Source organism: Convolutriloba macropyga, chromosome 4, assembly GCF_964194025.1.
Source record: "Convolutriloba macropyga chromosome 4, txConMacr16.3, whole genome shotgun sequence".
NCBI classification, from domain to species: Eukaryota; Metazoa; Xenacoelomorpha; order Acoela; family Convolutidae; genus Convolutriloba; species Convolutriloba macropyga.
The window spans coordinates 51,217,129-51,275,670 of NC_134471.1; the positions used below are offsets into that span (position 1 = coordinate 51,217,129).

Below are 58,542 nucleotides of genomic sequence, written 5' to 3' on the forward strand. Positions count from 1 at the left end.
GGCTATATTTTCATGGGGGGTTATTATGAGAAAGACCCCATTTTTTTCAGTGACTGTAGGCGCTTTTCTTACATAATATTAGCACTTATACACACATTAAGTGAATATTTATGCGAGATGTCTCCGCTGAAGAATTTTATGCTCATGTTACCGCATTTATTCTATATTGGGACTAAAATAGAAAAGAAAGTACTAAAAAATTTTATAGCTCAAAAAGAAACGATTCCTTTATAAAAGAAACGATCAGTAAAATTTCAATGCCGAGTAGACAAGGATCGAATATTTCACAAGTGACACTGGCTGAGACACAGACTTACCTGAAGAGAAGTGAATCACAGTTTTCATATCAAAAGATCTCTCAACAACAACCTTCTAGCAGGCAGAACGAACGAGGTTCAGATTTTCTCACCACTTATCACGAGACCTAGAATCAGGTGTTTGCCCCAGGCGGTCAGTTGAGAGTCATTAGTTTGATTGTCCTCGCAGGCGTTTTAACCGTTTTCATTATCTTGTTGTGAGTGGGTGGCAAAGAAGATGGTAGCGCCCTTCGGGCGCTAACAAGCTGTTGCACTTTGGACGAAAGTACGCATTGAACTACGCAAAAATTTTAGAAACTCATTTTCTCAATGGTGGCAGAAAATCAGGCTTGAAATTTGTTTCTGACCTTCAATAGGGGCATGATGTGGTGCAAGCCCCACATGCATGCCCAGTGTAATTTTCTAGCGAAAGTATACAAAAATGTTGATCAAAATGCCATAATTTGAAAATTTTAACATTTTTCTAAAATTTTGCATTTTCATAAGGCCAAAAAGCACTGAAAGCCAGGGACTTAGGTCTAGGGAACACGTGACAACATATTTCTCGATCAAAGAAAAATTTCCAAGTTTTTAAAATTTTTTGCACTTAGAAAAATTTCAAAAAAATTACACTTTTCAGTCAAAAACGGAAGTTTTTAATTTAAAATTTTCCAAAAGTCCGATTGCTCTCGTTTTTGTTTAAATGCAGGCCCAACTATAGGTCATAGGACTTCAGATTGACCTTGACGGAATATTGCTAAAGGTTATGGTTTCAAAGGTACAGCTTTAGAAAAACGGTCGAAAAAATGAAAAAAAATTTTGAAAAATTATGTTTTTTCAATTTTTTTCAAAATCTGTAAATTTTTTCACCAAAAGACCTTTATTACAACCGACATGATTTTTTACGGCAGACAAAGTTCCCTTTCATGAAAAAAGTGAAAAAATCAATATTTTGGGAGAAAACTGCAAAGACTTTATAAAATGCATAAAAATGGGTCAAAAATGTACATTTTCTGAAAAACTGGAAAAAGTTAGCAGAAAACTGTTTACGTGGACCAGACTGCAACTAAAATTTATCATAATTCACCCTTATGAAAAAAGACGTAAAAATTAACACAAAAGAAACTAGAGAAAAAAAACCCCAAAATTTGGGCAAAATTGAACCCAAAATTTGCCCAAAAACCCATGAAGGAGAAGTTCAATCAAAAACTTCACTAAAGGACTTTTCATTTTCTCGGCTATTCGGGGTCGCATGCAAAAATTTGGAGAATTTTATTGAAACAATTTTGAGAAACGCACTTTTATTTTTTTCAGGGTATATAGGTATTTGGTTTTAGACCGGCCGGGGCCCCGACCCCACCCTACCGTATTTTTGATGCAAAGGGCGACCACCTAGAATCATTAGTGGCCCCCCTGAGGGCCACGAGTTTTTGGTTAATAGTTCCTATCATCAGTCTGCTACGCATCTGCTGCGCATTTCGCGCTCATGCAGATCAGAGCATATTGGCAGTGCCCTTCGGGCACTGTCAGCATAATTCCCCTCTAAGTAGATTGGAGCCTAACTTTTTCAAAACATTGAAGACTTCAATACTCTAGGTAGAAGGAGTGATTGTAGGGGGCATTTGGGATTTTCAGTGTGGGCTTTTTGTGGGGTCAAGCCCCACAAAAAATGCCCACAATTTTTTTGAAGATTTCGGATCAAAATCCTATGTCTAAAAAGTCGAAATTTAGAATTTTTATATTTGGGTCGGAAAACTGTGCAAATCGATGTATTTTGGTCTCAGGAGTGTGGGAAAACAGTTTTTTTGACCGAAAACTAATTTTAAAATTTTTCGATTTTCGGACTTAGAAAAATTTCAAAATTTTTTGAAAAAATTATCGAATTTTTTTCGATTTTTTTTTCAAATTTTTCAAATTTTTGCCCGTTTTTTGCAATTTTTTATAATCTGCGCCAATTATTAACTCACTTGGAGCTCTACTGGACCTTACAGAACATGTCTAGCGTTATTGGTTGAGGAGATAAAAGGTTTCAAAAATCAACAAAAATTCAACTTTTTTGGACAAATTTTCTCTAATAACTTCTTTTTGAGTCATTTTTGGACCCTAATACCCTTACAATTATAAACGTATTTTTTGACGCCAGACATTTTGTTTCATGATAAAGGAGGGTCAAAAGTCAACTGTTTTTGAGAAAACGCCAAAAAAATGAAAATTTTGACAAAAATCATGACTTTTCAAAAAATTTTGACTTTTGTGACTTCTGATTTTCTTGCATTTTTAGAGACCCCTATCTTTGCCTGATAAATGACCCTTTATTGATGGGGGCCAAAAAAGTTCGAAAAATTGGACTTTTTGGCATTTTTTTTTGAAAAAGTCGAAAATTGAACCCCCCAACCTGCTCAAAAGTCAATGAAGGAGTGCTTCAATCAAGAAAGTCACTAAGGGACTTCTCATTTTCTCGCCAATTCATGGCCGCATGCAAAAAATTAGAAAAAGTTACTGGATAGTTTTCGAGAACATGCACGGAGGTCCCGGTCCGGTGATATATGGAACAACTACTAGAACCGGGCAGGGCCCCTACCCCGCCCTACCGGATAACTAATGCAAAAACAGCGACCACCTAGATGTCAGGTGTTTGCCCCAGGCGGTATGTTGAGAGTAATTAGTTTTGGTTGTCCTCGCAGGCGTTTTAGCGGTTTTCATTATCTTGTTGTGAGTGAGTAGCAAAGAATGTGGTAGCGCCCGTTGGGCGCTAACACGCTGTCGCACTTTGGACAAAAGTACGCATTGAGCTAGCAAAATTTTGGAAACCAACTCTCTCAAGGATGGCAAGAAAATAGGGGCATGATGTGGTGCAAGCCCCACATGCATGCCCAGTGTAGTTTTCTAGCGAAAGTATACAAAAATGTTCATCGGTTCCAAAAATTGAAAATTTTTAAATTTTTGTTGAAAATTTTGCATTTCCATAAGGCCCAAAAGCACTTAAATTGAGAGAATTAGGTCTGGGAATACGTGACAACTTTTTACTAGATCAAAGAAAAATTTTCACAATTTTCAATTTTTGCACTTAGAAAAAATTCAAAAAAATGCAATTTTGGGTACAAAATTGAAGTTTTTTAATTAAAATTTCTCCAAAAATCAGAATACTCTTGTCTTTATTTAAATAGAGGTCCAACTATAGGCCATAGGGTTTCTAATTAACCTTTACAGAAGATTGCTAAAGGTTATGGTTTCAAAGGTAGAGCTTTAGAAAAACGGTCGAAAAAACGAAAAAAAATTGGAAAAAATTATGTTTTTTTAATTTTTTTCAAAATCTGTAAATTTTTTCACCAAAACACCCTTGTTACAACCGACGTGATCTTCCACGGCAGACAAACTTCCCTATGATGAAAAATGTGGAAAAATCAAAATTTTGGGAGAAAAATACAAAAATTTTAAAAAACGCATAAAAATGGGTCAAAATTATACTTTTTCTGAAAAACTGGAAAAAGTTAGCAGAAAAATGTTTGCGTGGACCAGACTGCAGCTGAAAATTATCATAGTTCACCCTTATGAAAAAAGGCGCAAAAATTAACACAAAAGAAACTAGAGCAAAAAAACCCAAAATTTGGGCAAAACTGAACCCCAAATTTGCCCAAAAACCCATGAAGGAGAAGTTCAATCAAAAACTTCACTAAGGGACTTTTCATTTTCTCGGCGATTTGGGGCCGCATGCAAAAATTTGGACAATTTTATTGAAACGTTTTTGAGAAACGCACTTTTTTTTTTGTCTCCGTTATATAGGTATTTGGTTCTAGACCGGGCAGGGCCCCTACCCCACCCTACCGTATTTATGATGCAAAAACAGCGACCACCTAGCCTTATTAGTGGCCCCTGAGGGCCACTTTTCCCGCTAGTTGTTGTCTTTAGCGCTCACGATAACTTCAATGAGCTTACAAGTGTTCATTTAGCTTGTTTTTGTTTGTTTTCTGGCAGTGCCCTTCGGGCACTGACATCCTGAGAGGTTGAACCCACTAAGTTTGTCGAAATGCAGTCAATGCGTTTTACAAGTGCTCTACGAGGTTATGAGGCCCAAAAAAGGATGTGTTAGAAGCTTTTGAATTCCTGAGAGGTCATGTTGTGGGGCAAGCCCCACAGAACATGCCCTCTAAAAATTTTCGAAAAAAATTACAAGTTTAAAAAGTGAAAAATTTTAATTTTTGATTTTTGCGGGAAAAACCGTTCAGATCGACCGAATTTTATCCCAGGGGGAGCGGGAAACGGTTTTTAGGCCGAAAAAAAACGATTTTAAAATTTTTCGATTTTGGGACTTAGAAAAATTTCAAAATTTTTTCAAAATTTAGATAAAATTTTAGAAAATTTTAATCAATTTTTTGTAAAAAGTTGCAATTCTTTCCCCGTTTTCATATTGTCCTGTCATTTGCAACTCATTGGCGTCCCAAATGGCTTTTACAGAACCTCGCTAACGCTTTTAGTTCAGGAGAAAAGATATACTAAAATGGACAAAAATTTAATTTTTTTACCAAAATTTTTTCAAAAATCTCTTTTTTGAGTTGCTTTCATGAAAAGTTACCCTTACTAGACCCCCAATATTTTTCGACGCCAGACAATTCTTATCATTGGCAGCAAAGGTCAAAAGTCAACCATTTTGGAGAAAAAGTCAAAAATCACCAAAAATTGTCAAAAATCATGAAATTTTTCAAAAATTTGACTTTTGTCACCCCGGATCTGACTGGTTGCCCAAACGTGCCCACCTCTGCCTAATATTTGACCTTTTATGAAAAAAAATTTTTTTTCTTATAAAAAGTGGGATTTTTTGGCAATTTTTCTCAAAAGGTCAATATCTGACCCCCCCAACCTCTCAAAAAGTGCAACAACGCGAAGTTCAATCAAAAAGTGCCATAAGGAAAAAGTCATTTTTTCACCGATTCAAGGCCGCATGCAAAAAATTAGAAAAATTCATAGGTAGGTTTAGGAGAACGGTATCAGAAATTTTTTTCGGACATATATGGGTAGAACCGAGAACCGGGCGGGGCCCCTACCCCTGCCCTACATGATAAAAAATGCAAAAACAGCGACCACCTAGCGCTGTCAGGAGTTTCGCCTCTCGGCAAGCGGTCAAACTATTTAGGTGTTGTCCAATCAGAGTAGACGGCACAGCTGATATTTGGTTGCTGTTTTGCAGAATAATACTTTATTTAAAGCGAAAAGCAAAAAATCAATGTTTGTGAATAGTACCAATACACATGAGGAATATTTACATGCAAAAAGTAATTGAAATGCTAAAAATAATAATGAGATATAATTACATGCAAAAGACAATTGAGTGTTAATACTAACAATAGTAATTAGAATTACAACCCTAAATTTCCTAAAAGAAACGTTGTGAAGAGGACATAGGTATCACGAAGCAGCTGATCTGATTTTTCCCACAAAAATGCACGTGTAAACTAAAGAAGGAAGTAGACAGTAGGTAAAAAACGTGGACGCCAGAAACAAAGACATTTAAAAGTGTATCCCAACTGGTAAGAACTGGTGTGAAAACAAAGGAGTCAATTATCTCAGCAAATTTTCATATCCAAAGTTTAAAAAAATTCAACAATACCCCTCTCAACCCAATACATCTTTACGAGTTATAAATCCAAGAAACGTAAAAGTTGTATAACATTGGGAAACGCCATCAATGGATTACACCTCGTTGTAACAAAGGATTAGTTTCTTTGTTCAAAACGTTGGACAAACAAATCTGAATTTTTCTTTCAGATGAGACACATTACGCTAAAAGACCGCCATGGCGCAATATCCAGTGCCACACAAAATTCTGGGCACAACTGAAACAATACATTATTACTGAGCAAGAAAGTCTCCAATATTACAGAAATCACAAACCTAATTCAACATAATCCTGGAACGAAACATGAGAAATTTTTAACCTGAATATTCAAATTATTTCGAACCACATTTGATAAGCAAAGAAAAAACAATGCGGGAGTTAAAAATGAATCTTTGGACAAAAAAAAAGCTATGAACAAAAAAAACTTTCAGAAAAAATTTGAGCGTATACAAAGCTTTTAGTTACTCTCCCGATGTTAAAAGATTTTTCAAACCAGCATGTGTTTCTTTGAAAAATGGCTAGACTTTCAGAGCAAGCAAAAAAATTTTAACTTAGAAGTAAACAGAAACATATACCAAAAACTATAAAATACACTAATATAACAATCTATGACATCTAATACACTAACATCCAATTTCTATAAAACTTAATTGATAATGAATAAATAAATAAATAAAAAATAAGTAAATAAATAAAACATACATATATTAATATATGTATAAGACGTAGAATTTTGTTCCACGCATTTGATTGCAATGAAAATCAAAATATCGATGTACATTTTTCAGATAACGAATGGTAGATTTTGCAAAAAAAACAATCAATTCAATGATAGTTCGCGGAAAAATTTTTGCAATTTAAAATATGAAAATTCTATATGACAAATTACAAGCCTCCTGGAACGTTCTTGATGCAATGAAACAGAAGTCCTTAGTTTTTATTTGAAAAACTGTATTCTCCAATTTATGAACAACAGTTGTTATAAGACGTCGAAAAAGACACAGTTTTAAAGTGGATATTGTTGGATTGCCAAAATTGTTCTGACGAATCAGAGCACACAGCTTACTTCACAGCTCACAATTCTTCTTGTAATGTAATCTTTGAACTTGAAATTTGAACTGTTTGAGTAGAAAAAAAGAATAAATTAACCAATTGAAATATCTTTTTTTACTGTTGAAAAAAAACGAACCATGCGTTTGATCGTATATTTATTACGGAGTTGCATCAACCATTCTGTAATAGAATAATGATTGAAAACCTTTTCTATTTTTTGTTGTAATTCTATACACAAAACTCGGTTATTATAATGTTGCTTCAAAACAATATTGTAAGTAAAAAACCATATCAGTTTTTGTCGATATATAATATTTCAGCCATATTGATATCTTACTGTCTGCATTAAATCGGATTTTCTTCGATTCTTTTAGCTCAGAAATGTACCCCAAAAAATATTAAAAAGTTATATCAAAAAAAGTTTTCAAAAGCTAGATAATGCGACAAATATATTATTCAAGAAGTACAAAAAAAGAGATTATCTTATTTACGGTTATAACAGGCAGCTTATGAAAACAAATCAATTAAAAGCATAAAAATAACTCCGCCACCAGTTTATTATCAAAAAACACCCTGGTGTTCACTAACTTAGATCGAAATATTTACCAATTGTTAGTTTAATTAATCAATAGCAACTAGTGTGGGCTTAAATTTGAATCTTTCCAGACCATTTTTTTCCAAACAAAAATTATGAATGCAGATAAAAACTGAAATTTATTCAGTTAATATTTATTGGAATTAAATTTTGCAATGTAGCTGTTCAACCAATATCAAAAAAGCAGCTTATGATTTAGATGAAATATCTTGATCACTGTAGAATTCAAAATGTTCGAATTTCAACATCTAACAGGAGGCAACAAACGTTTTAGTCCATTTCAACGGCAACTAATTAATAGACGATTATTGAGATAGAAAATAATTTTGACAAATGAGTTAAATGGGTATTATAACCGACATCCTCCGAAACGCGAGGTAGCCTTCTCAAGAAGAAGTCTACCTCGCAAGAAAAAATCAGCTCATAGTAGTTGTTTTTCTTTGTTTCGTAGATTTTGAGGAAATCTTAGTTACAAATTACTTAGTTGTTAAAAGCAAATATTGATTAACACAAATAGCGAAAACTTAGTTGCATATATTTGCTCTGCAAAAGATGGCTATAACATTTCTAACAAAACAACACTAATATTTTTTAATCAACATTTGGAATACACCATTTTTTTGTTAGGATTTTTGTTAGGATTTTTGTTAGGATTGTCTATTATAATAAAAGTATCATCGTCTTTTCAATTTTTGAATGGCTGTTTCTCAAGAAATCATTATTCAACATGTCCACAAAATGTATACTTGAAGGCTCCTGGTTTCTGGTTCAGGGAAATCCTCAACAGATGGCAGAAGTCATTAAATGATGCATATTTATTGTTATTGTGCAGTTCTTCCACCTCAGCTTTCATACTTCTCCTTTGCCCAGTGTTCAAGAAACTCCATATGAAAAAGCCAATAGCCCAGGGTTGAGAACTGTATAAGTTCCCTTGAAGATTGCTGTCATCAGTGCTGTTAATCTTTCTGATCGCATCCGAAAGCCCTTCTTCCGTTTCTCCAATATGCATCTTTCTGAACGTATTGTCTTTCAGAGATACCAAACCAAACACAAATCCGTTTGCTGTTTTCGGCACAGAAAAATTTGACTGCAAAAATGGAGACATTGGGATTTCAGCAGGAGTTGAGGCAACGGAAGCTGATCTAACGGCTTCAAAGAATCTGTATATTCGCTCTTCTTTTAAATTGCGCTTAGACAAGACAGACTGCATTGCTCGAAGCGTCTCTTCTTTTTCGCCAACAAAAGATAAGGCCTCCAAATGCCGAACTCTGCTTCCAATGACAAACACTTGCGAAGGAAGCCATAACGAGTATTTTCCTTCTTTCTCGGATATGGCCGTTGCCATTTTAGGAAAACCATCCCCCATAAGCCTGTGACAATTTGAAGCTACATAATTGCAGATCGGGAACTGCTTACGACGAACACTGTTTCCTTTAAAGCTCAGCGTAAACCCAAACGACGGACTGAGAATTCGAGTAGGCCACGTTCGATAAATTTCGGATTCGATCGCCTCCTCTGTAACTTCTTCGGGAGTTCTCGCACAAAAAACTGCCACTCTTTCTGCAGAACTGTTAACATAATCTATCACCGCTAATGATCCCTGGGAAAGACCTTTCATATTTCTTGTGAAACGAACAATAGCCTTCGTATATATCATAAGTTTTTCGGGCTCACGACACTGAGAATTAAGGTACTTGACAGCGGAAGCCTGACATGGACGCCAGGAGTTTGAACCAATTAATGAAATTTCATCAACAGACTGCACAAAGAAATGGTCAACATTGTCCGCCGTGATATCAGAGAAATGCCTTTCTATCGCTTCTCTCTCAGCTGCCTTTTTCCCGAACACTTTCATAATTGATCGGTCAGTGATATCTTCCCAGCATGATATGAAATTAGCATTTTCACTGAAAAGGCCTACAATCTGAAAAATGTCATCTGCAGGTATTGGTCGCTGGGCCATTAGCTTTAGCAGGAGCTTTCCATTCTCGTCCTCCATTCGAACAAGATGCTCCAGAAAATGGAAGTTGACCCCAAACACTAATGAAGACGATGTGAAGATGTCTGTACCGGACACAGAAGGCAGTTGGCAGCAGTCACCATTTGCCAAAATATAGATGCCACCAAATGGATCATAGTTATCCTTGAGTTTCTGCAAGATCATATCCATAGCTGCCCATATTTCTCCGTTTAAAACGCTAACTTCTTCTATAACTAAAAACTGGATTCGCTCAAGAAAATTTTTTCGCTTAACATCATTTGACAACCTAACTAGCGCTTCCTCCGCAAGCATGCTTGCCGAAACCTCCTTACAGGGTATATGGAACAACTTATGAGCATGCTCGCCTCCTAGTTGATTTGAGCGCCGAGCGGCTAGACTAGTCATGTAGCACGCCATGCCATTGAAGAGTGCATATGCTAATGCAACGCTACATATGTAACTTTTCCCAGATCCCGGTGGGCCAAGTACAAGGTCATTTGTTGCGAGTCTATTGTCATTAACTGTACTGATTTTAGATTTTATATTGCTGCAAAGTCGGTTCAGAACAATTACTTGCTCGTTTTTGGAGTCTTCGCTCTGATTTTCAGCAAACATCATTTCCGGGTTCCACAAAGAATTATCATCTCGAAGAAGAGAATTCGGCAGATTGTGAAGACGTAGTGTACACACTTGCTCAAACATATCTTGTTGGCATGACTGGAAAAAGGAAAGACTCTCTTCTTCCAGTTCTGCGTGCATATTTGAAACCAAAACAGTCGGATTTTGTATGATTGTTGCTTCTTCAACGTTCAGTAGTCTGGCAAAAGCGTTTTTTGAAGCTACCAATTTTGCAGAGAAAGTAAGCGCTCCTCCGGGAAGAAATCGTAGCTCCTCATGTGCATATAAACTCACTAAGGCCATCACGTGCTCACAACTGTAAACTTCCAAGTCAGGAATTAATCCACTTTTAACATATGCACTTTTTAAACAGTTTGTACTGAAGAGGTCTAATTCAGTTTCAAAAAAACCAAAACGAAGGACAAATGATATTAAGAACTTAAGAACATATCTCGGAGAAATTGATCTGAAGACAATTTCTGGCAAAAACTGATCATCGCACAATGCCATCCACTTTTCAAAACCAGGTCTTCGCTCTTTGCAAATGTTTATGATGTAATTTAGGTGAACTTTCCTTGGTTCTTCTGCTTTTCCCCTGATGAATTGATCAAGTTCTTCTAGGGCATTTGAACGAATCTTTATGAGCGATCCAGAACAATCGATCCAAGGCTTTTCATGAAAATGTGAAGCGCAATATTGATCTATCGTTATTGAGCATTTCTCACTCACAAAGCAACGATAATATAAACCAATACTGTCAATAATCAAGAGTTCGGGTGGTCTCAGACCAAAGGCTGTGACTTTATCTGCAGCCTCTCCACTATCAATGACATCCTCTAGAATCACTTTTTGCGACTCTGTTAGATTATGTATGTCACTTTCAAACGATGTGTTTCTTCGATATTCAACAATTCGACCATACTTCTTATTTCGATTCAACTTAACAAACCTGTCCTCCGGAGGTACATTAGGAATGTGAATAAACACTAAGTTTGTGATTACATCCGGCAATTGATAGATCCAATGAACACCTTCTGTCACGGAAAGGAGAGAACATTCAACCTTTTCAGTCTTTCTCTCTCTTTTCTTGTCCTCCTTCATAAAATGACGCACTGAGCTAAGACCACGATTTACAATACCCTCGTCGCGAAGCCTGAAACTTTTACCTCCCTCGCAAACAGTGATCCTCGCATCAGCATGCTCTTCAACTTTGGTAATATAATGAGTGAGGTAGGCTGACACAAAACTGCCCGTGAGCGCAAGAACATTTGTGCTGGATTTTGTTAGACAAAAAAGATGCACATTAGTAGGAATGATATGTTCCCCTTTACTTGAGGCGTACATCCATTTTTCGCAAGACATCTTCCCATCTGGGAGCAACCAGTTATCGCAACCTTCTACTCGTTTGGCCATGCCAATATCTTTCATAATTTGGAGAGCTGCTTCTGGGTACTGCACATTTATATTCATTTTCCAGTGACAGTGGCTTTCAGGGTAGGGTGGTGTACGGCAAATTTTTCGACCTTCCATATCAACTCGTTTTAAGCAGCGAAAACCACTTTTTGCACAATTATGAGTTTGGATTTGAAAACAGAGGTCAGTTAAGTTTTGCAATTCATTATAATCTCTAATGATACCGAGATTCGATTCAAAAATAGTGCACATTTTCCAGTAGATGTGCTTTTGAGCTGATTGAATATGGTCATCTAAATCAACTGATTCGGGATTAAGCCATATTAGCACGTGATAATGCGGGAGATTTCCCACTGTGCTTTGAAATTCCGCTCGGCCCCAGATCTTAGTTATCTGTCCAAGTATTAGCTCTTTACTTTTGACGAGAAGATCAATAAGCATTTCAACCGTATTACTCCATGCACGAACAAGCGTACACATTGCACCTTCTAAAGCTGCACGCCTTTCCTCTTCTGAAGCATCTCTGAACTTTTCTTCAATTTGATTTAGAAGCGGAGCAATACCAGGATGCTCGCGTTGGTTGCACGTTAACGTCAGGAACAAGGTAGGTGGTTCCCTAGCTACAGCTGCTGCAAGTTCTCGTACTCGTTTCTCACAGTCAACACTATGAGCGTTGAGATCACGTGAAAAAAGTTTTTGTCTCTCAGATCCCAGACGAAGTGACTGTAACCCTTTCCTGAAAAATACAAGGCTATGCTGCTTTCCAAGTGCAAGGTTGATCATACAATCCACAACGTACTGAATGTACTGAACTGATGATGAAGTGAGCAAGGATAAATCAGAAAGCCGTGTTTTAAAATGGTTCATCAATTCCTCGAAACCAAACTCTTGGCATTGCTTCTTTGTACTATAAAGAAAATATGGAATAGCTCCAGGGAAAGAGCCGTCTTTATTTTGATGGTAAAAAATGGCAGGAAAAAGTAAAGCCTCTAGGTAAAGTAGGGAAACAGAACAAGAGGGATATTTTGCTGCCATACATTGTAAAAGTCTTTTAAACTTCAAAGCGGAGCTTGCAGGATGTTTGGGTCGGTTTAGAACTGCAAGGAAACAATTGAAGAGTGCTTGCACGGGAATACTTTTCAAATCATCTTTGTGCGATTCTACCTTGACAGGCATTGACAAATATGCGGCGTCTGTGTCTGCCAAATTTTCTGACGCATCTGCACATGGTATGGGAGGTAAAAAATCGTAAAGGTCTTGATTCTCGTCATCACTCGTGATTGAAAGTTCTTCTTCGGTGACACTATTGTTCGTTTCAACGCGATCTGCATTCCGCTTTAGGTCGTACTCGACAGGCGAGTCTTTTTCAGTCGGCATATGTTTTTTGCATAAAGCGAACGGACAATATTCTTCAGGACATCGCCAATTGGATTTGTTTTTGCATACAGGCTTTTTCACACAAAAGTACCCACTTTTCACAAAGTCAATGCAAAGAGGAGTTGCGTGAACGGGGCAAGAATAATGGTTTTGTCCAGAAATAAATCTAACAGCCGAAACAGGTGCTTCCAGTGGCTGCACAAAGATGGCTATCCTTGGTCTTGCTAGAAATTCAATTTCAGTTTCATCACAATTTGGATTTTTTCGGTTCATCAGAAACGGTTTGCCACACAAGCTTTCTCGGAGCCAGATACCAGTATCAACTTCTGCACACTCTTGGAAACAACAGAAAAAACCTTTTTCAGTGAGTACTTTGCTAATCTCACTTAGGTGAACACGACCACAGCCAGTCCATATGACAATGTTGGTTACAATAGCGAAGTCAAGTTTTGTTGAATTGTGTGGAAGTAATTGAACATAATCAGTGAAATCAAGGAAAACATGTCGAAACAACTTAGTGGGGTTTTGTTCTCCATTTATATATTCATTCAGATCCTTTGACAGACCATTACGTTGGAAACACATGTTCACAATATTTCTTATGCGCTCTTTTGCTGCATTATCTGGATTCACATACAGCAATCGATTAAGAAGATCGATATTTGCAAAACAAATCTGCAGCAATCCCCAAGCATAGTTTTTGCGACGTAGTGAATGGGTCATTTGTATTGGGCTACGAATTGACTCATTATTGACTCCTTGGAGCGTTGGATATACCTTTGACCATTTTCCAGTGGCTGTGTCAATTTTCTCTTTAACAGCTAGAGTTGTTGCCATTGAAACAAAATTTGAACTGCTCAAGACATCTTCGTAATCGCGAGGTATCTGTTCCTGTCGTAAATACAGAGAATCGACAAAAGAGCAATCCAGATGATATGTATCAGCTAGTTTGCTAATCACTTCGAACATGTCTCTCCGTTTGCGAAGAAACAGCATTTCTTTCGATGGCAAAAGAAAGTTACTTTTAACATTCAAAAACCTATAGTCACTCAGCGTTAGGCATCCAACACCATTGAAGCCACCAGAAGCTTTCGAAATTGTAAATGTATTTGAAAATTTACCAAGCTTCATTGGCGTTCCACATCTAAGCGAAGGCGCTAAAACTGCCAGACGGTTGTCGGCGGGATGAGACAAATTACTGGACAACGGATGTCTTGGCACATGTATCATTCTCAAGCGAGATCCGCCATTATGAGCGCCGCAAGTAGCAAGTTGCAAACCATTGTCGTCAATGACAATACATGGCCTTAGCTTGAATGAGAGTACTGCATCGACAACCAATAAATAATCCGTTCTGATACAATGAATCTTTTTTCTCCAGTTTGCTCCAAAAGATTTAAACGCAGCATCCATAAAATTGATCAGGTTACTGAAACAAACTTTTCCCGATTTATATACAAATTCGGAAGCACCGCAAAAGCAACGTACGTAAGGTTCACAGTATGTGTTCACAGCTTGAATAAATTTCTGGCTAGTGTAGCAAGATATGAGTTCGTTGAAAGTTTTGATGTCCTCCGTGATATCTAGAAATAAGCTTGATTCTGTTTCACTTAGATCAAATGAGTTAGCGTATATTTCCCAGGATTTCTGTAAACTTGCAGGAAGCATGTTGAAGTTAAACCGGTTAACGAAAGCAGAAAATGTAACTACAGGCCAAGCAACACTCCATTTATTCTGATACTTTGGTTCACAGCAATACAAATGGCAATGTCTACATAGCCAAACACCCTTTGTAAGTTTTTCAGTAAACCCAAATTTAACTTTTTTGATTTTAGAGGTATTAGTTTTTTCAAAACACAGTGGGTATTGCAGTGTGCTATTTCTCTTACAAAGATCACAGACATGGACTTTTGCAGAGCGTACGTCGTCAGCACCGATGTTGTTGAATGGCAAAACTTTTGAAATTTTTGAGTTCTTAAGAAATATAGTTTTTCTTCTTTTTGGCGATTTGAAACTCAACGGCGTATCCAGGAGCGCATCTTCATTCAGATAGTTACCATCAATCTCACACAAACTTATCACTGGCTCAAAATGATGACAATTCAAGCGCAAAACTACAGTTCCATTCAGAGAAGAGTCTTGATTGATGGGTTTGAACAGTATCCAGCGTTTAATTTCCCTGTTGTATACGGCTGCCTGCACATTGAATGCACAGCAAAAGGCAACAATTTCCAAATCTCCACCCCATACACCGTCTTGTCTCATTTTTTCAAGCTTCAAATAAGATTCTGCAGTACTACATTTGAAATCACTATGCATTTGAAAATGTTCCGGTGCTAGAGGCATTTCAAGAAGCGTATTACAGATTATCTCTCTCATTTTCTGGTGCTGTAAAGTGCTGCCCGATAAAGCGTCAGTACCACAAACAATCTGTGCTAGGCTTGAAAATAAACAATTACCATCCTTGGGGACCGCAGAACAAAAGGCGGGCAGGGTGTTAAAAGGATGAATTGACGAGCACACAGGATGCACTTTTTTTGAGTGCACTGTAAGTCCAAATTTCTCAGCAAGATCTTTCATCCCTGTGACATTGATATCGTCAATGATAATAGTTTCTGATTGCAATTCGTTTAAAACATCTCTTGCGGCCAACACATCATCAGCAACATCAGTAGGCGATAAAATTGTCTGCTCATTATCGCCGGCTATATCAAGCGGATTTGACAATGAATGTTGATGACAGTAGGTTGCGTTAGCTCCCACAAATTGCTTGCACAGAGGACACTTTTTATTACCAATCTAAATACGAGCAGACACGAAGATTAGTTAAAAATGACACTTGGTAACTATCTATCCTAGCTTCATTAAATCAAAATCTGGAAACATTTTTAAAACTTGAAAATACCTTTTTATAAGGTATTTTAAAAAAGATTTCATTAACTGGCAACAAAAACAACACTTATAAAACAACAGTTAACAAAATTTAATTTGTGTCTTTTCCTTCAATAAGCAAAAAAGGATTCTCCTAAGTAAGAGTACAAAGTGATAATCAGAGAAAAAAGAAAAACCTGATATCTTCGCTTTCTTGCAGGACCGGGGTTTGTTTCAACTCCACAGGAGAATAACCACAATCGGAAATGGCAGTAATAAAGCACAGTCATTCAGAAATTCATTCAGGCACTGAAATAATTTTAAAACCTGAAATTTGAAAATTGAGCTCAAGTGAACAAAACCAATTAGAAAAATTGCAGCGGATTACGGCAAACATTTTTTGTACTAGTTGATACGAGTAAACGTTGGTGTTAACCAAACACACTGTGAAGTTTCAATCCTGGTTTTCAAAATTTATTAGTATATTGTCTGAATAATCAGTTATTGACATCATGCATGTGTGAAATATCAATGTATTACTTTTTCAGGATACTAGTCTTGATAAATACCGAAAGTGATGTCACTAAAAATATTAACCGCTTCCCAAAAAAGATTTAATCTTAAAAGTAAAATCATAAGTAAAAACATTAATCATGAACATTAATCATTAATCGTAGTGAAATATTAATCAGGTTGAGAAGTCACATGGAGGGATGTAATTTGACATGCATGAGGTTTGTTCGAGTCTTAAGTGACGATTATTCTCAAGAGCACAGTCTGTCAAAGCATTACACCCCACTCAAATGCAAACAGAAAAAAAAGAAAATTGTAATAAATTTCGATAAGTCAATTGATTCATTGCTACACATTGTTGAAATTTCAGAGTAATAATAATAATCATGATAAACTTGGTTGCAATTTTTGATATATCGAAGTTCTCAATCAAGCAAATAAATGATCAAATAAATCGCACAATATAAAAATGCGAAATGGAAAAAAATATATTTGCATCAATTAACATTCACATCAAAACTACTATTTTACAGAGTATTATAAGTGGGGTAATTTTTTTTATTGCGGAAAAAGGCCACATTGAATTCAAAAATGGGAAAAAATGACAGGGGTTACCCCCTATAATGCAAAAATCAAAAAAACGAAGCTCTTCTCGGGGGCCGGTAGACATTACGTCCCCGGTAGCGTCACCGAGAAGGCTCATCAGGCTGCTGCACAGTGAAAGGTAGTACAGCAACCAAACGCAACCACCCCCAAAAATCGCATATTGTTTAAATATGAGCTGTAATTGTAAGGGTTCATTTTACAATAAGGAGAGATCATTTTACAATGCAAAATAAACCAGTGTAATGAGAAATCTATAGGTTCCCAAATTTTTAAAATTTTCAAAAAAGCGTTTTTTCCTTGCTTTTAGGGCAAAAAATATTAGCCAGCAGTAATTTTCGCCCGAGAAGCACGTTTTTGGTATCAAAAATCACTTTTTCGAAAGTGTGATTTTTTTTCGGACTTAAGCGTTTTTTGGTCAAATTTTCAAAAAAATGGGTCAAAAATTTAAAAATTTAATTTCATTTTTTTCAATAACTTTTAATTTTTTTGCATTTTTTATCACTCACGTGCATTACTAACTACTTGGATGGCCGACTGGACTTTACAGAACGTCAATAAGTCAAATCGGTTAGCGTTAAACTCTTTAAGAAAAAGACACTTTTGCCCCCCAACCGTCAAAAAAATGATTATCAAAAACGACGTTTAGAGTGCTCCTACGCCAAAACTACACTTTTGTGACCCCTACTACTTTTCAACGGCAGACAACTTTTATCTTGGAGGTCAAAAGTCAAAAGTCAATCATTTCCGAGAAAAGTCAAAAATCACGAAAAAATTGTCAAAAATCACGATTTTTTGAAAAATTTTGACTTCTGTGACTTCCGACTTCTGTGCGCGCTATAACACTCCTACCTGTGCTTGACCGAACCGTGCTTCGAAAAAATTGAAAAAAAATCAAAAAATTGCTAGCGGGGATGACTTTTCTCAAAAAGTCGGTTTTTGACCCCCCCAACCGGCCAAAAGTGCAATTCACGAGATTTCAACCAAGATGGGACCATATACAAAGTCATTTTTTCACCATTTCCAGACCACATGCAAAGTCTCATCAACTTCTGACGGCTCATTTCCGAGATCGCAAAACTTTTTGCACCCTGGATCCTTAGTTAAAGGAATACTATCTGGCAGGGCCCCCTACCCCGCCAATCTGGGGAAAACTTGTTATTTAAATGTGTGAACGCGACCACCTAGGGGGCAGGCGTGGCCCCCAGTCAGGTGTTGGTCCTGATTCAGGAGTTTGCAACTTAGTTTCATTCCGTCGTACTTTTTTTCATCACTTTGTATGTTTGATCGTTATCTGGCAGTGCCCTTCGGGCACTGGATATGTTAATGACACTTTCATATGCATTCAATTTTCTTTTTTTTCTATTTGTCCCGAGCAACAAAGGTACGGGGACAGTAAATCTATCTAACTTTAGTTTCTCAGTGTGAGCATTTTGTGGGGTCAGGCCCCACAAAAAATGCTCACAAAAATTTTGAAAATTTTGAAAAAAATTCTATGTCCAAATACTGAAAATTTTAATTTCCCATTTTAGGTCAAAAAAACATTCAAATCGTCGTATTTTGGTCTCAGAAGTACAGAAAAATAATTTTTGCGACCAAAAAAATTTTTTAAAATTTTTCGATTTTTGGACTTAGAAAAATTTCAAAAATTTTTGAAATATTTGTCAAATTTTTTCAATTTTTTTTTCAAAATTTTTCATTTTTTCATTATTTTTTGCAGGTTTTTAGACACAGATCCCATTATTAACTCACTTGGATGTCTACTGGGCTTTACAGAAGGTCTCTAAGTTGATTGGAATAGGCGTTACACTCTTTTAAAAAAGGCCCCAAATTCATACAAAAAAATGTAAATATTTGATTTTTTTGACTTTTCTGTTGATTTTTGCAAAAAATTTTGCTTCTATGACCCCCATTATTTTTCAACATCAGTCTTTTTTGTCCCTGATAACTACCCCAAAAAAATCAATGTAAACTTTACTTTTCAAAAAAAAATCGTTTTTGCGGGAAAAAATTTGTCAATATCTCAATTTTGGTAAAATTTTTTACTTGGGCACTTTTTGCGCACAGACTTGTCTACAGAAGGCCTCCAAAAAAGGTACTAGGGTTGGGTTCGAAATTCGCACTAAAAGTTGACCAAAAAGTCAAAAAATCCAATTTTTCACCGTTTTGACCCCCCAACCTTGGCCAAAAGTGCAACAAAGCTTGATTCAATCAAGAAGTTGACTAAAGGACTTTTCTTAATCTCGCCAATTCCAGGCCGCATGCAAAAATTCAGGGAAATCGTATGCGCCGATCGCGAGAAAGGTATCAGAATTTTTTCCGGGTTTATATATGTAACTACTACTAGAACCGGGCAGGGCCCCTACCCCGCCCTCAATGATAAAGAATGCACAAACAGCGACCACCTAGGGGGCAGGCGTGGCCAGGAGCAGGTGTTTGCCTCTGGTCAGGCGTTGGTCTTATATTAGTCAGTGGTCTTTTGTCATTTGTGTGATGTCTGATTTGATTGATATCTGGCAGTGCCCTTCCATAACCGAACTCGGCTAATTTTTTATTTAAAATGAATTTTACAAGCAAAAAAATAAGTAAATTGCGCTCCAGTTGTAACTTGTCTTTCTGAGCAATTATTTAGTGTGAGCCCCACAAAAAGTGCCTACAAAACATTTAATATTTTGAAAAATGAATTCCAAAAAATCAATTTTTGGTCAAATATTTATTCAAAAAAATGTAATATGGTCTCAGGGGTACGGGCAATTACTATTGTGAGCCAAAACAAAAGTTCTGAAAATTTTTTTAATTTTTATACCTAAAAATTCAAAAAAATTGATATCTTTGGAAATCTATTACAATTTTTTTGACAAGTAACCGGTCGCCATTTACAACTCACTTGGAGGTCCTTTAGGTCTCAAGTGCTTTGGAGTCGGCGTGAGAACCGTCTAAAATAGTCCCCAAAACCAAAAACAATAATAATTTTTTTACTTGACTGTTCCTCTGATTTTCATCAAAATCATTACTAAAACGATCCTCACTATTTTTTTTGACGGCAGTCATTTTCGTTATATTTGGTGAAAATTCAAAAACTCAAGAAAACGGTTTTGGGAGAAAACATCTTTTTTGCAGGTAAATTGGACGCCAAGTTGAATGGGTGAAACTTTGTAGAGTAATGTCTTTGCCTACAGGCTCCCCTCGACGACTCCAATAAGGTTGACTTCGGCTTGGGTATACCAGGAGATTAATAAGTAGGTTAAAAAAGTCACAAAATTCTTTAAAGAGGTTAATTTTCTCTTTTGCATCCTCAAAAACTTCTCTGCGTGTCTGAGTCCGTAAACCTAGGTGTCTTACAGTATAAAATAAATCAAGGTAAAGGTCAATATTATAGTATATCAAAATTAGTATATACAACATACTACGACATAATGATGAATATATTTTGATCAGTCTTTTGTTTGATTCTGTGTTTTAGGTAATTCCAACTTTTTGGCATTTAAAGAATTTTCCTATAAAGAAAGATTTCTGCTCTAGCAATATGTTAAAAACAAAAAAAAGAGTAAATTTTATGTCTAACGTTATGAGAAATGGAATTCTGTGTCTGTTTTTCTTTTCTTTGAGCTTTCTAATTCACCAATTTACACACACTGTTATATATCATTGCTTCTGTTTAAAAATTAAGACACCAAAAGGTAATTCTTTAGTTAAAAAACCAATGGAGGCATATATATATAAATATATATATATATATATATATATATATATATATATATATACATATATATTTATACATATATATATATATATATATATATATATATATATATATGAGAGTGTGTGTCTTAGTGTATGCGCATTATAAATTTAAATATTATTTTATATATATATATATATAAATTTTATATTAAGATATAACAAAATTTCAGGTAAACCTTACTCCAATAACAAACTTATATATATTCCCTGGTAATTTTATGTCATATTTTATAAGATTTTTTGAGCAGCTTTAATAATTTATATTTAAGGGTGTTATATATATATATATATATATATATATATATATATATATATATATGAATATTTATATATTAGTTTATATATGTATATATATATATATATATTTATATAGATTTACATATAAATATATATATATATATATATATATATATATATATATGTATGTATATATATATATTATATATATATATATATATATATATATATATAAATGATCGTGAACCAGGCAGTCTCTTTAATTCGCGATTAAAAACATTTCTACCAATGATGAAAGATTACTTCCAAACAAAGATGAATTGCCAGTTCAAACTTATCACGAGATCATTCAAACAACTCATTTTCAGCATCGAATTGCCGTTATAATTTACACATATATTTTATTTTTAATCTTTCATAAAGGACAAAGTGTCACTTTACTATTATTCCGGCAGCAGCAGAGCTTTTATATGCTTCAATGCACATTTTATAATTAAATGCCAATAACTAATTTCTCATTTGAACAATTCCAGTCTCTTGGTCTTTTTGTTGTCCTTAAAACTTTTCAGACAGGTTTTTGATGATTAAATCGGAGTTTTTTTAGAAACTAAATGTTAAATGCATCACAAAAAATTTTCGAATTTTTTATGAGCAAATCAATAATTTTGGGAAATTAAAAGCTAACTGCATTCAAATTTTGTTCGAAAAAAAAAACGTTATAATTATCAACAACTTACAAATTTTGTTCCCAAACAACAAAAAAACTTTAAGCTTAGACAAATCTCATAGTGGTTTATCAAACCTCATAGTTGTCAAATTCTCATAGTTGACAAATCTCCTAGACAACCCATATATGAAATATCCGAAACAAATGGTAGTACTGATGTATGTCATTACTCAATCGATTTCAGCTGTAACATGCTCAACCACATTTATTCATTAGATAGAATCGAGTGAGTTGGCTCATTTTTGGTTTCGGAAAATTTTAAAACGGATTTTGTTACCTAAAATTCAAAAGTCCGGTTTGCATTTTCTGTTCCAGAAAACGCAAACCTGGTTGGATCCAATCTTATAGCTCCGTTCAGTTATCGCCAGTGGGGACAACACTATCTTTTGATTTTTGAAAACTGCCCAAAACCGCCAGACATCATATAAGTTAATTGATCACTCTTTGTTTCATCAATTAGTTGCAAAATTCATTAAATTTTTTTCCACAAGCCAAAAGATAACAGATATTTAACAAGATATTTAAAATTCGCAAAAACTATATAAATATACTGCAAGTCAAAGGAAATAAAGGCATTACAAATGAAATATATTGCAATTAAATCACAGTTTGCTTTCGTTGAAGAATGACAGTTTAAACAATTTTTTGGAAAATCAGTAAATGTTTTCTACCAAATAACTTCTTCCAATCGTTTGCCAATTGTTTGACTTCTTCTCAGTTGCAAAAGGAATTTGGCGGCAAAAACACTGAGGCGCACGTAGAGATCGATTTTCTGTCAATCCGTTTGTAGTGAGGTTTGTTTTTGCGTCTGTTGAAATTCAAACGTGAGCACTTGTCAATTCTAAATTTGCAAAACAACAGCAGTGAAGGCAGAAAACTGAATAACGTTATCTTGAAGACATATCAGAAAAAAAAGGGTTTTGAAATTTTCGCGTTTTCAAAACGGGTACAGAAACGTGTTTTCGGGCAAATTTGATGACCTTCAGTACTCAAAGAACATGACAACACATTTGTAGTTTGAAAACCATCGAAAGGCGACGGTTCATCAATTTTCAAGCAATGACGGTTTGACGAAAGTAAAGACATATCTGCGGATACAAAAAGTTCACAACGTTCGCACTTTGGAAACCGGTACAGAGGTATGTTCCAGACAAATTTGGTGATCTTGAGCGCTCAGAAAACATAACAACTTTGTATTTTGAAAACCATCGAAAGGCGACGGTTCATCAATTTTCATAAGGTCAGGGTTTTCCGAAAGTAAAGAAAGTTGTAAGGAAAGTATATATGACAGGACAAGTGTTCAACTGTTTAATCTGTTGACTGACGACCATGCGACAAGAATAAATTTTTCAGCACAACTGCTGAATGTTATTATGAGAGACTATAATAATGCTGCTTTATGGAAACCATCGAAAGGCGACGGTTCACCAGTTGTTACTTAGGGCAGCATCGACTTTTTAATGTATGTTGACTATTAGCAGCAAATTTGCTAGACGTGTTCAGCGAAAAACGTGGCTACAATTTGGAAGTACGCGAACCATCAAATATTGACGTTTCAGTAATTAAGGAGGTTGAAAGCGACAGTTCAAATAATGTGGTCCAAATTATTATATTCAAAGTATCAGCGCAGAGATCTTGTTGTTTGGAGCACAGAGATCTTAAAGTTCAATTCCGGATCGCCAAAAGAAAGTACAGAGAATTCCTGTTAACCAGCAGTCTATCTGATGAGCTAAACAATTAGCATAACCATATATGCAATCTACTCGTTGAAGATTTACTGTCGCAATTTGTCAGACTTGTGCAATATTATGAAAGAGGACGAAACAGTCATTCTGTCTGATCACCGTTGGGTTCGAATTCGCCAACATTTTCACTTGCGGATCGACTGACCACTCTACCACAGACACACATTTTAATATGGGACATATCACATAAAGCGAAGTTACAGTAGTTTTTCAAGGCTTCATACGAGTGATCTGAGGTTGCAAGAACTCTCTCAACAGTCTGATGTGCATATAGCCTTTCCTCTTCACTTTGAAAGTTCCAGTAGAAGAATCCAACCGCCCACGGCTGATGTTTTCGGATCATATAACTGTTACTTTCATCAGTGGAATTCAGTCGTCGTAAACTTTCAGTCAGACTGTCAGAAGTTTCTCCCACGAAGTATTTGTCAAACGTTAATGAGCGTACGCTCACTAAAAGGAACACGTAACCGTTGGAGGTTTTTGGAACTTCAAAATGAGTTCTCAGGTAGCGAGGGCCCTGAACTATCCCTGGTCCACTTTGTGCTGCTGCGCGACGAAGTTCCTTAAACAAATTGAAGAGCCTTTCTTCAGCTAGATCACGCTTGAGGAGAATTTCTTTAATAGCATTAAGCGTTTCCTCCTTGCGCCCAATAAAATACAACTGTATCAGATATTTCACTCGGCTTACAATTACGTATAATTGAGATATTAACCAGAGAGTGTATTTCCTCTCAACGGTTGAAATTTCTGTTGCGAGTTTGAGAAATGTGTCTCCCATAAGTCTGTGGACTGTTAGAGCAACGTAATTGATTACAGGAAATTGTGTTCTCCTAACTGAACTCCGCTGAAACATTTGAACGTAACCTGGCGTTTTTCTTATAGAAATTTTTGGCCAGAAAAGGAAATCGCCATTTGAAAGAGAATCTTCATTTACTGCTTCTAGAGAAGGCGCAACATAAACGGAAATTGAACAGTCTGTCACCGAATTGAAATCGAGTATACAAAGTTGGCCCTGCTGGATACCCTCAAGATTCTGTGTTGATCTCAAAATACAATTCGGATAAAACAAAACTCTCTCGTACTCTGTGACCTGCTTGTTAAGTAAATGAGACACTCTTCGTCCAGCAGGACGCCAGAAATGCGATCCCTCGGTAGATATTTCATCTTTCGACTCCGAATATGAAAAACTTGAGCCAGATGACTCAATAAATGAACAATGCTCGGCAAACGCCTCCTGTTCCGCCGCTTTTTTCCCAAACACCTTCATAATTAATCGGTCAGTTAAATCTTGCCAGTTATCTACAAAATTGCAACTGCTGGAAATTATTTCTAAAATATTGTCAATTTGGTCCGCGTCAATTGGACGGTTTTCTAACAATTTCAAAAGTTCCTGGCCACGCGGATCTTCCATGCGAACGAAATTTTCTAAAAAATGGAAGTCAAAATTGAACAAGAAAGAGCATGCCTCGAAAATATTATAACCATTAATGTTCGGTAACTGGCAGCAGTCGCCGTTAGCTAAAACGAGAACTCCGCCAAAAGAATTGCTACTATCTCTGAGGTTCCTCATGATTAAGTCCATCGCCGACCAGGTTTCAGCGTTTATCAGACTTATTTCTTCAACCAAAAGCACTTGAAGTTTTTTCAAGAGCGTTCGCCTTTTGTGATCATGGTTGAGTCTCACGAGCGCCTCACTTGACAAGGAAGCTGCATCAAGGCTTTTCGTTGATATTTTGAATAGTCTATGGATATGTTCACCAAACAATTGTATAGAGCGTCGCGAAGGCAGGCTAGTCAAATACGACACCAACCCATTGCACAATGCTTGCGCTAGAACTACCCCGGTCAGATGTGTCTTCCCTGTACCTGGACGACCCATAATTATCTGGTGGTTGACTGAAGCTGTGGCACCTCGAGAGAACTTGTCGATCAAAACATTAGCAATCTTTCTAAGTACTCGTTGCTGTTCTAAAAAGGAAGCCATCAACTGACCCTGCATAATTGGAAGGTCTGGCTCCCAGAAAGCGTTGTTATCGAGTGGATCAGAGGGCAGATTGGGTAGGCCTAAGCTTCGTATCCGCTGACACATACCTTCTTGAGTACTTCTAATGTATTCTGAAACCGATGTTTCAGTTTCATTATGCAGACTCTCGATCAACACTGCAGGACAATTGAAAATCTCATTTTCAATACCTCCAACTTTGAGTAGGCGACTGAATGCTGCTTTTGCAGAGAAAAGTTTAGCAGTGAAAGACAAAACACCACCAGGCAAGTATATTAGCTCTTCCCTTACGTATCTGTTCAGTAAATCTAATACGTGGGACTCTGCATATTCGTCAATTGCAGGTATCAGCCCAGCACTTTGATAACAGATCATTAGTTCAGTGGTGTTAAAAAGGTCCAGTTCAGTTTCAAACTCACCGAACCGCAACAAAAATGATATCAAGAAATCTAATGCATCTATTGGAGGAATAGATCTGAACACAATCTCTGGTAACAACTCATTTCCGTGCTCCAAGTCCAAAAACATTTCAGGGTTTACCGTTAAGCATTCCTCAACATAGAGACTGCGCTGCTGATTATGAGAAAAAAATCTTTCATAATTGCTCTGTAGGTAATTCAAAACTAAGTTCACGGCCTTTGGATGAATTTTAACAGTCGCCCCTTGGCAGTTAACGAAGTGAGCGGGACCACCTGTCTCATACATATTTACCAACTCGCCAGCAGTGCTTTTGTTCTTCGAGATTGTAAACCACTGGCTATAAATTTTAACGTTTCTAATACAAAGCAGTTCAGGTGACCTCAAGCTGAATTGGGACATATTATCAACACACTCATTGGTTTCTTTCAGATCATCCATCAAAACTTGCTGACTTGATGTTATTTTTCTCCAATCCGGTAGGGAAGAAACATAATTACGAAATGTCAGGAGGTTTAGAGTATCAAGAGGATGGCGATACTTTGCATTCCGCTGGACAAATCTTTTTTCCACGGGCACATTTTGAATATGCTTAAATGTCATATTTGTTAGAACATAGGGCTCTCCCAGAAGCCAGAAAATACTTTCTGTTATAGCTAAAAGTTGGCAATGAACAGCTTCAACAGGTCTGCTGTTCTCTTTCTCTCGTTCAAGGGCAAATTTTACTGAAGCTAGCCTCTTATTCTGGATGCCGTCATCTCTGAGCCTGAATGATTTGCCACTAGGTCCACTTCTTATCGTGGCATCCGCGTGTTCTTCAGCTTTTCCAGCGTAGCTGGAGAGATAACTACTGGAGAAACGGGGTGTTGTCCTCAAAAGATTGACGCTGGACTCAGTTAGGGCGAATAATTTGGTAGATGTTGGCAAAAGATGTTCACCTGACTCCGCCGCGTACATGAATTTTTCGCAAAGCAGTGGTCCACAAACTTCTGTTTCACCATACTGATTTTCCCCAACCAAATGTAGCTTTTCTAACAAGGTCAATGCATCTTCAGGGTACTGCTGGCGAATTTTCAATTTCCAGTGATGGTGGGATTGAGGATTCGGTGGCGTTCGACAAATTACATTACCTTCAACGTCCTTGCGTTTTTGACACCGGTATCCGCTCTTCTCGCAGCTATGAGTATGGATTCTAATCATGTTCTGGAAAACAGAAAAAATTTCTTCCGGTTTGATCAAGTTAAGTGTTGACTTACAAATTTCGTGCAGTGAATGCAAAATTGATTTTTCTGAACATTGAATAAGTTCGTCAATATTGAAAGTACCAGGCTCCACCCAGAGAAGGATATGATAGTGGGGGAGATTACCCGCCGTGGTCTGAAACTCGGCACGACCCCAAATTTTTACAACTTTACCCAGTAAATGTTCAGGCGAGTTCAGTATGAGGTCAAAGAGATGTTTAACAGTCCGACTCCAACACCTAACCATAGTTGTCATGTAACTATTAAACGCAGACCGCTTAATCTCTTCAGAGCAGTCCTGGTAAAACTCAATAATTGCCTGCCACAGCCGCTTTGTCGCTGGATGCTGCCTTTGATTGCAGGTGATCGTGAGAAACAGTGTTACTGGCATGCTCGCAATAGCTGAGGAAAGCTGCCTAACACACTTCTCGGTGTCATTGGTCACGGCAGTCAAGCACTTGCTGAACAGTCTTTTTTCTTCGTTATAAAGTTTTAGCGACTGTAAACCACGTTGGAAAAAAACCTTTGAATGAGTACTTTTCAACTGCAAGTTGATAAGGCAGTCTACAGCAAACTGAATGTATTGATGATTTGCAGTGGTCATTAAAGAAACATCTGTTATGCGTGTCCTAAAGTGTTCTAAAAGTCCCGCAAAACCATATGAGGCACACTTGGAATCTGATCCAAAAAGAAAAAAAGGCAACGCACCTGCTGCACTTCCATCATTCAATTGCTTAAAAAATATTGAAGGAAACAACAATGATTCTGGTTGCATTAGAGAAATTGATGTCTTGGAGTTTCTAGCAACAAAAGATTGCATAAATCTTCGGAATTTAAGGTTTCCTTTGACAGGGGACTTTGGTCTGTTTAAAACAGCAAGGAAAACGTTAAACAACATTTGTATAGGCAAAAAATCTAAATCACTTTCAGTTGTGGGTTCAACGGACACGAACTGATGGCCAGCATCAGTGTCAAGGGTTTCACCTATCTGGTTTTCGGCACAACTAGGTCCAATAAACATGAAATCGTCAAAAGGATCAACAAAGTTTGGATCATCGTCCTCACTCGATGGGTTATCCTCAGATTTTTGGACATCACAAGCTTCAATGCTGTCAATCTCAGTCTCCTGTTGGTCATGTTTCATTTGTAGTACGGGCCATTTTTCGTTATCTTTTACTGATTCCAGATGTTTCTGACACACTGCAATTATACAAACCTTCTCTGGACACCTCCATTTACTTAAATTTTTGCATTTCCTAACTGCACATCGAAAGCCACTATCTTTGTAGTCGCAGCAAAGTGGCAATTCATGATCCGGACATCTAACTGAAAATTGGCCACTGAACAAATTTATTATACCAAAAGGCACACGAGTTTTTTTAGTCAAAATAACTACTCGTAAATTTTCCAATTCACTATGGAAGTCAACTTCAGCATCATTTATAATTTTGGGAATAGTCAGATTGCAATGAACCGTTGAAGGCCTGGGGGAAAACCGATACAACTGCAAATTAAAAAGGTTCCGGCCAGGGGTAGTCTCTGAAGCACTTATTTGGAAGGGCTCTGGTATTTCAATAGCGCTTAATCTGATTGACACAGGGCGCCTGAAACACACTACGCAGATTTCAACATTTTCTGGAAGAGTTTTTATGCCATTAAAATCGGGCACAACTTTCAAGTTGCTCAGCTGCTTTTCAGCACAACTCCAGCACTTGAGACTTGTGGCATTATTTGGAATTTTTAGCATATCACAGAACTTTTTAAACTCTCTCTTACAAGGCTTCGCAACAATTCTGCTCAACTGTTGCCAGGCAGCCGAAGTTTTGTCTATGATGCTGTTACTGAGCTCGGAAACTGTACTAAACAGGAAGAAGAGTAGGGAGACAAAATAAAACTTCTTAACTAAAACTGAAGACAGTAGAGGCGGACGGACACCAGTACTGGTGAAATCATTATAAACAACGGCATTTTTAAGACTGCTAAAAGTCTCCTCGTCTGCTTCGTCATTTTGATTTTTCAGTTTCAATATTGTGTTCATTGGAATATACGTTGCAGCTTTCAAAGAGTGCTGCAGCTCCTGTTCACTGTACATTTGTGGAGAAGCTAATCCCTTGCAAAACTCTTCGCTCAAGTTGTATTCAGACGCAAGGGAGGTTAGATTTTCGGTCATATCATGGCGATTCTGCAGAAAAGTGCTTTCCAAGCCAGGGAGCAGGAAATTGCTATCTACATTTAAATTTCTTTGATTATGCAAACTGATTGAGCCAACACCCATTAGACCGCCCACAGATTTCGACATAGTAAAAGTGTTTGAGAACTCACCCAATTTTGTGGGCTTAGCTCCACGCAGAGATGGCACCAAAGGTGCAAGCCGGTCGCCACTGGCGTGACACAAGTTTCCAACAACAGGGTGATTTGGAACGTGAACTACTCGTTTCTTGCTGCCTTTAGAGTGGAGCTCACAGGTGCACAAGCACAAGCCCAACTCTGAAACAACTATAGCCGGCGAAAATGCAAAGACGACTAGTTTGTCGCGCTTGTCCAAAAAATCGGACCGAATGCAACGTATGTTATCTCTCCAGTTCGCTCGGAATGATGAGAAACTCTCATCAACGAAATTTATCAGATGATTGAAGGGAAGAGAGCCAGCGCTATCAATGAATTCAGAAGCACCACAGAAGCACTCAACTGAGGGGAGCGAAAACTGCTCCATTGCCTTTTTAAAATCACATACCAAGTAAGTATTCAAAAGATTTTTGTTTTCTAAAACATCTCTTGTTATGTCTTGGAACAAGGACGACTGCTTGAAATAGTCTTTAACTTTGATCACAAGAAACAGCCAGGATGCTTTAATCTGGATAGGCAACTTCAGAAAAAGCGAAACGACATGGGGGTTCTCAGAAATAAAGCACAAGGAGTAGAGAACGCTTGGCCAAGCATTAGACCAAGATGATTGTGTCTCTGTAGTGTAAGAATAACACTCTGAGCAAAGTTCACATTCACCAGCTGGAAGAGGTTCCCCAAAATTTCGTTTCCGTGGAGCCGTGTTCACATATAGTTTCAATTCCAAGGGATACCATTTTGTCGAAACTCGACAGCACTTGTGACATTTTCTGTTAGTAACAAAGTCTTGGACCTTAATATTGGTGGATTCTTCAAAGTCGGCAGACATATTCTTAGCTTGTAATCCAAGCTTAAAATTTCGGTGATTACATTTATCAGAGTTATGAAGAAATTCACTTTGACTAAAAAACTTTACTTTGACTGGGTTCTCGCCGCCATTTTTAACTTTTTTACGTTCAATTTGACCATCACAAGAAATAAGAAGTCGCTTGCGAAAAGAGTGAAAATTTGAAGGAAAATTAGGGAGAGAAATGCTGGTTATGAAAAGAGGTTCTGCTGAGTTTTTCAAACAAAGGGACGCAACTGGCTCCCAGTGATTTCCCCAATTTATAAGGAACATATTCCGACGCTCAGCAAAAGCGCCTTTTAGATAAACAACCCATTTCTGCAGAGAGAGAACGTAAACGACAACTTCTACTTTAAAAACGTGGCAAAACACTGCAACTTCTATGTCACCACCCCAAACACCGTTATTACGCATGTTGTTTTTCGCAAGATATTCCCTCCAGTTAAGGCTCGTTTGTTCGCTGAATAGTTTCAGTTGTTCTGTTGTAATTGGACTTTCAGCCATTTCATTGCACAAAAGTTCTCTTAACGTAGATTTATGCTGTTCATTTCCTGATAGCAGAGCACTCAAGGAGCCGAACAAACAGTTGCCGTCCTTTGAAATGCGGTACGTCGTGGAAGGCACAAGTCTCATCAAACTCCCATTACTTTCAATTGTTGGGTTAATGTTTGTCTGAAAGGTGATATTAGCACGTTCACACGAAGTTTGGAGCCACAACTCCGGAATTGACGGTTGCAAAATATAACTGTCATCTAGCAGGTCTGTCAACGATCCCACCTATCAAAAATATTAAACCAGTGAACATTAAAGGAAGAGCAACATTGAAAAACTTAGGACGCTAAGGCCGAGAAATCGAAAGTAGACAAAACAATTATGGTTTCAATGATTAGTTACAAAAACAATCAAACATAGATTTCAAAACTCAGAAACGACAAATCTTAAGTGTAGGAATAAATAAAGCAATTTCACAAAACAAGCATTACTGCAATGATATTCCTTGCCCCTGATACTGTAATTTTTCTCAAATTCCGAGACGCTTTTCACAAACAATTTGCCATTTGTACAGCAAATTTCCAAAGCTTTTTTATAGTAATCTATTTATGAATTCTTACTGGTACACTGCTCATTGTGTGGGACAAATTTACATCACAACTGCTATTTTGCTGATGCGATCGACACGTCGTGAAGCCTGTTGAAACCCAAGCGTAACAACCTTGGTGATCGCAGCGTCTTCTTTGTTTCAACTAAAAAAGAGACTCGAGTTATAGGTACCGTCTCATGCACAAATCAAGTGTGTATTGGCTGCCAATTTTTGATCAAAACCTAATCAATATGGACCAGCTTGAAGCCAATTGAAATTATTAATACGAAGTGTCAAGCAACCAGTGTAATTAAATTAATAAACAGATGTACATGACAAAACGGAATTGCACAAACTCTAATTGTCAACAGATCAATTCTTTAACTACAGAAAACTTTGAAAAGGTACAAAAGTTAGGCACATCTGTTTATTACGGGCCTCTCAAGAGACGAAAAAGAACTTAACGTAACTGTAAAATGCCAAATTTAGTTTCAATAAACTTTAACTTTTGATACACTAAACAACTTTACACTGACCTGCTCCAGTTTTTTGCGTGCTGCTTTTTTCTTTTGAGGGCCGGGATTTGGCTCAATACAACCCATTATGAGAAGAAGTAGGAACATTTCTACATACAACACAACCATTGTGCATTTACCTTGATCTAAAAGCGACACTCAATTTCAACTTTTATAATTTCAGAAAACAAACATATCCTTGAGATTGTTCCCAGATAACCAGAACGCTAATCAATCTCCCGGGACCGCCGATGAGAAGAGCTTTATCACATAGCGATTAATAATTGCTGCTCAACAACACATGCAAATTCTAACTGTCAGTCAGTTTTCATGAACAGCATATCGTGCAGTTGTTTGAAAATTAATAGTGCTTAGTTCAGTAATAGAAAAACGTAGAGCTAATGCAGTTTTTCAACCACATCAGCCGCAATTGGTTATACTAATAAAAAGAGCTGATACATAAGAATGAAATTGATTATTTTAATTCAAACATTTCTAATAAAAAAATTAACATTTAAATGTTAGCATAAACAAAGGTCAACAGTGACTGAAAACCTGTTGCATGGTTTTGAAGAACAACAGCTGACCATCTGTACTCCTATAACATAAAAAGCCGAGTCAACATTTAGGCATAGGTCCGAGTTCCGAGGTAAACATGAATAACCTGTGTGCAACAATTTTGTATTATGGAAACCATCGAAAGGCGACGGTTCACCAACATGCACGCGATCAAGATATGAGAAAAGTGAAGAAGGTTAAGGGGTATGTATATATCATACCGGCAACTGTTTATCATTTGGTTTGGTTTGACTGACAAGCAAGTGCAGAGGGAAAGTTTTCCACCACAACTGCTGAATTTTAACACGAAACTTGGCTCTTTGAAAACCATCGAAAGGCGACGGTTCATCAATTGTAATTTAGGGCAGCATGAAAGTCATGAAAGTCTAGAGAAAACTATCAGTAAGGATATGTGATGTAGAAAAAAAAACTTTCAAGACGTCAATTTTTTTAAATATTAGAATTAGAATTTTCAAAACTTTTGAAAAATTTTTTCTTTTCCTTTCAAAACTCGATCAGAATATTTTAATTTCCAATTTTGGGTCAAAAAATCCTTCAAATCGTCGTATTTTGGTCTCAGAAGTACAGAAAAATAATTTTTGCGACCAAAAAAATTTTTTAAAATTTTTCGATTTTTGGACTTAGAAAAATTTCAAAAATTTTTGAAAAATTTGTCAAATTTTTTCAATTTTTTTTTCAAAATTTTTCATTTTTTCATTATTTTTTGCAGGTTTTTAGACATGGATCCAATTATTAACTCACTTGGGTGTCTACTGGGCTTTACAGAAGGTCTCTAAGTTGATTGGAATAGGCGTTACACTCTTTTAAAATAGGCCCCAAATTCATATAAAAAAATGTAAAAATTTGATTTTTTTGACTTTTCTGTTAATTTTTGCGAAAAATTTTGCTTCTATGACCCCCATTATTTTTCAACGTCAGTCTTTTTTGTCCCTGATAACTACCCCAAAAAAATCAATGTAAACCTTACTTTTCAAAAAAAAATTGTTTTTGCGGGAAAAAATTTGTCAATATCTCAATTTTGATAAAATTTTTTACTTGGGCACTTTTTGCGCACAGACTTGTCTACAGGAGGCCTTCAAAAAAGGTACTAGGGTTGGGTTCGAAATTCGCACCAAAAATTGACCAAAAAGTCAAAAAATCCAAATTTTCACCGTTTTGACCCCCCCAACCTTGGCCAAAAGTGCAACAAATCTTGATTCAATCAAAAAGTTGACTAAAGGACTTTTCTTAATCTCGCCAATTCCAGGCCGCATGCAAAAATTCAGGGAAATCGTATGCGCCGATCGCGAGAAAGGTATCAGAATTTTTTCCGGGTTTATATATGTAACTACTACTAGAACCGGGCAGGGCCCCTACCCCGCCCTCAATGATAACGAATGCACAAACAGCGACCACCTAGGGGGCAGGCGTGGCCCTGGGTCAGGAGTTTGCCCTGAATCAGGAGTTTTCAACTTTGCTTGTTCCGTATTTGAGTTTTTTTTATTCACTTAGTACATTTGCTCGTTATCTGGCAGTGCCCTTCGGGCACTGAATTTGGTGATAACATTGTACAATTCAATTTTTTTTCAGTTCATTCGGTTTTCCAGAGGACTTCAGGACTGAGGCCAAAGAAGTATATCGAAGTTCAGTTCATCAGTGTGAGCATTTTGTGGGGGCGAGCCCCACAAAATTTGCTCACAATTTTTTTTAAATTTTTGGAAAAATTTCTAAGTCCAAAAAAATCGATTTTTTTTTCGATTTTGGGTAAAAAAAACTATGCAGATCGATGTAATTTGGTCCCAGGAGTACGGCAAAATAGTTTTTTTGTCCAAAAATAAATTTTAAAAATTTTCGATTTTTGGACTTAGAAAATTTTCAAAAATTTTTCAAAAAAATGTTAAATTTTTTCAATTTTTTTTTCAAAAATTTTGAATTTTTAGTTATTTTTTGCAAAATTTTAGATCTCGAACCCATTATTAACTCACTTGGAGAGCTCCTGGGACTTACAGAAGGTCTCTAAGTTCTCTCCACTTGGCGTGGTAACCTTTTGAAATAGGCCCCAAAGTCACCCAAAAAAAGTAAATTTTTGTGATATTTGACATTTTCTTTTGATTTTCATGAAAAGTTATGCATAATATGCCCCCATTAATTTTCGGCGACAGTCAATTTCGTCCCTGATAACTACCCCCAAAAAATCAAAGGAAATTGCTGTTTTAGGAAAAAAGTCATTTTTGCGGGAAAATTGGTCACCCAGAACTCAAATTGGGTTAATATTTTTCTAGTGCAATTTTTTGCCAGTGTTCCCCCCTCGGGGAGTGTAAAAACTTTTACCAGGGTTGGGGGACACAAAAATTTCAAAAAGTTGACGAAAAAGTCAAAAAATCGAAATTTTTACCATTTTGACCCCCCCAACTTGGCCAAAAAGTCAATGAAGGAGTGATTCAATCAAAAAGTTCACTAAAGGACTTTTCTTAATCTCGCCGATTCCAGGCCACATGCAAAAAATTAGAAAAATCTATTGAAGAGATTCCGAGAACCCGGTCAAATTCAAAGGAAGGTATATATAGGTAACAAAAACTAGGAACCGGGCAGGGCCCCTACCCCGCCCTAACGGATTAAATATGCACAAACAGCGGCCACCTAGGGGGCAGGCGTGGCCCTGGGTCAGGTGTTTGCCCTGAATCAGGAGTTTTCAACTTAGTTTGTTCCGTATTTGTGTTTTTTTATTCACTTAGTACATTTGCACGTTATCTGGCAGTGCCCTTCGGGCACTGAATTTGGAGATAACATTGTACAATTCAATTTTTTTTCAGTTCATTCGGTTTTCCAGAGGACTTCAGGACTGAGGCCAAAGAAGTATATCGAATTTCAGTTCATCAGTGTGAGCAATTTGTGGGGACGAGCCCCACAAAATTTGCTCACAATTTTTTTTTAATTTTTGGAAAAAATTCTAAGTCCAAAAAAATCGAAAAATATTTTTTCGATTTTGGGTCGAAAAACTACGCAGATCGATGTAATTTGGTCTCAGGGGTACGGGAAAACTGTTTTTTTGACCAAAAACAAATTTTAAAAATTTTCGATTTTTGGACTTAGAAAATTTTCGAAAAATTTTGAAAAATTTGTCAAATTTTTTCAATTTTTTTTTTCAAAATTTTTAAATTTTTTGTACTTTTTTGCAAGTTTTTAGTGTGTGAACCCATTAATAACTCACTTGGAGGTCTCCTGGGCTTTACAGAACGGCTCTAAGTTCTTTGCACTTGACGTGGGAGCCTTTTGAAATATGCCCCAAAGTCACAAAAAAAAAGAAAAAAATTTTTGATTTTTGACTTTTCCTTTGATTTTTATGAAAAGTTTCACTTCATAGACCCCCATTACTTTCCGCCGACAGTCAATTTTGTCCCTGATAATTACCCCAAAAAAATCAAAAGAAAACGTTGTTTTACCAAAAAATTCAATTTTGCGGGAAAATTGGTCACCGAGAACTCAACTTGGGTAAACATTTTTCTAGAACAATTTTTTGCATGCACACTCCCCTCGACGAGTCCAATAAAATTGTCCGGGGGTTGGGGAAAGACGGAGTTCAAAAAATGGGTCAAAAAGTCAAAAAATTGAAAAAAAGAGTCAATTTTTGCCCCCCAACCTGGCAAAAAGTCAATGAAGGAGAATTTCAATCACAAAGTTCACTAAAGGACTTTTGCTTACAATTGTCATTCAGAGCCGCATGCAAAAAATTAGAAAAATCTATTGAGAGGGTTACGAGATCGTGAGTTTTGGAAGAGGTCCGGATATATAGGTAAAGACTACTAGAACCGGGCAGGGCCCCTACCCCGCCCTCAATGATTAAAAACGCACAAACAGCGGCCACCTAGGGGGCAGGCGTGGCCAGGAGCAGGTGTTCGGTCAGTGTGTCAGGTGTTTGTTGCTAACAATTGTTTGCGCATCTCTTTTGCAGTTGCTGACTGATCATTAGTTATGATGTCTCACTTGACTTTTTGACAAAAAGTAACAAAAATGACAGAATCAGTGTTATATCTTAACGTAATTTCAGCAATGTTTTCTAAGCCGAGCCGTTCCGGCTCGGATAAAATTTTAAGGGAGCAGCACTGTCATGTCCTTCTATAACACGTGGGGACTGTCTTCAGGGGCAAGCCCCTCAGCCAGTCCCGATTTTGCCTTATATTAAAAAAATCAGAAGTTCGCAAAAATTTCGATATTTTAAAAAAATCGTTTTTTCTTTGATTTTTGGCCAAAAAATAGCAGCCAGTAGTAATTTTTGCCCGAGAAGCACGTTTTTGGCATCAAAAATCACTTTTTTGAAACTTTGAATTTTTTCGGACTTAAGCGTTTTTTGGTCAAATTTTCGAAAAATTGGGTCAAAAACTCAAAAAGTAAATTTCAATTTTTTCAAAAAATTTTAATTGATTCCCGTTTTTTATTACTCGCGTGCGTTATTAACTACTTGGATGACCGACAGGACTTTACAGAACATCAATAGCTCAATTAGGTTAGCACTAAACCCTTTAAGAAAAGTGCACTTTTGCCCCCCAACCGCCAAAAAAAATTTGATCAAAAATGAGGTTTAGAGTGCTCCTACACCAAAACTACACTTCTGTGACCCCCATTATTTATCGACGACAGACAACTTTTATCATAGAAGTCACAAGTCAAAAGTCAACCATTTGTGAGAAAATTCAAAAAAAATGCAAAAAAAGCCAAAAATTGTGATTTTTTGAAAATTTTTGACTTCTGTGACTTCTGACTTCATTGCGCGGTATAACACCCCTACCTGTGCTTGATCAAAGTTTCTTCTGAAAAAAAGTGAAAAAATTTCAAAAAAGTTCGTGCGGGGATGACTTTTTCCAAAAAGTCGCGATTTTACCCCCCCAACTGGCAAAAAGTGCAACAAAGAACACTTTAATCAAGATGAGACCAAAAATTTTGTCAGTTTCTCAGCGATTCGGGCCCGCATGCAAGTTTTTAGCAATTTTTAATGGGTAGGTTAGAAAATCGCGCGAGATTTTGGGCCTTGGGTCCCATGTTAATGGGAGATCTACGGACAGGGGCCCCTACCCCTGCCAAACGGGTGAATTGACTTATAAAAAAAAACGCGACCACCTAGGGGGCAGGCGTGGCCAGGAGCAGGTGTTCGGTCAGTGTGTCAGGTGTTTGTTGCTAACAATTGTTTGCGCATCTCTTTTGCAGTTGCTGACTGATCATTAGTTATGATGTCTCACTTGACTTTTTGACAAAAAGTAACAAAAATGACAGAATCAGTGTTATATCTTAACGTAATTTCAGCAATGTTTTCTAAGCCGAGCCGTTCCGGCTCGGATAAAATTTTAAGGGAGCAGCACTGTCATGTCCTTCTATAACACGTGGGGACTGTCTTCAGGGGCAAGCCCCTCAGCCAGTCCCGATTTTGCCTTATATTGAAAAAATCAGAAGTTCGCAAAAATTTCGATATTTTAAAAAACTCGTTTTTTCTTTGATTTTTGGCCAAAAAATAGCAGCCAGTAGTAATTTTCGCCCGAGAAGCACGTTTTTGGCATCAAAAATCACTTTTTTGAAACTTTGAATTTTTTCGGACTTAAGCGTTTTTTGGTCAAATTTTCGAAAAATTGGGTCAAAAATTCAAAAAGTAAATTTCAATTTTTTCAAAAAATTTTAATTGATTCCCGCTTTTTATTACTCGCGTGCATTATTAACTACTTGGATGACCGACAGGACTTTACAGAACATCAATAGCTCAATTAGGTTAGCACTAAACCCTTTAAGAAAAGTGCACTTTTGCCCCCCAACCGCCAAAAAAATTTTGATCAAAAATGAGGTTTAGAGTGCTCCTACACCAAAACTACACTTCTGTGACCCCCATTATTTATCGACGACAGACAACTTTTATCATAGAAGTCACAAGTCAAAAGTCAACCATTTGTGAGAAAATTCAAAAAAAATGCAAAAAAAGCCAAAAATTGTGATTTTTTGAAAATTTTTGACTTCTGTGACTTCTGACTTCATTGCGCGGTATAACACCTCTACCTGTGCTTGATCAATGTTTGTTCTGAAAAAAAGTGAAAAAATTTCAAAAAAGTTCGTGCGGGGATGACTTTTTCCAAAAAGTCGCGATTTTACCCCCCCAACTGGCAAAAAGTGCAACAAAGAACACTTTAATCAAGATGAGACCAAAAATTTTGTCAGTTTCTCAACGATTCGGGCCCGCATGCAAATTTTTAGCAATTTCTAACGGGTAGGTTAAAAGATCGTGCGAAACTTTTTGCTTTGGGTCCCGTGATAATGGAATTACTATGGCCAGGGGCCCCTACCCCTGCCACCACGAATGAATTGATTTTTATACCGAAAACGCGACCACCTAGCTCCGTCAGGAGTTTCGCCTCTCGGCAAGCGGTCAAACTGGGTCAGGTGTTTGCAGCTCATAGTAGTTTGTGTATGCCAAATTGGGGCTACTGTCCGGTCAAAAACCAAAAAGGCTGATATGCTTTTCACTCAAAGTAAAGATAAGAACGCATAAAATTCGGTCTTTTTGTTATATCATCAAATCCTACCTGGCCGAGCCGTTCCGGCTCGGGATGAATTTCCAAGGGGCTGCATCATCATTTCCTTCTGTTTAATGTGGGGACTGTCTTCAGGGGCAAGCCCCTCAGCCAGTCCCGATTTTGCCCTATATTGAAAAAATCAGAAGTTCGCAAAAACTTCGACATTTTAAAAATACCGTTTTTTCTTTGATTTTTGGCCAAAAAATAGCAGCCAGTAGTAATTTTCGCGCGAGAAGCACGTTTTTGGCATCAAAAATCATTTTTTCGAAAGTTTAATTTTTTTCGGACTTAAGCGTTATTTGGTCAAATTTTTGAAAAATTGGGTCAAAATTTCAAAAATTTAATTTCATTTTTTTCAAAAACTTTTAATTTTTTGCACTTTTTATCACTCGCGTGCATTACTAACTACTTGGTTGGCCGACTGGACTTTACAGAACATCAATAGCTCAATTAGGTTAGCAGTAAACTCTTTAAGAAAATGGCACTTTTGCCCCCCAACCGCCAAAAAAACGTTGATCAAAAACAACGTTTAGAGTGCTCGTACGCCAAAACTACACTTCTATGACCCCCACTACTTTTCGACGGCAGACAACTTTCAACATGGGAGTCAAAAGTGAAAAGTCAATAGTTTCCGAGAAAAGTCAAAAATAACGAAAAAATTGTCAAAAATCACATTTTTTTGAAAAATTTTGACTTCTGTCACTTCCGACTTGTCTGCGGGCTATAACTCTCCTACCTGTGCTTGATCGAACCGCGCTTTGAAAAAGTTGAAAAATTTTCAAAAAATTGCTAGCGGGGATGACTTTTCTCAAAAAGTCGGTTTTTGACCCCCCCAACCGGCCAAAAGTGCAATTCACGAGGTTTCAACCAAGATGGGACCATATACAAAGTCATTTTTTCACCATTTCCAGACCACATGCAAAGTCTCATCAACTTCTGACGGCTCGTTTTCGAGATCGCAAAACTTTTTGCACCCTGGATCCTTAGTTAAAGGAATACTATCTGGCAGGGCCCCTACCCCGCCAATCTGGGGAAAACTTGTTATTTAAATGTGCGAACGCGACCACCTAGCCTTATTAGTGGCCCCTGAGGGCCACTTTTGCCGCTAGTTGGTATTTTTAGCGATCACGATAACTTGAATGAGTTTACAGGTGTTCAAATAAGTTGTTTTTATTTGTTTTCTGGCAGTGCCCTTCGGGCACTGACATCCTGGGAGGTTGAGCCCACTAAGTTTTTCGAAATGCAGTTTTTCGTTTTACAAGTGCTCTACGAGGTTATGAGGCATCAAAAAGTTATGTCTTAGAAGCTTTTGAATTCCTGAGAGGTCATGTTGTGGGGCAAGCCCCACAGAACATGCCCTCTAAAAATTTTCGAAAAAAATTACAAGTTCGAAAATTGAAAAATTTTCATTTTTGATTTTTGCGGGAAAAACGGTTCAGATCGACCTAATTTTATCCCAGGGGGAGCGGGAAACGTTTTTTAGACCGAAACAACGATTTTAAAATTTTTCGATTTTTGGACTTAGAAAATTTTCAAAAATTTTTCAAAATTTAGATAAAAATTTTGAATTTTTTAAAAGAATTTTTGGAAAAAGTTGCAATTCTTTCCCTGTTTTCATAGTGGCTTCCCATTTGCAACTCATTGGTGCCTCAATTGGCTTTAACAGAACCTCGATAGCGTTTTTAGTTCAGGAGAAAACATGTACTAAAAATGGACAAAAATTCAACTTTTTTACAAAAATTTTTCAAAAATCTCTTTTTTGAGTGGTTTTCGTGAAAAGTCACCCTTACTATACCCCCACTATTTTTTGACGCCAAACATTTTTTATCATGGTGAACAAAGGTCAAAAGTCAACCATTTTGGAGAAAAAGTCAAAAATCACCAAAAATTGTCAAAAAAACATAAATTTTTCAAAAATTTCACTTCTATCACCCCGGATCTGACTGGTTGCCCAAACGTGCCCACCTCTGCCTGATATTTGATTCTTATCGAAAAAAATATTTTTTTCTTATGAAAAGTCGGATTTTTTGGCTATTTTTTCGAAAAAGTCGATTTTTGACCCCCCCAACCCTAGTAAAAGTGCAACAACGCGAAGTTCAATCAAAAAGTGCCATAAGGAAAAAGTCATTTTTTCACCGATTCAGGACCGCATGAAAAAAATTAGAAAAATTCATAGGATGGGTTAGGAGAACGGTATCAGAAATTTTTTTTGGACATATATGGGTAGAACCGAGAACCGGGCGGGGCCCCTACCCCTGCCCTACATGATAAATAATGCAAAAACAGCGACCACCTAGGGGGCAGGCGTGGCCAGGAGCAGGTGTTTGCCCTGAATCAGGAGTTTTCAACTAAGTTTGTTCCACAATATGAGTGTTTCGATTCACTCTAGTACATTTGCTCGTTATCTAGCAGTGCCCTCCGGGCATTGAATTCGGCGATGACCTTTTACAATTCAATTCTTTTTCAGTTCATCCGGTTTTCCAGAGGACTTCAGGACTGAGGACAAGAAATTACATTGGACTTTGGTTCATCAGTGTGAGCATTTTGTGGGGACGAGCCCCACAAAAATTGCTCACAAAATTTTTTAAAATTTTGGAAAAAATTCTATGTCCAAAAAATTCAAAAATTATTTTTTCAATTTTGGGTCTAAAAATTATGCAGATTGATTTAATTTGGTGTCAGGGGTACGGGAAAACAGTTTTTTTGACGAAAAACTAAATTTAAAAAATTTCGATTTTGGACTTAGAAAATTTTCAAATTTTTTTTCAAAATTTAGGTAAAAATTTTGAATGTTTTAAACAATTTTTTGCAAAAAGTTGCAATTTTTTCCCCGTTTTCATACCGGCCTATGATTTGTAACTCATTGGCGCCCCAATTGGCTTTTACAGAACCTCGCTAGCATTTTTAGTTCAGGAGAAAACAAGTACTAAAAATGGACAAAAATTCAATTTTTTTTACAAAAAATTTTCAAAAATCTGTTTTTTGAGTTGCTTTCATGAAAAGTCACCCTTACTAGACCCCCACTATTTTTTGACGCCAGACATTTTTTAACATGGGCAACAAAGGTCAAAAGTCAACCGTTTTGGAGAAAAAGTCAAAAATCACCAAAAATTGTCAAAAATCATGAAATTTTTCAAAAATTTGACTTCTATCACCCCGGATCTGACTGGTTGCCCGAACGTGCCCACCTCTGCCTAATATTTGACCTTTTATGAAAAAAAATTTTTTTTCTTATAAAAAGCGGGATTTTTTGGCAATTTTTATCAAAAAGTCAATATTTGACCCCCCCAACCTCTCAAAAAGTGCAACAACGCGAAGTTCAATCAAAAAATGCCATAAGGAAAAAGTCATTTTCTCGCAAATTCATGGCCGCATGCAAAAAATTAGAAAAAGTTACTGGATAGTTTTCGAGAACATGCACGGAGGTCCCGGTCCGGTGATATATGGAACAACTACTAGAACCGGGCAGGGCCCCTACCCCGCCCTACCGGATAACTAATGCAAAAACAGCGACCACCTAGGGGGCAGGCGTGGCCCCACGGCAGGAGTTGGTCCTGAATCAGGCGCTTTCAGCTCAATTTTTTTCCCAATTTGAGTGTTTTGATTCACTTAGTACATTTGATCTTTATCTGGCAGTGCCCTTCGGGCACTACAGTTGTTGATAACACTTTAAAATTTATTTCTTTTTCACTTCAACCGGTTTTCCAGAGGACTTCAGGACTGAGGAGAGAAGAATACATCGAATTTTGGTTTATCAGTGTGAGCATTTTGTGGGGACGAGCCCCACAAAAATTGCTCACAATTTTTTTTAAAATTTTGGAAAATTTCCAAGTCCAAGAAACTCGAAATTTTTTTTTTCAATTTTGGTTCAAAAAACTATGCAGATCGATGTAATTTGGTCTCAGGGGTACGGGAAAATAGTTTTTTTGGCCGAAAACTAATTTTAAAATTTTTCGATTTTTGGACTTAGAAAATTTTCAAAAATTTTTGAAAAATTTGTCAAACTTTTTTCGAATTTTTTTCCAAAATTTTCGATTTTCTAATTATTTTGTGCAATTTTTTAGAATCCGGTCCCATTATTAACTCACTTGGAGCTCTACTGGACCTTACAGAACATGTCTAGCGTTATTGGTTGAGGAGATAAAAGGTTTCAAAAATCAACAAAAATTCAACTTTTTTGGACAAATTTTCTCGAATAACTCTTTTTTGAGTCGTTTTTGGACCTAGTTACTCTTACTATTATAAACGTATTTTTTGACGCCAGACATTTTGTTTCATGATGACGAAGGGTCAAAAGTCAACTGTTTTTGAGAAAACGTTAAAAATATGAAAATTTTGACAAAAATCCTGACTTAACAAAAAATTTTGACTTTTGTGACTTCTGATTTTCTTGCATTTTTGGATACCCCTATCTGTGCCTGATAAATAACCCTTTATTGATGGGGGCCAAAAAAGTTCGAAAAATTGGACTTTTTGGCCATTTTTTTGAAAAAGTCGAAAATTGACCCCCCCAACCTGCTCAAAAGTCAATGAAGGAGTGCTTCAATCAAGAAAGTCACTAAGGGACTTCTCATTTTCTCGCCAATTCATGGCCGCATGCAAAAAATTAGAAAAAGTTACTGGATAGTTTTCGAGAACATGCACGGAGGTCCCGGTCCGGTGATATATGGAACAACTACTAGAACCGGGCAGGGCCCCTACCCCGCCCTACCGGATAACTAATGCAAAAACAGCGACCACCTAGAAAGTGTCGTTACAGGAACGTCAAACAATTTCGGGGATCTTTTCCGTTTGTGCCCCCCAGTACGTTTTGCTCCCCCCCCCCCAGTTAGAGAGCACGTGTCATTACACACTATATCTTTATGTAAAAATATGGCACGTGCCCCTCTGGGTGGTGCAAATAATATGCACCAGTAAGCTGGGGGAGGGGAGCACAGACGGAAACGATCCCATTTTGGATCTTTCCCATTAGGCATCCCCCAAATAAACAGCTATAGTGCGTTTAGTCCCCATCCCCTACCCTTACTGTAAATATACCATAATGCGTGTAACATTCATTACCCTAGCTAAGCAAGATAGGAAGGTTTATTTTGTATAACCTAGTTTTGAATACCCCTATCATTTCAACCTTCTTTCCTTTAACCCGCATTTTTATCCTTTGTATCATTAAGATACTATTAACAATGGTAATATAATCATTCGGGCACGCCTCGCGGGCCACGACCAGGCCTCAGCAGCCCATGGGACTTGATATGAAATTGTTGATTACAAAATTTTGCTACGGTGTCGCTACGGAGAACTTTAAACGGCTTTATACAGCAATGTTTTCCAAATTTTATCCGGCACCGTATATCTCTCTGTGAGGTTTCAAAGTTTCGCCAAGATGGGCAACCTGGTCAGTGTCGCACGAGCCCTCTTGCTTAGTTGCAACTTTTACTATTAGCATCATGGTTTACGTCTATGTACGTATTGATCAAACTAGTTTGTCCTTATACTTTAAAGGACCTGCTACCGGGGGTAAAAAAAGGTGTTCGGTTGCAGTTTTGTGATATTCTTTCATTAGTTCTGGCCTTAACTCTCTATAATCACCAAATATTTTTCACTGCTCCACGCCAAATATCATTTACTGCGTGGATTGACTTGTCTCTACTACAATATTTTCATTTATGTAATATCTGACAAGACCTTTGATTGAATTGTTTCTTCAGCCATAAAATCCTAATTTTTGGGTCATGTTGCAACTAAAAGAACAAAGTGACGTACATTAAACACATGAGAGGCAATCTCAAAACTACAAATTTAAAGAAAGTTGTTAGAAACCTGTTTTGATACCATATCAGCCGTTACTACAAAACTGACAGTCAAAAAATTGTTTGAAGCTGCGTGGATGAGTAGTTTTTTGTAAGGGTTAAAAGATTTTTATATATATATATATATATATATATATATATATATATATATATATATATATAGAGTAGAGAGAGAGAGAGAGAGAGAGGTATATAGTTATTGGATTTACTTTAATAAAACATATATGCCAAAAATATGTGCTGTATTATTTGTTATTTTAATTGATTTTCAACTATATGGCTTTCCACTAAAACTTTGAGCTATACGAGGCCTCAAAATTTCATGAACACCTTTACAGAAAACATCTGAGAACAAAATGAAGCTCAAAGGGTGCTGACCTATTATTTGATTTTTCGGGCTTCAAGTTCCTCACTGATTTTCTCCGTTGTATATAATATCTGACTCCACTAGAACAAAAAATACAAAAATTTCCGTTTCCCTTTGAAAATGACATTTAAATGTTTTTTTTTGCGGTTTAATCTGATCAATATAACTCGTTTCTTTTCACGTCATTTTTGTCAAGGTGCTCTCTCTCAATACGCATCTCACAAAAAACTTTTTTCTCCTATTTCTGTTTGTTCTTGGTTTTTATATTAAATTGTTATCAAAAATGAATCTAAAAACATAAAAAAACAACATTTGTAAAGGGAACTGCTTTTGGCCTGATATGTTATCAACTTCCCTAATTCATTATTTGCATTTTTAAAGTGATTTTTCAAAATTTCCCTGCATAGAACAATTTCTGATCGGAAAATGTAAAGCACAATTTGTTTAACAATACACAACCTCTCTCACACACGATAATGAACACAAATGTTGGATCTTTTCCGTTTGTGCCCCCCAGTTTAGTGGGTGCATATTATTTGCAACCCCCAGACGCACGTGCAATATTTTTACATAATGATTTACTATGTAATGACACGTGCTCTGTCACTGGGGGGAGCATAACGTACTGGGGGGGGGGCACAAACGGAAAAGATCCCAAATGTTTTTTTTTCATGGGGATCACTTCCCATTATTGACAAAAAAGGTTATAACTAAACATGCATATGTCTGGATTAATTCGTATGTCAGAAAGCAATGAACCCAGCAGTCGGATTTGAAGTCGCTTCCGAAAATAATGGTCAATAAAGGCTTTACTGTAAAGAACGATTTTTGACTAATTTTTTGCAGATGGAAATTTTCAAAGATTTTATTGGTTTCTTAACGTTGATGATCGTTTTTGACAGTTTGTATTTGGAATTGAACGTTCTTGACTGAGTTTTCGAAAACACATTAACGGAAAACAGTTATTCTAAATGTAAATAAAGAATGGAACGAGTTTTCAATTTTTTTCAAGCAGTAAAACTAAAAGAGGTTATCCTTAAATCCAGAAATAGCTTAATCTTTCAAGAGCAATGGACGTTGTTTTGAACATTTCCACCACGGAGTCATAGTCTGATATCGACTCTGGCAATGTCCGGTCACTCACTGGTTGTAAATGGCGCTCCTAAAAAGTCCCTTTTTTGTTATAATACCGTTCAAAAACGGCCATAATTTCTTCTTTGAGTAAAATTTAGCGTTGATGGTGAGATATTTTTAATAAACAAGTCATCACTATTTAATATAACGCATTTTTGTGTGTGTTACTGATGTAAGAAACAATCTAAAATATAGCTCACTTGAGTTTGTTGTCATATTCGGCTATTCCTCTGCTGCTCCGCACGATTTGCCAGCCAGTGGATTGTCTCATTGCAGTTTTGGCCAAAGCAAAATGACTACAAAATTACTGATTTGTTATGTTGTTGGTTTACTTTCTTGCAGTTTGGCGCAGTCTTATTGGTTGCGTCACTATGTCGACGCAATATCACAATAACACAGTCGGATTCCATCAGATAGCACTAAAACTTAAGTTTTTATTCTATATAATACTATAACATAAGCAACAAATATATAACGATATAAAAAAATCTCTTCGTAGAGATAACCAGATCAGAAAGAGTACTTCTGATTTTGAAAGTAATCAGACGGTCAACCAACTGCAAGACTTAAACTATTTTTCACCCAAAAGTAATACACAACTGTTCAGTTTTTATTGGTTCAAAGTTTCACATAGGGATGAAAGAGGGTTATTTTTGGCTCCATATTCAATCTTGATCGGACCCCTCTACAGAATTGAGCCTCCAATTTGGACTTTTTGTTCAGATTTTTGGCAAGAGCATGGTTCAAATTTCTGTCACTAATCATCTTATGATGAAGTTTATGGTAAGATTATGTTCCAAACTTTTCTTTTTTGATGAATTTGTTTGTGGTTCAAACTTTGACCAGCAATCAGGCCTTCGGGCGATGGCCATTTCTCGAATTTTGAATAATTTTGGCCAAATTTTCACTTCACTTTATGACCAGAATGATCCCGTTACAGGTAAATTGTTTCTATCACTTCACCCTTTGTATAATTATAATATTTTGTTTCTAGATAAGGGGAGAAATAAAAAAAAGTTTTAGCGAGCTTACAAACTACGTCTTTAAGCCACCGTTCCGTATGATTATAAATAATTTCTTTTTTTTTCAGGAAGGAAGCAAAATTTGCAATTGGATTTAAATATGAATCTTTCAGGTTGCAAACTAAATGTAGTTTTTGAGGTGTTTGCTTTCTTTTTGTTGAAAGTATGCTCAATCAGTTGGATATAGTTTAAACTTACTTGCCAAATGATAACTTAGCCTGTTCCAGGGTGTTTTATTAAGTTGAAAATATTTGTATTCGAATGTGAATTTGACTTTTTTTTCACAGAGCACGTAAAATAAGCAAACATGTATTCTTCTTGAAAATACTTGTCTGTAAGGCTTTCCGGAGAGCTTTAATAATCAACCAGTGGAAATTCAGAACTGAAAATATTCAGGGCGAGGATGATAGCAACTGTGTAAAAGTTGTAAAAAGAGTCGATATTATTTTTTGACAGATGCAACGTATGCTCAGCATGTACCGGAGACTTTGTCTGCTGAAGAGATTGACCCTCTAATTCGGAAGAGCAGCCGAGAGTTGCCCGGGTTGAGTGGCCAGACAAACCCTCAGTTCCAGGATGCGAGACGAAGGAACCAAATATCTGCTTCCTTTTATATACCAACATCCCAAGTTGATTATCTTGGATTTGTCCACTTGATTTTAAATATTCAAAGATCCATTTTCGACATTAGAAGCAAATTGGAGGAAATAATTTTGGACGTATAAAAGCTTTAAAGATGTGCTAAATTTGCTCAAGATCTTGCGACATAAGTTTCCAATTTTTACGATGAATTAATGGTTTGAATCATCTCGTCACTAGAAACAATTATGAATGTGTAAGGAAACAGATTTCAGATCCTCGGCTAGAATTGACCAAAACTCCGCCGAAAAGAGGGAAGAACCAACCACAGGTGATGAACGGAAGCCCTCAACAAACAGTGGGAAACAAGTATTATCAGATACAAGAGGTACCAAAATAATAATATTATCTCGTTTATCTCCTAACAACTTTTCGTACCAATAATCAGATTATAGGTAGATTTTTACTAATGACAATATTTTATACTTCTTTATTTTAATGGCCGTCTCATTGTATCATTCTCCTCGATTTGGGTATCAAATCAAAATAGGGTACCCAGAGGAAATTCGGAAAAATTCTGGAGAGGCAATTACTGTTCGTTAAAATTGCTAAATGCTTTGTAATTTTCTTGATAGGATTATTCCATTTTTAATGGAGAATTCTTAATAATTGCTGCCTCAATGATTATTAATTTCACGGATTTGAATATTTGAGTTATTAAAACTAGTTGTAGCGTTTGGTAAAGTTTTAATATAATCATCTAATTTATTCATTCAATCTTGTTGTTTTTCATGGTTATTTTTTAATATCTTGTTATTCATGGTTGTTTTAATAGGAAAATAATGAAAAATAAGTTTTCAGTGTTAGTTAAAAATTTTTAACTTTTGTTCAGTGTTTGGTAAAGGTCATGCATGCACATCCTGATGAACGACAAAAACTTGATCTTGAATATTGTATATAGTTACTCTAAAAAAACAAAGTTGAAAAAGTAGGAAGTAGTTATTCTTCAAAGGGCCTTTTTCTTTGGCTTCAAGTCTCATCAAATCTCAAAATTGGTTGAAGACCTGACTGTGCCACTAGCCGTGGACTAGATAAGCGTTAATTCGTTTATTAAATATTTTCAACGTCGCTGAGAAATTATTTTAATGATCACATTGAATATCGCAATGTAAATGATGATGTTTTAATTTTTAGCATATAATTTTTAATTATGAAACATAAAAATCAGTTTAGAACTACGCCTGATCATAAATTCCTTAACTAGCCGTTTCTGAAAACTTATGACGCGGAATTAGTCCATATAACACAAAAACTTTCGAAGCACATAAAGAATCTTATCACAATCTTATCAAGAGTTATCAATTTGGTTTCTTTGGGATACAAATTACTCTCCTTACGGTCCTGCTAGTGTGAATCAATTGGGAGTACCGATGGTTCCTGTTTGAAAAAAGTGTCGGTTGAAAATTGTAGGAGGAGGAAGTGGAAGCAGCCGGGGTTTGAGTGGTCAAAATCAGCAACAATCTCAGCCTCCTGTTTCTAACACTGCCAAAAGTGGTAGCAATCACTCAGTCAGTTTGACGCGACAGAGAAGTAGTAAAAGACGCAAACTGAAAGGAATTTCAGCGAAGCAGAACCCCGCTGCAAACACCCAGCCAGTCAGGTCGAAGTAAATTATAATTTGATTGTTCACCCCCTCCCCCGGCTCTGTGTGGTGGTCCTATACCTAGACCGAAATGCAGTTTGTCCAGACCGATGATGAAAGCGCGGTGTATGAATTTATTTAGCACCTCAATCTTGCCCCTTAATTAATTTTGGTATCCCTTAAATGATTTTTGATTCTTTACTTCGATTTCATTTGTTTTCAAAAATATCGATAGTTTTTTTACAATTCAAAGAATTTGAATTGTATTGGTGCGCTGTTTTTTTACAATTCAAAGAATTTGAATTGTATTGGGCGCTGTCCTTTTTTTAATATCTGTTTACATATTTTCATGATTTTTGAAGTCAAATTTGAGTAGTGATTTTGGTTACGCCGAAACAGGAAATGGAGCGAAAAAGCGAGTGGTTTTGCGGTGGGAAATTTTTTTCGCTCAAAATGTGAAGTAGAGTGAGAAAACGGTGTTTGAACAAAAATTCGCTTTCTTGCTAGTGGTTTTTTTGTTCACATGCGGCAATTTCACTAGGATGTTTACTGTTTTTTCGATTTTTTGAATCGGATATTTTTCTAAGTGGTTTTCCCAATCCATTGATAGTTCATTCTAGGCCTAGTTTTTTGTTTGAATTAAAATTTCGATTTCTCGCTTATGGTTTTTTTGTTCACATGCGGCCGTTTGACATTGATTTTCTGTTTTTTTTTAATTTTTTTAACTGATTTTCTTAGAAATGGTTTTTCCAATTCACTCATAGTCTGTTCTTGGTCTAATTGTTTGTCTAGTTAATAAAAATTATTGGAATTGTACGTTAGGACTTGTCCTGCTATGTTTTCTTAAGATGTGTTCACACGTTTTTCAATGACTTTGATCTTTCAAAACGGGATAAACAGGTTAAGCCCCGCGGGCATTAAGTTTCATTAGATTCCCAAAATGAGCTTTAGTAGTCATTCAAGTGCTTTTAGTGGTGCAGCTGCTGGGATAACCTTAAATAAAGGTTAAAAGGTCATATTTAGAAATTTTTGGGCTCAAAATTGTTCTTTCATGTTTTTGGGACTTTTTGAGTTTTTTTTATTAGTCTGAGGTTGAAATTGATGAAGTCTTTTTGGGAGACAAAATTGCTTGTTATGACCATTTTATGAGCTATATGTTTTGTTACTACAAACACAAACACGCAAAATGTTACTACTTTTTGCACTTTTTTTCAGGTTTTCTGAAAATTTTTGTCATATTTTGAGTTCGTTACCCCTAGGTGTCAAGAAACCTCATCTAGGGGTTGATAAGGGGTTTGATGACATTTAGCATTTTTTCTTGCAAAAGTCGCATTTTCAGGTTTTTGAAAATTTTCGTTATTTTTCAGTTTTTCCAGTTTCAGGGTTCAGGAAATCTCTTTCGAGGTTTGTTAGTAGGGCACTGCATAGTTTCTAGTAACAATGGAATGGTTTTTAAGATTTTAATGTCTCGAATTTTATTTTTTTTTTTTTGACAAAATCTGCAATTTTTTTATGGTTTCCTGAAGTTTTTGTCAGTTTTTGATATTCGTCCATTCTCAAGTGCGAGAAAACATATTCCACGTTCTATTAAAAAGTTACTGCATGGTTTTAAGTTTCAAGCGATTTGTTTTCAACAATTTAACCTTTCGACTTTGAGAAGTTTGATAAATTTTGCAATTTTTCTAAGTTGTTTCAAAATATTTGTATTTTTTTTTCATTTTTCTTGTCTCAGTAGCCAGGTAACTTCATCCAGGGTTTGATAGTAGGTTAATAAATAGTTGCTAAGGGCAATTGAATGGCTTTCAACATCTTAATAGAACGAATCTCTTTTTTTTTTAAGTTTGAAAATTTAAAAATTATTGTCCATCGATTTATGAGCCAATGAGTTTTTTAAAGTTTGGAATTGGGTTACTGGATAGCCTCTAGAGACACAGAAATGATTCTGGAGAAATTTATATCACAATTTTCAGCAACATTTTTTTATAATTTGCATTTAATTTCTTTTTTTTTTTAAATTTTTTGGTCATTTTCGAGTTAATCGGTCTTCAAGGGCCAAGGAATATTTTTCAGGTCTTATATAGTATAATAATATATTACTTGTATAATACTTCTCAGTCTGATATATTATTGGACCTATTTCATAAACAAAAATTTGTTGTTAACATGTTTTTGAAATAGGTTTTTTTAAATGGAAAATTTTGCCTTAAGTTTAGAAGCTTCAAGAGTTTTTGACATCGAGTATATTTTTGTTTAGGTTTGATTCTTCTAGTTTCTCAGTTTTATGAGATGGTTTTGTTTGTGTTCTTGCTGGCAATGTTCATTTGATCTGCTGGTCAGGTAGAGTACGTCTGAGTTTTTCATTCATTTCTTTGAAATGTATTTCAGGACTTGTCCTGCTATGTTTTTTAATTTCAGCCTATCTATTTTTGCTGCATTGTTACATAGATTCACTAACCACAACCATAGGTTTTCTAATCTGGCATTAGAAATCAACCTAATGTTTTCTGTTGATTGCTTACGCTTTTCATTTCTTTATCTGCCTTTGTTTTTATAAAAAAACTGAGTTTTTGTGGTATTGCTCGTATTCGCTGTTCTTTCGCTGTCATATCACTCAATTTTTATGGAGACAGATCCAATCAGCTCCATCTGAAGAGAACTTAATTGATCATTTCAGAGATCTTTCAGACTTCCGGTGGTATACATCAACATTTATTGCTTGACGGGAGAACAACTTACATAACTAGCATCTACTTATAGTTGTATAAGTCCAAGTGCATAAAATTTTTTGATTCTCAGCTTAATTTCACTAGGTTCGCTTTGACCATTTGACTACTTTAAACCAACTGCGTGGATTATATTGGTAAGTTAAACTTTACTTTAACTTGAATTAAAGCAAAAGAATCTTAGTTAGATTTTCGAACATTGTCAATTTAAAACAAGAATTAAAAATGCGTATAATAGTTAAGAATTGTGGGACTTGTTAATACTTCAATTTACTTGGTTTGAACTCCTTCTTCACCTGTAGATGATTCAGGCAAGTAGCTTTTAGGTCAGCTACGCCGGGTAAAGAGCTACGGAGCCTTAGAAGGAGGGATGCACCGGCCGCTTCTGTGAGAACAATCGCCCGATCACTAGGAGTTGAATTGGGATCACTTATTGACAGGTAACATACAAAGTCATCTATTCTCTCCAAAGTTCTCAAAAATAATTTGCCAAAAATTAAAAGTGTTCCCAAAGTGTTCATCACATCAATAGCTGAAATACCGAGTTGAGACTTACTACGTCATTAGAAATTACGCCATCAAATATTACTTGACGATATTGAATTAAAAATTAGCTCAAAATTATAGCGCATAAACTCTTCCGAAATTGTGATAAGATCGCATCAGGTCGCTTTGAAGCTATTGATAATAATAGCTATGATACATATGATACAAAATTCATTATACTGGTGTGAGCTGTTCTGTGATCAGTTTTTGAAGATTTTGGAAAAGGCTTTTGGTTTTGGTTTGAGCGTAACTAACGTTTTACGTTTCCAACCATTTTGCTGTTACTTTTGCCGAATGCTTTACAGACTTTATCATTACAATGAATCAATTTTAATCTAACCGGGAATCTTTTGTCAGAGAAACGAAAAATAAAATCATGTGATGAGACCTTGAAAGGATTCTTGATCTCAAGTTGTGAACGAAATTGCAAGACTTTCGCATTTGTTTTACGAATCAAACCTATCGGCAACTTAGGCTGACGTCCGCGAATCAGATGTACGAGCCAGACCAACTGCGGGTTCGCGAACAGTGGGTTCCAGACCAACCACACCCAAATATAGGTATTGGCCTGACAGATCAGACTTTGGCTACTCTTGGCCAGACCAAGCACACTTTGGTCACGGCGTGCCGGACCGATCAAACCCTAGGCCAGATGGGCCATACCTAAATGTGTGTATTGACCAGACAGAACGGACCCAAATATGGGAATTAGTCAGACCGAACAGAACAAAAAGTGGGGCCGAGACCGTACGCCAGACCATGGCCCAGACCGAACAGACCAAAAGTTTAAAGGACCAACAAAAAACCGACTTAGAGCCTGGATTAAGTGCAATAAATTTTATTAAAATGCCGACCAAATTATGGCCTCTTTTTGATACTTAGAAAAAAAATTTGACTGTGAGATTTTATCTTTTTTCTCTAACAATCTCTACCCCTGTGTTGGTCAATGGGGTCACTTTAATAGCTTTCCAGTCACTTAATGACTATGTTTTTATTTGATACTTTCATGAAGAAAAACTCTTCTCAATGGAATTTTTGAACTAAGGTTAAAATAAATTCAGTTATGTCAAACATTATGCCCACATTTTGGCCTGTTTGGTCTGGCCAATAGCTCTGGCCAGACCGATCTAACTAAAAGGTGGGTATTGACGAGACCGAGCAATAAAATTTGGCATCAGCCAGACTGAAGGCCAGACAGGAACTTTTTCAAGACCATCGAGTTGGGTCGCACCGGACCCCTCTGTCCGCGACCCTAGTCCGCCCGGTCAACGACTGTCTTGGGTTGCGCACCTCATCCTGGAAGATATTGTCTAATTAATTACCTCATTCCCAAGTTCTGTCCGAAGATTAAGATTTTACATGCTTTGACCTCAACACACGTGTCAATTACCGTTCCATTGGTACTATAAAATTCTTGTATTTTTTAGTTGTGATATCTTTGATGTGAGAGATGTGTTCATCAAGGCAAACAGCGATGACGTAGGCAGTGGAAGTCGACTGGTTTGGAAGATATATTTCAAGGACAAACTGTCAGACATGAAGTACCACGAGATTATTCACTTTTACAGAGAACGGGTAAGTAATCTAAGGGCTGCAAAATAAGTTTTCTTCTAGAAATCAGTAGTTGTTCCGACCCCACTGGGCTTTTTTTATTCAGACAATTTTGACCGATCTATATATTCATCGTAGAGAAGTGTGAGTGGTATCATTAAAAAGCTCGTCCAGCGTAGAGTTAGGAAATTAAAAGATTTTTTTGAATTTTGTTTTCTTTGAGGAGTTATAAAGGTTTAAAGTTTTGTATGATCACAGGAAATTTGGCACGATTTTATTCAGTTTTAGCTTTATTTTCGTTCAAATTAAGTTTTTTTTCTATAAGAATATCACTTCAAGACTATTTTTCACGCTACTAAATGAAACATTTTTTTCACTTCTATCAGATGAAAGGCGACAAAAATGATAGTTTTTGGTCTCATGGGTAAGTTTACTATAAGAAAAATAAACAAATAAACCTCGAATTCTCTTTGCGAGCTGTTTTTTTAGCTGAACTTTTGCTTTTTCTTTGTTTTATAAATCTTTTATAGACTAATCACTTTCCCTATCCAGATTCCGTTAATGATGAACCTCACTTACAGCCAAATGAAGCCCAATGAACAAAAAATGAACTTTCGAGGAATCGCACTCTTTTTCTTTTGGATTCTACTCTGACTTTTCGTAATTTTTAATAAATTGTTGATTTTTTTTGAGATTTTATTAGAAATAATTCAATCCTATAGCATAGAATCGTTGACTAAAAGCGCAATAGGCTTCTTAATGAGCATTAAATGAACTTATCTAGTGCTTTGTGTGGAGAACTATTGGCTGTTAACAAATTAGAAGTACTCTTTAAAATCTCAATTTTTTTTCGAACAATAACCGATCTTAAACCTAATTTTTGAACTCTATGTCATTTTCAGCAAGGACAAGACTTCTTTCCTTTCTACGGAAACCAAAATAACTTGGATGGTGATTTTGACTTCTAACTATTGTTTTCATGTCACGAGATTTCATAATTTTTTTAAAAAATTTCTGGATACCTTTTTCTCATTATTTTGGTTCCTTTGAGATCTTATAACATTATCATAATATTGATAGTTATCATTTCCTTAGAACCAACGTTCAATAGATAATAGAAATTTTTTCCAGAAAAAAACTTATGTTTTGAATCGCTTAAACAATTTCTTCTCTCAATTTTCTTTTGAAATTTTGAATTTGCCTGTATTTGTTGTTATTTTCAAACCCATTAGATTTATTGTGACGTCTTATTGATGACCTATAACTGACAAACACTATATTTTTCCCGTCGAGGTATAAATTAGCGTATTTATTGATTTCTTTTGAAAGCTATTGGATTTAGTGGCGTTCATATTACGTTTTTTTCGTAAAAGTTTTGTGGTTTTCATATACTGTTCATATTTGTTGATTTTTTGAAGTCATTTTTTCGAACGAATAACCATCCCATTGCTGTTAAAAAATAATTGAAAATAAAAAATTTTTGCTCACTAGTGTTTACTTTTTAATGGCTCTGACACTTTTCTACTATTTTTTACTTTGCTTTTTTTGACTGTTTTTATTCTTTCTGTAGTCGTAAAACGCTGAGGTCTCATATGCTTCTAATTGAGGATTGATTGAACGATGGTACTCAATGCAGTCAGTTTAAAGTGAATAGCTTTAATGTTTATGATATTATACTTTTTCAAAATTTTCAGTTTCTGTTGTTCGTGTCTAGAGTGATGTTTTTTAGCATATCCAGGTAATAACAGGTCCCAATGATTTTCAAATAAGGACCTAGTGAAACTATTTAATCGTTCAGTATGAATTAGTTGGATTAGTAAAGATATTAATTGAAATAAGAGAATCAATATTCAGATACAGCTCATTGTTTTAATGGCTTCAATATTTTGTGTTTTCGGAATTTGTTAGTTTGTTTTTGAGTTTTTCTTCAACTTTAGTTCGTTTCTGTTGCTCAGTCTAAACAAATAGTTGTCCTATCGGTTTTAAAATGAGTTTTTTGTAACTTTATCAAGAATTATTTTGTTAAAATCTAAGGGTTTTTGAGACGTATGAAGTTTTGAAACGTTTTGATAAATGCTGATTGATTTTTGAATTTTGCCTCATTATTTCTTTTTGTCGACTTGTTTTCTAGTCCCTTTAAGGAAAACTCCCATCCACTCTGTAACTAAAAAAGAATAAATTTGTGTAGACAAGGGGTTATCTGAGTGCAATTTGACGCCGTTACAAGGTGCTATTTGATTTAGATATTTAGTTTTTGCCCTAATATTTTTGTTTTTTTTTCTCTGGCAGTTTCTTTAATGACAGATCTCGTTAGCACTTTAATGAGGCTTGACATTATGCAATTCAATTAGTAGTTTGGGCGTGTAAAGATTTTTTTTAACTCAAACAAATATTTTTGATTACCTGTTCATTTGATCGTCAATTAAGTCAAAAATGTAGATGAGCTCGGGTCGGAACATCATGTGCGAACGCACCTTAACGAGCCTCCTTGTTTGCTAAGCGGCTTTATTAGTTTTTATGGTTGTGTGTGCGTGTGTGTGTGTTCCGGAAAACATGACCAATTGCAAACTTGATTGCACTCTTGTAAAGCAAATACATAAATTTCGTTCGCAGATTTTTAACACATTTCGTTCCAATTAAAAAAAACAAATTTATAGCAGTTAAGATGGTCAATTATCCTTTTCTTGACTTGAAATAGAGAATAAAGTTTCTGAGGATTTTTATATTTGGTCTTTTGGAAAGTTCTGTTACTTCTTTCAATTACGGCAAATTCAAACTGTAATTTAGTAAAAAAATACAACTAAGAAATTAACTTGAAAAAATCAACAGACATTGAAGCTTGGTTTTGAAATCTATAAAAAAATATGAAAACATGTGTCGCAAAAAAATCAATGAGGACCTTACTGTTCTTTTTCCGTTTATATAAATTCAAAAAAAAAACATAGTACAGATTCTCCAAAATTGATCAAATAATGCCTTATATTATCTTTCCAGATACATTAAATCACTTGAAACATTGATATAAATCTTTACATCCTCTTGATTTCTATAGGAAATTCGTATGATTCTAATAAAGTTTTTTTTGAAAAAAAAGTTTAATTTTCAATAAAACCACAAATTTGGTCAGATCTGTCAGACTTTTGCTTTATAACTTCCCGGGCCGAGGAATTTGGCCAAAATTATGTAAGATCAGCGGCAACTAGCGTTGACAAGTCGGAAAATTCACCGCAATTTTCTTACATAATTTTGCGTTGAATGCGTTGAATTTAAAGACAAAAATTCAACGCATTCAACGCAAAATTATGTAAGAAATGGCGGTGAATTTTCCAACTTGTCAACGCTAGTTGCCGCTGATCTTACATATTTAGCGTTGAATTTAGCGTAGATCTTACATATTTAGCGTAGAATTTAGCGTAGATCTTACATAATCAGCGTTGAATTTAGCGTAGATCTTACATATTTTTGCGTTGAATTTAGCGTTGATCTTACATATTTAGCGTAGAGTTTAGCGTAGATCTTACATAATTAGCGTTGAATTTAGCGTAGATCTTACATATTTTTGCGTTGAATTTAGCGTTGATCTTACAAAAAATCAACGCGTAGAACTCTGGGTATGGGACTCGAACTACTGACCTATATGTAAGATCTACACCAAAATTCAACGCAAAATTATGTAAGATTGGCGTCGAATGCGTTGAATTTAAGTAAGACCTACGCTAAATTCAACGCTAAATATGTAAGATCTACGCTAAAATTCAACGCTAAATATGTAAGATCTACGCCAAAATTCAACGCTAAATATGTAAGATCTACGCCAAAATTCAACGCAAAATTATGTAAGATTCGCGTTGAATGCGTTGAATTTATGTAAGATCTACGCTAAATTCAACGCTAAATATGTAAGATCTACGCTAAAATTCAACGCTAAATATGTAAGATCTACACCAAAATTCAACGCAAAATTATGTAAGATTGGCGTCGAATGCGTTGAATTTAAGTAAGACCTACGCTAAATTCAACGCTAAATATGTAAGATCTACGCTAAAATTCAACGCTAAATATGTAAGATCTACGCCAAAATTCAACGCAAAATTATGTAAGATTCGCGTTGAATGCGTTGAATTTATGTAAGATCTACGCTAAAATTCAACGCTAAATATGTAAGATCTACGCCAAAATTCAACGCGAAATTATGTAAGATTAGCGTTGAATGCGTTGAATTTATG

At 36.1% G+C, this 58,542-nt stretch overlaps 1 protein-coding gene across 1 annotated transcript; it reads left to right on the forward strand.

Annotated features, from left to right (window-relative positions):
* Positions 1-234: 234 nt before the first annotated feature.
* LOC142338091 (uncharacterized) lies at positions 235-54,367 on the forward strand. The gene is made up of 6 exons (XM_075387722.1): positions 235-393; positions 47,732-47,862; positions 48,128-48,242; positions 49,325-49,514; positions 52,546-52,659; positions 54,193-54,367. The coding sequence occupies exons 1-6, from the start codon at positions 258-260 to the stop codon at positions 54,365-54,367; spliced, it is 861 nt and encodes a 286-aa protein (XP_075243837.1). The 5' UTR covers positions 235-257.
* Positions 54,368-58,542: the final 4,175 nt, after the last annotated feature.

What these genes read in the sequence shown, in the direction of transcription:
- LOC142338091 (XM_075387722.1), top strand. Translation starts at nt 258, where the DNA reads ATGCCGAGTAGACAAGGATCGAATATTTCACAAGTGACACTGGCTGAG. An exon ending in AGTTCCAGGATGCGAGACGA is followed by an intron (nt 47,863 to 48,127) that starts AGGAACCAAATA and finishes GAAACAGATTTC; the next exon opens with AGATCCTCGGCTAGAATTGA. An exon ending in GCAAACACCCAGCCAGTCAG is followed by an intron (nt 49,515 to 52,545) that starts GTCGAAGTAAAT and finishes AGTAGCTTTTAG; the next exon opens with GTCAGCTACGCCGGGTAAAG.